General features: G+C 32.6%; 6 protein-coding genes across 8 annotated transcripts in view; 4 read left to right on the top strand and 2 right to left on the bottom strand.

The window, feature by feature from the left end:
• Nucleotides 1–17,287: 17,287 nt before the first annotated feature.
• LOC116121218 (LRR receptor-like serine/threonine-protein kinase EFR) lies at nt 17,288–22,979 on the bottom strand. The gene is made up of 4 exons (XM_031407197.1): nt 22,886–22,979; nt 18,491–18,930; nt 18,316–18,386; nt 17,288–18,164 (listed from the first exon to the last, which is right to left on the bottom strand). Exons 1-4 carry the CDS (start codon nt 22,977–22,979, stop codon nt 17,288–17,290), a joined length of 1,482 nt encoding a protein of 493 aa, XP_031263057.1.
• Nucleotides 22,980–27,658: 4,679 nt separating this feature from the next.
• On the top strand, nt 27,659–31,831 carry LOC116119970 (putative disease resistance protein RGA3). 2 transcript variants are annotated; one of them, XM_031406001.1, is made up of 4 exons: nt 27,659–28,078; nt 28,556–31,258; nt 31,344–31,422; nt 31,556–31,831. In XM_031406001.1, the coding sequence occupies exons 1-3, from the start codon at nt 27,773–27,775 to the stop codon at nt 31,383–31,385; spliced, it is 3,051 nt and encodes a 1,016-aa protein (XP_031261861.1). In that variant the 5' UTR covers nt 27,659–27,772; the 3' UTR covers nt 31,386–31,422; nt 31,556–31,831. The 2 variants fall into 2 exon arrangements, with proteins under 2 accessions (XP_031261861.1, XP_031261795.1); XM_031405935.1 differs by having other exon boundaries at nt 27,659–31,258.
• A 1,653-nt stretch (nt 31,832–33,484) lies between these two features.
• LOC116117891 (glutathione S-transferase-like protein tpcF) lies at nt 33,485–40,182 on the top strand. Of its 2 annotated transcripts, none has more exons than XM_031403913.1 (10): nt 33,485–33,787; nt 35,252–35,290; nt 35,730–35,856; nt 36,058–36,119; nt 36,953–37,020; nt 37,350–37,399; nt 38,038–38,107; nt 38,313–38,436; nt 39,620–39,736; nt 39,950–40,182. In XM_031403913.1, exons 1-10 carry the CDS (start codon nt 33,554–33,556, stop codon nt 40,046–40,048), a joined length of 990 nt encoding a protein of 329 aa, XP_031259773.1. In that variant the 5' UTR covers nt 33,485–33,553; the 3' UTR covers nt 40,049–40,182. The 2 variants fall into 2 exon arrangements, with proteins under 2 accessions (XP_031259773.1, XP_031259817.1); XM_031403957.1 differs by having other exon boundaries at nt 33,591–33,787; nt 35,233–35,290.
• Nucleotides 40,183–40,540: 358 nt separating this feature from the next.
• LOC116121144 (queuine tRNA-ribosyltransferase accessory subunit 2-like) lies at nt 40,541–46,791 on the bottom strand. Its single transcript, XM_031407114.1, has 10 exons — nt 46,613–46,791; nt 44,828–45,002; nt 44,583–44,741; nt 44,236–44,329; nt 44,093–44,163; nt 42,951–43,002; nt 42,213–42,261; nt 41,977–42,114; nt 41,026–41,145; nt 40,541–40,933 (listed from the first exon to the last, which is right to left on the bottom strand). Exons 1-10 carry the CDS (start codon nt 46,789–46,791, stop codon nt 40,798–40,800), a joined length of 1,173 nt encoding a protein of 390 aa, XP_031262974.1. The 3' UTR covers nt 40,541–40,797.
• A 2,252-nt stretch (nt 46,792–49,043) lies between these two features.
• Nucleotides 49,044–53,228, top strand: LOC116121043 (TMV resistance protein N-like). The gene is made up of 7 exons (XM_031407025.1): nt 49,044–49,540; nt 49,823–50,202; nt 50,302–50,372; nt 50,502–50,918; nt 51,017–51,289; nt 52,050–52,859; nt 52,965–53,228. Exons 1-7 carry the CDS (start codon nt 49,044–49,046, stop codon nt 53,226–53,228), a joined length of 2,712 nt encoding a protein of 903 aa, XP_031262885.1.
• Nucleotides 53,229–63,346: 10,118 nt separating this feature from the next.
• Nucleotides 63,347–64,939, top strand: part of LOC116120948 (TMV resistance protein N-like) — a 3,084-nt gene continuing 1,491 nt past the window's right edge. The window contains exons 1-4 of the mRNA XM_031406949.1: nt 63,347–63,578; nt 63,684–63,925; nt 64,049–64,321; nt 64,631–64,939. The exon at nt 64,631–64,939 is cut by the window's right edge and continues 756 nt beyond it. Of these exons, the coding sequence (XP_031262809.1) occupies nt 63,347–63,578; nt 63,684–63,925; nt 64,049–64,321; nt 64,631–64,939 (1,056 nt within the window). The remainder of the gene's footprint in view (nt 63,579–63,683; nt 63,926–64,048; nt 64,322–64,630) is intronic.

Raw genomic sequence — 64,939 nt, 5'->3', positions numbered from 1 at the left:
TGGTTAAGAATGAGATTGGATAATAGTATTTATATTAAAAATTCATAAAAAAAGGTTAAATATAATAGATATATTTATTAAACTGTAAAATTTTAAATTATTTATTAAATAATTAATTAAATTTGTATATAAAATAACTAGTTAAAATTATATATATAATATACATATTATTTTACAAGTATATACATATAAATAATTAGTTACAACTGAATGCGAAATATATAATTATTAAAAAATAGATTTAATAAATTATTTATTTATTTATGATAATATAAATAAAAAATATTATATAATATAATATATTTTAATTATAGACAATAAAAATATTAAGAACAATGAAGTGAAATAAAATTATAAGTCCAAAATATTAACAGAAATATTTGAATATTGTTATTGTTTTTAAATATATAAATTATTTAAATATATCATTTGATATCTTATTATTAATAATATTACAATATCAATTATAAATTATAAATTAATTAAATAAGTATAATTTATTGAGTTAAAATAAAAGATCTTATTCAATAATTTTATTATGCAGCTGAGTTGATGTCCGTAAAGCATGAAACCAAATAACTGAGTTGATATTTTTAGCGTGGAATAGATGGTTTTTATTTTTATTTTATTTTTTTATTTTTTTTTTCAAAAATCATCTCTAAATGTCATATAGGCAAATATATAAAGCTTATTTTGAGTCGATTTTCTTTTACAAGTCTAATATTAGGTTAATTTCTTTAGGGGAAAAATCACTAATATTGGGATTACTATTTATTAAAATTAGTTAATTAAATTTAACTAATAGCAAGAAGAGTTGGACTTGAAGCCAACAACAATTTCAATTGAAGCCAGACAAAAAACTTACCATCAAAATCTAGAGGTGAGCAGTTCTGGGTACCCTGCATTTTTTAGGGGAATCGGAACCGGAACCTACAGATTCCTAGGAAAAGGAACAGCAATCAGAACTAACAGGTTTCGGTTCTTTGATTCTTGGAACCGAAACCTAAAATGCAGGTTCTGGTTCCTTACCCGGGTATCCTATAAAAAATCCATTACCACCCTATAAGTTTAAAAAATGACAAACACACCTTAAAATTTTACAAATACACCCCTAATAAATTAAGAAAACCTTACAATTATAAATATATATGTATATTTTACAAAGTATAGTTACGAAATTAATTTTGGGAATTAAATTTTAGTAAACTTTATTATCCAAAAATACAAATATTATATAATATTATAATTACTAGAGTGAAAATAAAGTTAAATTAACATTAATTGTGAATTTGTGACAAAAGAATAAAGTTAAATATTAATATTAGTATGATTTATGAATCTTTAATTAAATAATTAGCATGACTCTAACTTTAAGTTTGTTTAATGATTTCTTAATATATCGTGACTCATGAGGCATGAATTGTCATACTATAATATACTAATAATTTAATTAAGTAATGTAATAATTTAATAAATTACTAATGTCTATAATATAATTTTATAATTAATTAAGTAATCATACTACAAATATATAATGTAATGCTATAATTAATTAAATTTATAATAATTTAATTAAGTAATGTACTAATGTAGTAAATTACTAATGTTTATAATGTAATGTTATAATTAATTAATAATTAGATAATCATTTAATTATTAATGTACTAATGTTTATCAATTTATTATATATAACTAATTAATTACTAATTTACTATAGATATACTTAGAACTTGACAATTGAAGTAAATAACTAAATATTATTCAATCAAATATATTATTTTATTCAAAAATAATTCTTTTAATAACATTAAAACACTTTTAATTGGATCATAATTCCAATTATAATTTATACACTTAATTAATCAAAATTTTAATATTATAATATATTAAGGTTTTTTATATGTAAAAATTTTAATATATTAATTTGATTAGGTTATTATAATATACTAAAGTTTTTTACATGGTGAAATATATATGTATAATTAATTATATATCTATTATTCTATTTGACTAGGTTATTGTTATTGTTACAGTATAATTTTTTATATAACATTTCATCCCATTTGGCCATTTTAAATTTTTTATATGTAAAATCATAAAGACCCCCAATTCTTTACTAATATTTTATTTAAATCCAGGTTCCAATGCAAGTTCCTACTTGGGTACTCGGACTCGGTTCCAAGACAGTGGTGGGTACCCGTTTCAGGTTCTCATCACAGGTTTCGGTTCCGGCTCCTGCACATATATAGGAACTGGAACCGGACTCGCACAGTAATGATTCCAAAAAATTGAAAACGGAATCTATTCGCACGATATCGGTTCTGGGTAGATTTTAGTTTCGGTTTCGATTCTACTCACTATCCATGCTCATCCCTATCAAAATCCGACAATTGAGTAAACATTAGAAGACTTTTTCAGCATGATGTTTACTTGTTAATAATTTAGAAATTGTGATGATTCTTGTTCAGCATGATTATATTAAAGAGCAAACATAAAAACTTGGTAATTTTCCGACGACATGAATCCTCACCCTGACATTGAAGGCTCACCCTCCAAATCTAAACCTGCAGACATGGTTATTTTCCCCCTCTCGTTTAAGGATCGGTCTCAAATTGCTGTCAAACTAATTAATCTGAATATATCATGTCAGTTATGAAAGTTCAAGTCATCTTTAAACATTTCATCTGTAGGTCTTTTACCTATAAACATTTCCAACAACAATATATCATAGTTGTATATGTCTCTAAGCCTGGAAACATGGCCATCCATGTACTCTACAATGTGCGAAATTGGTCAGTAAGATATCAATACAGAAGGTATAAAACACTTGAAAGTGTAGTCGGCACATATAATATACATAAAAGGTAATTATATCATATTACACGTGTATTTTGAAAGAATATAATAAAATAATGAAAAAAAAATGTGATAACTTAATGTATGATAATAATTAAAATGAGAAATGTTATATTTAATTAATCAAAGGATAAGACTGCTAAGAGTTTCTTAAAATTAATATGCTTGAAGTTCTTTGGTTTTAAGATACATGAGTAAGAGAAAATGAGAAATATTTTTGAAAGGTTCAAATTTTTATATTTTATTAATGTTGAAAGTTTTAAAACAAAATATTTGAAATTTTGAGTTCTACTCGTAAAAGGTATAGTCCCTCTTGAACCCTTGTCAGCTACAGGTATGCATGATGTATACTTACAATGCTTTAGAAACTATATAGTTTTAAGATAGAGTATATATTTAATTTAGTTACTGGTTAAAATAATATTGCTAGATATTATTTTTTAAACTTTTAGAAGAGTGACTTAGTTAGAGAAATAGTAATCAAAAACTAAAATTCAATTATAATTTAAAAAAAAAAAAATTTAACTAATACTTGGAGGGATGTAGCCAATAGAACCTCTTAGACCAACTGATGTTATTTGACTTTGCAAGGCATTATCTGATGATTCAAAAATGAACTTTGACAGTCCAAAGTCACCAACATGGGCTGTCATACTCATATCTTCATCAAGTAGCACATTGCTTGGCTTGAGGTCACAATGCACAATTGGAGTCTCACAATGGTCAAGTTCTTGATTCCAGCAAGCTGCTCGTTAGGAACCGAATGTAGCCACTTGTCAAAACTTCCATTAGACATGTACTCAAAAACAAGACTTTTGAAGTCATTACCTTCATAATCAACACTAGAGCAAACAGTTATGATCTTAAGGATGTTACGATGTCATATGCTTTTCAAAGCATTACATTCATCAATGAAACTCTTTAAGGCTCCTTGATGTTGAACTTTTAACACTTTAGTTGTCACAACTTTTCCATCACTAGAAAGAGCACCTTTGTAGACAGAACCGAAACTACCCACACCAAGCAAATTTTCATCAGAAAAGTTATCTCTATTTTCTAGGCATTAGCTCCTATTATTTTATATTTTGTTAATTGTAATGTCTTATATAAGAGAGATGAAGCAATAAAGAGGGGGTGCGTTCTTATAGTCAGAAAGGTGTTGCCTTGGGGTCTTGGTTTCGTCCATTAAACCAACAATTAATTTATTTTTCCAGCTAATTCTATTATACAATATATGTCCTTCTAAAAAGAAAAGCCATTTCATACCAAAGTGGTATCAGAGCTCAGGCATGGATCAGAGAGTGGAGCAATTGGAGAAGGAAGTGCAGTCCCTATCAGGGGATGGCAAACCATCATCAATCAATTAAAGGAATTATTCTCCCAACTCAATACCCAAATTGATCAAATTTCAAGGCAAGAAGGAGAGAGTTCTAGGGCCATGACCCCCCTCAGTGGGGCTCATGGTAGTAGCAGGGGGGATGGCTCTCACTCCACGTACACACCAAAGTTAGTCAAATTGACTTTTCCTTGTTTTAACGGCCAAGAAGACCCTACCACCTGGATATGCGGAGTTGAGCAATTTTTTTCAGTTTTATGACACTCAATCAACTGATAAAGTGTCGCTTGCATCCTTTCATTTAGAAGGAGACACCAATTATGGTATCAACTCGTGAAGTAGGACGCACCGATTATTACTTGGGAAGAATTCAAATATTGGCTTCACTCTCGTTACGGTCCAAACCAATATTTTGATTTCTTTGGCGAACTCACCAAATTGCAGTAGCAAGGATCCGTTGAGGAATATCAGACTAAGTTCAAAAAATTGCTTTCCGAAACTAGACATTTGGCACAAGAACGGCAGGTCAGTTGTTTTAATAGTGGATTAAAAGACAATATCAAAACTGAAGTTCAAGCGGGAAGGCATGCAACATTATCCTCAGCCATTGGGTTAGCCAAGCTTTACGAAGCTAGGAACAAAGCCCGTGATCTTGTCTCATCCAAAGTTTCATCCACAAATTATGAAGCTCAAGGTAGTCCAGCAACAATGCTAATCAGGAGACTAACAATGGAAGAAAGTGATCAAAGAAGGAAAAAGGGATTATGCTTCAAATGTAATGAAAAATTTGGTCCCGAACATCATTGCAAAAAATTGTTCATGATTCAAGCTTGTCTTAATGACAATGATGCAGATGAAGAGATAGAAATTATTGGTGGAAGTCCTGAAATACCATGGCCACCTTAGTTGAATTAAACCTTTGAGGACAAGGGTGTTTTCAAAGGGTAGGGAATCTTACGTTCTTAAAAGATAAATATATTTTTAATTAAATTATCTATTTTTTTAATGAGTTATAGTTGAATTAGTCAAATAAGGATAATATTTGATTATGAAAGCTGTGATTGCTAGAGTAATTATCTCCTATTTTCTAGGCATTAGCTCCTATTATTTTATATTTTGTTAATTGTAATCTCTTATATAAGAGAGATGAAGCAATGAAGAGGGGGTGCGTTTTTATAGCCAAAAAGGTGTTGCCTTGAGGTCTTGGTTTCCTTCATTAAACCAACAATTAATTTATTTTTCCAGCTAACTCTACTCTACAATATAGTTCAGTTGTTCTATCAGTGGATTAAAGGACAGTATCAGAACTGAAGTTCAAGCGGGAAGGCCTTCAAAATTATCCTTAGCCATTGGGCTAGCCAAGCTTTACAAACTAGGAACAAAGCCCGTGATCTCGTCTCATCCAAAGTTTCGTCCACAAATTATGAAGCTCAAAGTAGTCCATCAACAATGCCAATTAGGAGACTAAAGTTGGGTAAAAAAATTCAGGAGTTTGACCAGATAAGTTGTTCCGAGAAAGATCCAATTCTTCTAAACCTTTTAAGCTTTTCAAAGATTGAGGAATAGTCCCTTCAAACATGTTAACTTCCCAAGTACAAACGTTCCAAACTAGTACAAGTATGAAGGCTACTTGGAATTTCACCTGATAATTTGTTCTTGGATAAGTTACCCACTTCAAGTGGTAGTGAACCAGTCAAAAAATTATTAGACAATTCCAAAGAAATTGAAATGGAAGAAAGACCAACTACTTGTTTGGGTATGGAGTACCTGCAAATTTCGGCAGTTTCCGAGACTCAGAGGTATGCTTCCCTGAAATTTATTCTCTGACATATAAAGGGCAAAAAATTTAGTCAAGTTACCAAGGGACGTTGAGATTGATCCAGAAAAACTATTGAAATGAAGAGCTCTAGGTTTCGGAGCCTCCCAATAACATCGGGAACAATACCACTTAAATAGTTATTATTATTATTATTTGAACTATTAATTTTAAAATACTCTAAAATTAAGAAATTATGCATATTAATATTTTTTTTAAAAAAAGTGGGGCATGACCCACCCTCAACTAAATGCTTTTTTTTTTTTTTTAATATTATTATTATTTGAACTATTACTTTTAATTCGTTTAGGATTGGGAAATAACTATACCCACAAATTTATTCATATTAATCAAACATATCAATATATCATATCCATCAATTTATTCCAATCAAACCAAATATATTTTAATATAACATTCTAAAAAAATTTCAAGTTAATCTATTTTTTCGTTAATATAACATTCTAACTAATACAATATTCCCTAAACCAAACGCACCAAAAAAGTTTTGCACCATGACTAAATGATCATGCTAACCACCCATGATCAAACACCTCTCCATAAGAAGTTATTTTATTACTCTATATTTAAAATCTAAGCAAAAGGTCTTTGTTTATCTTTGTAAATTCCACCTACAGTCGATCCTTCGTGTCAATTGCAATTAAAGGGACAATAAAAGAATCAATTTATTTTGGGTGTTACAAATTTGATTCAAACAAAATACATATACTTCTCAATAATATATATGGTTCTCTTTAATTTATAAAGGATTTAGGGTAATACTAGAGATACAAAGAAATTTACAAATATTTATTATACAAAATGATGTGGAAGGAGATGAATGGAAGAGTGAATATAATGAGTTTGACTTTTTGTATTCACTTTTTCATTCATCTCTTGTCACATCACTTTGTATAAAAAATCTTAATAAATTTCTTTGTATCTCTAATATTATTGATTTATAAATGATAATATTTGCTTTGTTTTGATTTTCGTAATTTAATAATATAAATTTTTTAAAATATGTTACAAAACAGAATTATATGAAATATAATAAGGATATAAGTGTCAAAACACCAGTTTTAAAACATTTACTGTATATAAAAACAAACTCAACACTTATAATTAAACATATGAAAATTAAAAAATGAACATATCCTTCATTTTTGTATAATCAGACTCATACAATTAACAAACACATAGGGGCGAATCTAGCATTTAGTTGAGGGTGGGTCATGCCCCACTTTTTAAAAAAAAAAATATTAATATGCATAATTTCTAAATTTTAGAGTATTTTAATAAAAATATTAATATGTAATTAATTTTTATTTTATTCACGCTAACAAAACACATTGAGCATTCTGACAAAAAATCAAAGACCTCCTTAAAATAAAATAAAAATAACAAGGCCATGCCACCTTATTATCTTTTCATTAGCTATAAGTAGGGGTGAGCGGTTTCAGGTACCCTGTATTTTTCAGGGGAACCGAAACAGGAACCGTACAGTACGGGTTCTTCAATTCAAGGAACCGGAACCTAAAATGCAGGTTCCGGTTCCTTTCCAGGGTACCCTATAAAAAATCAATTACCCCCCTATTAGTTTAAAAAATAGCAAAAACACCTTATAAGTTTACAAATGCACCCCAACAAATTTTCATTATTCATTCATTTGTGTCCAATGTAACTCATAACCTGTAATCTCTAAGCAACACTTGAATTGTTAATCATTTAATTAAGTATTGTAATATTGTTTATAATAGAATGTTATAATTAATTAAATAATCATACCATAAATTTATAATATAATGTCATAATAATTTGATTAAGTATTGTGTAAATTAGTAAATTACTAATGTTTATAATATAATGTCATAATCAATTAAGTAATCATTTAATTATGTAATGTTATATTAATTATATGATCATACTATAAAATAATAGAAACTCCCCCATTATTTACATTTCACAAATATTTCATTATAGTCTAGGTTCCAAAATATGTTCTAAACAGGTTCTAAAAACAGATTCCAAAACAGGTTCCAAACTGGGTACCCCCTACAGATTCCAAACAGGGTACCCTTTTTACAGGTTCCGGTTTTGGTTCTGGTTCCTCCACATGTAAGAACCGGAACGGGAACCGCACAGTAGCGGTTCCAAAAAATTGGAACCGAAACCTACCCGCACAGTATAGGTTCTGGGTAGGTTTTGATTCTGGTTTTACCCGCTATCCGTACTCACCCCTAGCTATAAGATGTTTGATAGATGTCATAATTAACCAAATATATATTTTAATAAAGGAAATCTTTCATAGGATGAGTAGACGTGCGGGTTCATATGTATATATATCCGTGCTACGGAATAATTTTTTGACCCCTACATGTAATGCCTTAGCTAGCAAACCTAAATTTGGTACTTACATAGTACAAACAAATTTCCAGATTTAACGGTTACTAGTTATGATGCTGTTTTTTTTTTTCCTTCACCAACTTTTCCTGGTTTGTCACTTTTATATTTTCAAGTTTAATAGTAGATAGAGTTTGACTGAATAAATTAAAGGCTTTCTTTGCTTCTACTTTTATTCTAGTATTAAAAGAGCCCTCAATCCTAATTAAAAACCAAAACAATAGATAAAAAATGTACTGAAATAGAACATATACTTTATTCAAATCATAACATATTTATGAGTTAATTATCATTGGGTGATTGAGTAGTCGAATAAAAACTCTTGAATGTATTATTTAACAGATTCTGAGTTTGATTTTTCTTGATTATTAATCTAAATTATATGGCACTTACTAATTAAACAGACACGTGTAAGATAATTTTTGATAAATACAGTGATTATATCTTCTCTAACACTCCAAAAGGCGATGTTTAGAGATAATTTTCTTAACATATTGGTCATACTCAAACCAAGTCATTGAAAAAAGTTAGTTAAGTGAAATTTCGTGTATAATTTTGCATGTTCACATCAACAACAACATCAAAAGTGACAAAGATGAAGTCCATCATGAAGAAAAGGAATGCAAATTCAACGTTTATCAATTATCTATTCAAATATAAACCTTTCTTAGCGTATTGTAAGTGAAAAGGAAGATTAGTTTTTTTAAACTTTCCTATAATAATATCTTTTATGATCAGGACGACTATAAACGACAAAGAAAATGATAAAATGAAGAAACAACCATGTGGCTCTCCCTTATTGTTGGGCTACATGCCAGCAAGAATTTTTCCCATGAAAATGAAAGCGCAATTTTAAATCATCTTTGCTCTTTTCTTTCTTCATAATAGACCTTTACCAAATTAACACTGCAACAACTAAACATTCTATTTTTTAGAGGTCACAGTTATATAAAAGGTCTTGAGATTAAGTCCTTTTGTAGTTATAGTCATATGTGAGTTTTTGAGATAGAATCCTATGGAGTATAAGGTTGAAAAATAATATAGACATTTACTAAAATAGATTTATATATGCTCCAGTACATATGTAACTATTCTTTCTATTCAAGATAAATCTTCAGACGGGTAAATTAATACATATGATAAGTGAACGCGTGTACATATAATTTTTCATTTGATATTAACTCTTTATTGCATATATTAACTTAGCTGAAATCTTTGCGAGTACCACCATCTTACAAACAAAACCGGAACAGTTTTTAGTTATGATGCCCTTTCTTGTTTCCTTCACCAACGATTTTTGCTTTTGTCATTTTCTTTGGTACTTTACAGACAAATTAATAAAGGCTATCTTCTTTCCTCCTCCTCCGTCAGTAGAGTGTTTCATTCTAGTCCTAAAGTTTCCAATCCCAATTAAAAAACTAAAACAATCAATCAAAAGTAGTATTGACCATACCGATCAGTCATTCTCATATCCAATAATATATATAGTATATAGCACAAGAATTTTGACAAATACAATGACTCTGGCTTCTCTGGCACTCGAGAGGGCAATTTTTAGNAGTTAATGAGTTGTATTTTAAAAGAAAACATTTGAAATGCTTATGTAAATTATATTGTTCAACTATTAGTCATCCGATTCTTGTAACTGTTTTCAGAATTTAGTTTTGACGGGTATCATTGTTTCTAAATTTTGCAAGAAATAAAGGTCATAACAGAGATTATAGTGTCTTTGGAACTAGGAAGCACATTCATAACAAAAGTTCTTTATTAAGATGGGTGTAGATTGACTATTTAATCACTTGATATGTGTTGATCATATCTGTTAATGTATCAGTTAACATTTATGATCAATTCAGTATCAGTTATTAGTTTTATAGTATCAGATTAATTTTCCGTTTTACAATATTAGAACAATTATTAGTTCATGGTATCAGTCGGGGTGAGCATGGGTAGCAGGTAGAACCGGAACCTACCCGAAACCGGCACTGTGTGGCTAGGTTTCGGTTCCATTTTATTGGAACCGACACTGTGCGGTTCTGGTTCCGGTTCTGGTTCCGGTTCCGGTTCTTATGTGTGGAGGAAGAGGAACCGGAACCGGAACCTAGAAAAAGAACCTAAAATGGGTACCCGGTTTGGAACCTGCTTAGAACCTGTAGCGGGTACCTGATTTGGAACTTGTTTGGAACCGATTTTTGGAACCTGTTTTGGAACCTGGGCTCTAATGAAATGTTTGTTAATAATGAGGGATTTCATTATTTTACATATAAAAAATTTAAAATAGAAAAAGTTAAAATTTTACAGTAACCTAATTAAATAAATATACAATGATACTTAGTACATATAAACTACACCATATTAAAAACTTTAATATATTAATATTAAATTTTTGATTAATTAAGTGTATAATTGGAATTAGGATCCAAATAAAAGTGTTTTAATGTTATTAAAAGAATCTTTTTTGAATAAAATAGTATATTTCATTGAATAATAATATATTTAGTTATTTACTTCAATTATCAAGTTCTAAGTATATCTATAGTAAATTAGCAATTAATTAATTATATATGATAAATTGATAAACATTAATAAATTTAATTACTAGTTAAATATCATACTTAATCAATTATAACATTAAATTATAGTTAAATGATAACTTGATTAATTATAATTTTATAACATTACTTAATTGATTTATAGTATAATTAATTATAGCATTACATTAATTGATTGCTACTTAATTAATTGACTTATAACATTTAGTATATTACTTAATTAAATAATTAGAAATTTAATTAATTATAGCAATACATTATAGATTTATAGTATAATTAGTTAACTACTTAATTAATTATAACATTTCATTACAAACATTAGTACAATAGTTAGTTAAATGATTAAAAATTTAATTAATTATAACATTACATAATTAAATGATTACATAATTGATTATGACATTATATTATAAAAGCTATATTATGCCAAAACTGATGCTAAGTATCAACAGAGATCTTTTCCTTCCGAAAAAGCTGCCTGCCTGTGCTATCTGTTGAATGAAGGTGCAGATGACAACTGTCTGGAGCAGTTAGCGCTGATGATTGAGAAAGCCGTTATCCCACTCCACTGGAACTAAGAAAGATTATAGTTAGAATCTCATCAGTCGTGAGTGACTGTGACACGACGTCAGGCCAAGATGAGTGCGACGAAGAAGTAAATAAAAAACATGCTAGTAAAGGAGTAGGTCTGGATAAAAGTCTTGTTTCGTAGGACGAGATTCATCCCGAATGAGATGGAACAATCAAAGCCCCATAGCCTATACCTAGTCCCACAGCCAAAGAATATCATAGAAGGAAGATAGATTGGGGTTTAAACATTAGTAATTACTAATTTACTACATAAACATTAGCACAATATTTAATTAAATGATTAGATATTTAATTAATTTTAACATTACATTATAAATTTACAGTACGATTACTTAATTAATTGTAACATTAATTAAATGATTAATTAATGTTACAATTAATTATAACATTCTATTATAAACAAATTAATTATAATATTATATTAAAGATTTATAGTATGATTACTTAATTCATTATAACATTTCAATATTTCATTATAATATGATTAGTTGATTACATAATTAATTATAACATTATATAATTAGATGATTATTTAATTGATTATGACATTATATTATAAACATTAATTATAACATTACATTATAAATAAATGGTTACTTAATTAAATGATTAGAAATTTAATTAATTAAGCATTACATTATAGTTAAATAATTACTTAATTAAATTATAACATTATTATATTACATTATAGTATGATCACTTAATTAATTATAGCATTACATAGTTAAATGATTACTTAATTAGTTATAAATTTATAACATTACATTATAAATATTAGTAATTTACTACATTATTATATTACTTAATTAAATGATTAAAAATTTAATTAATTATAATATTACATTAAAGATTTATAGTATGATTACTTAATTCACTATAACATTACATTATAGTATGATCACATAATTAATTATAACATTATATAATTAAATGATTACTTAATTGATTATGACATTATATTATAAACATTAGTAATTTACTACATAAACATTAGCACAATACTTAATTAAATGATTAGAAATTTAATTAATTATAACATATTAACATTACATTATAAATTTATAGTACGATTACTTAATTAATTGTAACATTACATTATAAACAAATGATTACTTAATTAAATTATTACGTAATTAATTATAACATTATTACATTACATTATATTATGATCACTTAATTAATTATAGCATTACATAGTTAAATGATTACTTAATTAGTTATAAATTTATAACATTACATTATAAACATTATTAATTTACTACATTAGTCATTAGTACATTACTTAATTAAATGGTTAAAAAATCTAATTAATTGTAACATTACATTATAAATTTATAGTATGATTACTTAATTAATTATAACATTACATTATAAACATTAGTACAATATTTAATTAAATAATTAGAAATTTAATTAATTATAACATTATATTATACATGTATAGTATGATTACTTAATTAATTATAACATTACATTATAATTAAATAATTACTTAATTAATTACAATATTATTATATTACATTATAAACATTAACAATTTATAACATTAAATTAACAATTTACAGATGAATAATTGTTTGTGTCTTGGTTTTGATTGAGAAATTTTATGTGAATTGTGATGAATTGATTGAATTCAAGTGTTGCCTAGAGATTAGAGGATTTATGAGTTACATTGGACACAAATGAATGAGTAATCAAAATTTTTTGGCGGTGTATTTGTAAAATTTTAAGGTATTTTTGTCATTTTTTAAACTAATAGGGGGTAATTGATTTTTTATAGGGTACCCGGGAAAGGAGCCGGAACCTGAATTTTAGGTTTCGGTTCCTTGAATTTAAGAACCTGCACTATACGGTTCCGATTTCGATTCTGGTTCCTGTTTTTGGGAACCTGCACTGTGCGGTTCTAGTTCCGGTTCCCCTGAAAAATGCAGGGTATTCGGAACCGCTCAGCCCTAGGTATCAGTTCATTTATTAGTTATTAGTTTTAATGTATCAGAAATGAACTAATAAAGTAAAATGTTAATAATAATAATTTCAGTACTAGATACTAGACATTAAAAAATCTTCCCTATTAGAATTAGAATATATATGGGGGTGAAGTGTGATTTTAAAAGAATTAGGGAAATTTCACGCCAAATCTCTAGGTACTATTGCAATAAACCCAACCCTTTAGTACACTTGAGAGAAGCACAGAGTAAACGAAGCAGAAGAATGGAACCAGAAGATTAAACCCTAGCGCCAAAAACCCGAGAAGAAGAAGACACAGACACGGCTATGGCAGATACTAACAAAAACCCAAAAGCAATAGAACCCAAGCCTCTAGACTCGAGAGACTTAAGTGACTTGGAGTCAGACTCAGAATATGAAGCATAACAAAAATTTGAGCTTCAAGACATCAAGTCCCAGCTCGCCAATGAACCTTCCAACTATGAAGTCCATGTTCAAGTATGTTTTTCTATCAGTTTGAATATGAATTTCAATACCCAGTTCTTGGATTTTTGTTTTTGGTGATATTATTGTTTTGCTTTTTTATTGTTTTTGTTAGTTGTTTTAGTATATAATGTTAGAGTAGATGCCCTAGAGCCAATCAATTATTATAGAATTGACTCTTTGTAATAATGTTCATTAATCAATAAAAGGCATTTTATTCTATATCGCGTAAATCATTATTGTTGCAATATGTTTTGATATATGTCCTTAGAATGGTAGAACTGTGACGAGGGTATCAAGTGTTTCAAATCTTGATAGTGAGAACCCTATGAGCACAAATGGTAGCCATTCTAGAAACGTCGGTAGCCCTAGTATTATTCTGAAGTAAGGGCANAAACATGGCCATCCATGTACTCTACAATGTGCGAAATTGGTCAGTAAGATATCAACACAGAAAGTATAAAACACTTGAAAGTGTAGTCGGCGCATATAATATACATAAAAGGTAATTATATCATATTACACGTGTATTTTGAAAGAATATAATAAAATAATGAAAAAAAAATGTGATAACTTAATGTATGATAATAATTAAAATGAGAAATGTTATATTTAATTAATCAAAGGATAAGACTGCTAAGAGTTTCTTAAAATTAATATGCTTGAAGTTCATTGGTTTTAAGATACATGAGTAAGAGAAAATGAGAAATATTTTTGAAAGGTTCAAATTTTTATATTTTATTAATGTTGAAAGTTTTAAAACATAATATTTGAAATTTTGAGTTCTCCTCGTAAAAGGTATAGTCCCTCTTGAACCCTTGTCAGCTACAGGTATGCATGATGTATACTTACAATGCTTTAGAAACCATATAGTACATAGTTTTAAGAAAGAGTATATATTTAATTTAGTTACCGGTTAAAATAATATTGCTAGATATTATTTTTTAAACTTTTAGAAGAGTGACTTAGTTAGAGAAATAGTAATCAAAAACTAAAATTCAATTATAATTTAAAAAAAAAAAAAAAAAAAGATAACTAATACCTGGAGGGATGTAGCCAATAGAACATCTTAGACCAACTGATGTTATTTGATTTTGCAAGGCATTATCTGATGATTCAAAAATGACTTTGACAGTCCAAAGTCACCAACATGGGCTATCATATCTTCATCAAGTAGCGCATTGCTTGGCTTGAGGTCACAATGCACAATTGGAGTCTCACAATGGTCAAGTTCTTGATTCTAGCAAGTTGCTCGTTAGGAACCGAATGTAGCCACTTGTCCAAACTTCCATAAGACATGTACTCAAAAACAAGACTTCTAAAGTCATTACCTTCATAATCAACACTAGAGCAAACAGTTATGATCTTAAGAATGTTACGATGTCGTATGCTTTTCAAAGCATTACATTCATCAATGAAACTCTTTAAGGCCCCTTGATGTTGAACTTTTAACACTTTAATTGCTACAACTTTTCCATCACTAGAAAGAGCACCTTTGTAGACAAAACTGAAACTACCCACACCAAGCAAATTTTCATCAGAAAAGTTATCTCCTATTTTCTAGGCATTAGCTCCTATTATTTTATATTTTGTTAATTGTAATCTCTTATATAAGAGAGACGAAGCAATAAAGAGGAGGTGCGTTTTTATAGTAAAAAAGGTTTTGCCTTGAGGTCTTGGTTTCCTCCATTAAACCAACAATTAATTTATTTTTCCAGCTAACTCTACTCTACAATATAGGTCCTTCTAAAAAGAAAAGCTAGTTCATACCAAAGTAGTATCAGAGCTCAGGCATGGATCAGAGAGTGGAGCAATTGGAGAAGAAAGTGCGGTCCCTATCAAGGGGATGGCAAACCATCATCAATCAACTAAAGGAATTATTCTCCCAACTCAATACCCGAATTGATCAAATTCAAGGCAAGAAGGAGAGAGTTCTGGAGCAAAGACCCGCCTCAGTGGGGCTCATGGTAGTAGTAGTGGGGATGGCTCTCGCTCCACGTACACACCAAAGTTAGTCAAATTAACTTTTCCTTGTTTTAACAGCCAAGAAGACCTTACCAGTTGGATATGCCAAGTTGAGCAATTTGTTCAGTTTCATGACACTCCATCAACTGATAAAGTGTTGCTTGCATCCTTTCATTTAGAAGGAGACGCCCAATTATGGTATCAACTCTTGAAGCAGGAAGCACGGGTTATTACTTGGGAAGAATTCAAATATGGGCTTCACTCTCGTTACTGTCCAAACCAATATTTTGATTTCTTTGGCGAACTCACCAAATTGCAACAGCAAGGATCCGTTGAGCAATATCAGACTAAGTTCAAAAAATTGCTTTTCGAAACTGGACATTTGGCACAGGAAAGGCAGGTCAGTTGTTTTATTAGTGGATTAAAGGACAATATCATAACTAAAGTTCAAGCGGAAAGGCCTTCAACATTATCCTCAGCCATTGGGTTAGCCAAGCTTTATGAAGCTAGGAACAAAGCCCGTGATCTCATCTCATCCAAAGTTTCGTCCACAAATTATGAAGCTCAAAGTAGTCTAGCAACAATGCCAATCTGGAGACTAACAATGGAAGAAATAAATGAAAGAAGGAAAAAGGGATTATGCTTCAAATGTAATGAAAAATTTGGTCTCGGATATCGGTGCAAAAAGTTGTTCATTGTTCAAGCTTATCTTAATGACAATGATGCAGATGAAGAGATGGAAATTATTGGTGGAAGTCCTGAAATACCATGACCACCTTAGTTGAATTAAACCCTTGAGGACAAGGGTGTTTTCAAGGGGAAGGAATGTTACCTTCTTAAAAGATAAATATATTTTTAATTAAATTATCTGTTTTTTTAATGAGTCATAGTTGAATTAGTCAAATAAGGATAATATTTGATTGTGGAAGATGTGATTGTTAGAGTGATTATCTCCTATTTTCTAGGCATTAGCTCCTATTATTTTATATTTTGTTAATTATAATCTCTTATATAAGAGAGATGAAGCACTAAAGAGGGGGTGCGTTTTTATAGTCAAAAAGGTGTTGCCTTGAGGTCTTGGTTTCCAACATTAAACCAACAATTAATTTATTTTTCCAGCTAACTCTACTCTACAATATAGTTTAGTTTTTTTATCAGTGGATTAAAGGACAATATTAGAACTGAAGTTCAAGTGGGAAGGCCTTCAACATTATCCTTAGCCATTGGGTTAGCCAAGCTTTACAAACTAGGAACAAAGCCCGTGATCTCGTCTCATCCAAAGTTTCCTCCACCAATTTTGAAGCTCAAAGTAGGCCAGCAACAATGCCAATCAGGAGACTAAAGTTGGGTAAAAAATTCAGGAATTTGACCAAATAAGTTGTTATGAGAAAGATCCAATTCTTCTAAACCTTTTAAGCTTTTCAAAGATTGAGGAATAGTCCCTTCAAACATGTTACTTCCCAAGTACAAACGTTCCAAACTAGTACAAGTATGAAGGCTACTAGGAATTTCACCTAATAATTTGTTCTTGGATAAGTTACCCACTTCAAGTGGTAGTGAACCAGTCAAAAAATTATTAGACAAGTCCAAAGAAATTGAAATGGAAGAAAGACCAACTACTTGTTTGGGTATGGTGCCGTTCAGACTGTTGCTAGACAAAGCCAGTACTTGCAAATTTCGGCAGTTTCCGAGACTCAGAGGTATGCTTCCCTGAAATTTATTCTCTGACATATAAAGGGCAAATAGTTTAGTCAAGTTACCAAAGGACGTTGAGATTGATCCAGAAAAACTATTGAAATGAAGAGCCAATACTTCTAGATTTCGGAGCCTCCCAATAACATCGGGAACAATACCACTTAAATAGTTATTTCCCAATCCTAGACGGTTGGAAACCCCAATTGGGATCTCTCCATGAATCAGATTAGATCCCATTGTAAGACCTTGCAACTGAGTTGAAAGGTTGCCTATGGAGTTAGGCAATTCTCCCCCAAAACGATTTCCATGAAGACCCAACCCTCTAAGCCTACTACAATTAGCCAAGGAGGATAAAAAATTAAAATCTCCAATTTCTCCGTTTCCAAGACTATTAGGTTCAAAAATTAATGTAACTAGACCTCGCAAGCTTCCAAGGTTTTCAGGAATTTTCACGGTGAGACCATTTTCACCAAAAGACACTGCCTGAAGTTTAGAAGCATTTGGCAATGACACAGGAACGCTTCCAGTAAAATAGTTAATACCACAATGAAATTGTTCAAGATTGGGGAGATTGAGTCCAACATCTGACGGCAACTACCCGTGCAGCTGGTTTTGAACCACAGAGAAAAAGTACATAGAAGAGAGATTAAAGATTGAAGTAGGGGTGGTACCAGACATAATTCCCACCAAGTTGAAAAAATTCCAAGCTTGATAGTAGGCCTAATTCCTTGGGTATGCTTCCCTGTAAATTTTTGGATAAAAGTGACAGTGTGACAAGGGAAGAAAAATCACCTATCCAAGATGGAATTTTTCCTGTAAGATTGTTAACCGCAAGATTAGTTGTACCAGTTTCGACAATGAACTAAGCTGGTCCAATATCTGCCTGATAAACTCGTTGCAGCCAAGTTGAAATACTCGAAGTTTTGTAAAACGAGATAACTTCGTTGGAATACTCCCGCCAAAGTAATTGCAAGACAGGTTGAGATGCTGCAGGTGCTGTAAGCGGCCTATTTCTGGAGGAACTTCACCATGGAAGCTATTGTTTCCCAGATTGATGACTGTAAGAGATGTAAAGTTTCCTATGGAAGGTGGGATAGAGCCAACCAAGCTTTGCGAGTCCAAGTTCAAGATTGAGACTCTTCCATTAGTTGGATTGCATGTAACACCAGTCCAATTGCAGAAATGCATAGAAGAATTCCAGGATCTTGTAATTTGAAGGGGATCTTGAGTGATTCCTTTCTTGAAATCAAGTAAAGCGAGTTCATCAGCTTCAAAATCTGATGAGGCTGAGATGATTATCCAAAAAAGATGAAACAAATGAAGGAAATGAAATAAAAACCATCCGGAATCGAAACAGTATTGCTTCATGGTTTTTTTGAGAGTAATGCAGAGAGAGGAATTGCTGGTTTGAATTGAAAGAAATAACCAGTTAAGAATAGAAATAAGATTAGACTTCAGGTAATCCATAAAGCCGACCACTCGAGAATTATTACTTGAATAGGGATGCAAATACCCGGACCCGGGCTCGGCCCGGGGTTGATTTTGAAAGGGCAAACCCGGGGTTTTTATTGCCCGAGCCGAACTCACCCGGGCTTAAAGTCCGGGTTTTGTTAAAATGAGTGGGGCTGCCTGAATTTTACTAGATACTTAAGGTGTTAATAATTTTACAGGGTTTTGTTTGTAACTTTACAAATTACTAATTTACAATTTATTTTAAAAAAAAAATTAAATTTCTAATTAGATATCTAAATATTTTAAAAATATAAAAACTACATATGAAAGAATTGAGATTTGCAATTACAAACATTCGGAATGTTTATGTTGATATATTTTTTATAATATAAAATTAAATAATTTAATTTAATGAATTTATTTGCATAATTGCATTATGAATAGGTTAAACTCAAAAAAAAAAATAATAATAAATAAATAATTAATGTTGGTTGGCTCAAAATTCAAATTAAAATATTCGCAAAGTCATAATATATGCGGATTCAAAAACAATAGTAGATATCTTTAGCTATCATAGACAAAATTGGATATTTGCCTCCACCAAATCAAAATGTCAAAGTCTGGAGACGACTCTTCAATAATTTCCTCCATGCACAAGTCTAACTCTGACTTTAATTGTCTAGCACAATTTGCTTAATTTTTCCTCTCAGCTGCATCATCATCCAAATTGGCTTATTGGTCCGTTTGTTTCATTATTTGGGATCCTATTTCCAATTCTATCATCAAAATATTATTATATTTTCTTCAATTACTTTAAATCCCTTGAGTTTATTAATTTAACTAAACACTTTCAAAAAAAAGTTTAAAAATTAACAAAAACACCCCCATCTACCCATATTTGTCAGATTCCGGCCACTACTGCCGGAAGGTGGCTGGAATATGGTATAATGGCACACTATTCGTTAGATCTGGCCCGTAGTATGCCGATCTATTATTTTCCAGTTAGATTCACCGTGGATCTTGTCAGAAAAGGCTAGATCCATGACCAAAGATCTGGCCGTTGACAGCCAGATCTTTGGTCATAGCTGGTCGTCATGACAGCCAAGATATCGGCCAGATCTGTGGTAGACCTGGCCAGAAAAGGCCATATCGACACACGGATGACCAAATTCGATCGGCGGTGCACACCGTAACGCCAGATTCCAGCGATGGTGGCCGGAATTTAGCAACTGTGAGTGGGTGTGTTTTGTCATTTTACAAAAATTTTATATATTGCGGTGTTTCGTAAATTAGCAAACCTAGAAGGGTGTTTTTGTTAATTTTTAAATCCTACCTCGTTATTCCCACCCAACTCTAAAAATATCAAAAATCTTATCCAAAATACTAAAATAAACGGACATTTTTGTCAAATGTGGAATTTGGAGACATGGCTTTGCAGGACACTGACTAAATGATAATACTCAACCATTACTAGGTGTGGCGGGAAGGAAATTGGGGGTTTTTGTTTGTTGATTTTGGGATTTTGTGAGACGGTTTTCTGGAAATTTTGTTGTTAGATTAGGTTTTGGTAAAGTTAACCCTACACTACATTTGAAGAGATTAAGGCTGTTAAATATGGATTAGAGATGTAAAGCTCATAATTAAGGAGCTTATGTAACAAATATTATTAATATCTTAGTAGATATTGAAGTGCAAATGTTGATAATGTGGATAAATGGATGAGTGTAAGCCGTAATGTTTGGTGATGGAGTGCATATTTTGAGTTTATTTGGTATCTTAGTAGATATTGAAGTGCAAATGTTGATAATGTGGATAAATGGATGAGTGTAAGCCGTAAGGGGGCTATGAGTGTTATGATTTTGGACTTTCGGTGGAAGCATTTTGGATGGTTAAATGGAATTAGCGGGAAGAGGGTTTTATTAAGTTGAAAAGAGAGAAACTGGATAGTGAAAATAATATTTCATATGTTTTATTATTTTTATTTATTAATATTTATAGTTGTTAATTACAGATGGTGATCTTCTTCGTGTGCCATTAACAAATCCGGAGAGTGCGGAATCAAGAAACTCCACCAACACCAACATTGTGGGGTGAAGATGATTTATGTTATATTAAGTTTTTTTACTTTATAATTTTATGTTATGTATTCGAGTTTATTAATGAATATTGACTATTTAGTAATGTGTAATTGAATTCTTTATGTTTTTATTTCATATTTTGGATTCAGTATTTGTAAATAAGTAATTTAATGTATTTTTCATACAAAGAATACAATAATAATATAAAATAAAAGAGAAATATAGTATGAAATTATATATAAAATAATAAATATTTGAATTTAAGAACTTAAATAAACATTGAAGAATTTTAAGGATTAAAGGATAATTTGAAAACTGATTAATCGGTAACCGAACCGAAAATTCAGTTCGGTTTACATTCGATTTTTAACCAAAATTGATCCGGTTTTTGGTTTTGATAATCCGGTTCGGTTAATCGGATTATCCCACCCCTAACCATTACGGTCAAACAAATTGAAAGAGAGAAAGAAAACAAAGGGTTCAAACAATTAGTTCAAATTCAAAGACTAATCATTATATTAAAAAATAATAATGATAATAACTTTACAAAACCATATTCACTGAATCACTAATGAAGACAAAGCAATATAGAAACATGACCCGAAGTGAAAACACAAATCTCTATTCATTATATAATACTATTCAAATTCTAAGATTCGTATTATCCCCTTCATATCTGGTGTGTATTTAAATGTTTGTGTAAATTGTATAAACAAAGATTTTGCTCAACATTTGTAACGAGTATTCCAATAATATGTATCTCTTCATGGGTCAAATAAACAATTTTTCATGCTTGTAATCGACCAAATATGGTTTCTTGTCCCATAAAAGAGGTCAATTTACGGGTAAATTACCTAGAAAAAAAATAAAAAAATTTGCACTATATTTTGAAAAGAAACTGTTGGGGATAAGATGAGTCTAGGTCATACCAAGGAAGCCCAACAGCGAAACCCATGATAAATGGGCCTGGGAAAACCCTATAGTCCATGATTGATGACATGACGAAAATGCCAGGGTTTACTAAGACAAAGGTAGTAAGTTTTGCATGTTATTTTTTATTTATTAAATTATAAATAATTGTTTATACTTTAGAATATCTTTGTGTGTGGGCCCAACACAAAACCATAACGTGCCTTGTGGTATTCTGGGCTTTTGTTATGATGTGCATATAAAATTCACAGACTCAAGTTATGAAGTCTCAGGATCAGTTCACATATGTTGGGTTCAAAAAGGAAAGGTCCAGACCCAAGATTTAGTGGTAAAGGAGCCCAGAGGAAAAGGCTCAAGAGAAGCCGAAGAATTAAGGCCTGGGGCGCCATGGTGTTAGATATAAGAACATGCCCCATGACTGGATTGGTTTGGTTGGAGGGTATTTGTCTATTTGACATTACTCAACTAATGTTGTTTTATATTATTTACATTATCATGTTTGGTCGTCTAATAAAATGAGATTTTAGTAATCCTCTAATACTAATAATAATCATTATTAGTTAAATAGGTGGTAACTTATTATCATCATTTTCTTTGGTATTTTGACATTACTCGGTAATCTTATTTTTGTTACAATTGCATTCCTTATTAATAAATTTTTAAGACAATAATGCCTTTGTTGTCTAAAAAAATTTCACGAATTTTCATAGACAATTTTAACCTTATATACAAGATTTTTAAGACATTATTGCCCTTGTATTTCAACTAAATTACCCAAGACCACAACTAGATTTGGCCCCCATGGTTAGCCGCCAACCACCACCACTGGCTGTCGTCACCACCGCTGGCTGCCAGTCACCACCCCTGGCTACCATTATTAGTTGTCAAAACAGCCACAACAGGTAAAATATGGCCGACTGTGCACCAATCTAGCTGTTTCCAACCAAATCAAAGGTAAAAACCTGCCACATTCATGGCCGTTAATGCTAAAATAGATCTGGCCATTTTTAGCCAGATCCAAGATCATCTGGTCGTTTCTGGCCATTGATCTTACGGAAAGTAGCCAAATCGGCCCATGGTCAACCAAATCTAGCTGGTTATGCACCGCTTTAGCAATTGGTGATGATGGCTTGGGTGGGTGGGGGTGATTATGTTAGAATTTAAACTTTTATTGTGGCTTGGGTATTTTAGTAAAATCTCAAATGTAAGGGATTAAAAGAAATAGTTCAAATAATAATAATAATAATAATGATATTAAAAAGGAAGGTAATTCAGTAAACTATATAACATAACCACGAATTTATTTATAATTTTATATCAACCAAACATATCAATATACCATACCCATCAATTTATTCCAATCCAACCAAAAACATTTTGAATATAACATTCTCCAAAATCTTCGAGGTAATCTTTTTTTCGTTAATATAACATTCCAACTAATACAATATACCTTAAACCAAATGCATCAAAAAAGTTTTGCACTATGACTAAATGATCATGGTAACCGCCCATGATCAAACACCTCTACATAACAAGTTATTTTATTACTCTGTATTTAAAATCAATGCAAAAGGTCTTTGTTTATCTTTGTAAATTCCACTGACAGTCCATCCTTCGTGTCAATTGCATTTGAAGAGGCAATAAAAGAATCAATTTATTTTGGGTGTTACAAATTTGACTCAAACAAAATACATATACTTCTCAACAATATACAGTATATGGTTCTCTTTAATTTATAAAGAATTTAGGATAATGCTAGAGATACAAAGAAATTTATAAAGATTTATTGTACAGAGTGATGTGAGAGGAGATGAATAGAAGAGTAAATATGATGAGTTTGACTTTTTATATTCACTCTACCATTCATCTCTTATTACATCACTTTGTACAAGAAATTTTCGTAAACCTCTTTGTACCTCTAGTATTATTGATTTATAAATGATAACATTTGCTTTGCTTTGATTTGATTTTCGTAATTTAATAATTTAAATTTTTTAAAATATGTTAGAAAACAGAATTATATAAAATATAATAAGGATATAAGTGTCAAAACACCAGTTTTAAAACATTTACTGTATATAAAAACAAACTCGACACTTATAATTAAACATATGATAATTAAAAAATGAACAAATCCTTCATTTTTGTATATTCAGATTGATACAATTAACAAACACATAGGGGCGAATCTAGCTGATCATGCGTGCCCCATATTTTTCTTTTTTAAATATTAATATGTATAATTTTTAAATTTTAACGCACCTTAATAAAAATATTAATATATAATTAATTTTTATTTGACTTATCCTAATAAAAATTTCTGAATCTATTGTAAACACATTAAGCATTCTGGCAAAAAGTCAAACACCTCCTTAAAAAAAAAAAAAAAAAAAACAAAAAAAAAAACAAAAAAAAAAAAAAAAGGGCTATATCACCGTACTATCTTTTCATTAGCTATAAGATGTTTGGTACATATCCTATTTAAACAAATATATATTTTAATTGAGGAAATCTTTCATAGGATGAGTAGACGTACGGATGCATATATATATATATATCCGTGCTACGGAATAATTTTTTGACCCCTACATGTAATGCCTTAGCTAACAAACCTAAATTAGGTACCTACATAGTACAAACAAATTTCCATATTTAACGTATGATGCTGTTTTTTGTTTCCTTCACCAACCTTTCTTGGCTTGTCACTTTTATATTTTCAAGTTTAATAGCAGATACAGTTTGACTGAACAAATTAAAGGCATTCTTCTTTGCTTCTACTTTTATTCTAGTATTAAAAGAGCCCTCAATCCTAATTAAAAACAAAAACAATCAATCAAAAATGTACTGAGATAGAACATATACTTTATTCCAATCATAACATACTTATAAGTTAATTATCCTTGGGTGATTGAGTGGTAGAATAAAAACTCTTGAATGCATTATTTAAGAGATTCTGAGTTCGATTTCTCTTAATTGTTAATCTAAATAATGTGGCATAGGAGTGTTCAAAAGAACCGATTAGAACCAGAACCGACGGATACCTAGGATTTGGTTTCAATACCTACCCAGAACCGATCGTCAATGGGTAAGTTTCGGTTCCTATAGGAACCGAAACTGGGAACCAAAACTAATATAAAATAAAATTAAAGACGTAGGGGGTTAATAAAAACTTAGAATAATACTACACATACATCATTCCCATACAACATTTCTCATATAACATTATGTGGCAATATGTGATTGAGTAAAAGTTTAATTTTAACTTTAAATTAACCAATCATATTTTGTTACATAATGTTGTATGGAAAATATTGTATGAAAATGATGTATGTGTAGTATTACTCAAAAACTTATATAGAGAAAGTAATGTGCGTACATTTATATTTATATTTATATTTTATAACATTTAAAGTAAGTTGTTTTGACTTTTAAGAATCTACCTTTACAAAAGTAATTGAGTTTGTAATTTTGAATTTTGAATTTTGAATTTATAATTTATAATTTTATTTTTGTTAACCAGTGCCAGGTGGCGTGGGGGGTTATTTATAAGTTTCCAAGGGTTTTTTTACAATTTTAAAAACTTTTAGGAGGCTATGTAATTTTATAGGGTACCCAAAACTGGAACCATTGTTACAGGTTCTGGTTCTAGAAACCTAAGAATCGAAACTGTCGGTTCCGGTTTTGATTTCAAATTTCAAGGAACCGTCAGCTCTAGTTCTAGTTTTGATTCCTTTAAAAAATACAGGGTATCCAGAACTGAACACCCCTAATGTGGCAAGTACTAATTAAACAGACACGTATAGGATAATTTTTTATAAATACAGTGATTATATCTTCTCTAACACTCCAAAAGGCGATTTTCAGAGATACTTTTCTTAACATATTGGCCATACCCAAACCAAGTCACTGAAAAAAAGTTAGTTCAGTGAAATTTCCTGTATAATTTTGCGTGTTCACATCAACAACAACATCAAAAGTGACAAAGATGAAGTCAATCATGAAGAAAAGGAACGCAAATTCAACGTTTATCAATTATTTATTCAAATATAAACCTTTCTCAGCGTATTGTAAGTGAAAAGGAAGATTAGTTTATGATCACGACGACTATAAACGACAAAGAAAACAGCCATGTGGCTCTCCCTTATTGTTGGGCTACATGCCAGCAAGAATTTTTCCCATGAAAATGAAAGCGCAATTTTAAATCATCTTTGCTCTTTTCTTTCTTCATAATAGACCTTTACCAAATTAACACTGCAACAACTAAACATTCTATTTTTTAGAGGTCACAGTTATATAAAAGGTCTTGAGATTAAGTCCTTTTGTAGTTATAGTCATATGTGAGTTTTTGAGATAGAATCCTATGGAGTATAAGGTTGAAAAATAATATAGACATTTACTAAAATAGATTTATATATGCTCCAGTACATATGTAACTATTCTTTCTATTCAAGATAAATCTTCAGACGGGTAAATTAATACATATGATAAGTGAACGCGTGTACATATAATTTTTCATTTGATATTAACTCTTTATTGCATATATTAACTTAGCTGAAATCTTTGCGAGTACCACCATCTTACAAACAAAACCGGAACAGTTTTTAGTTATGATGCCCTTTCTTGTTTCCTTCACCAACGATTTTTGCTTTTGTCATTTTCTTTGGTACTTTACAGACAAGTTAATAAAGGCTATCTTCTTTCCTCCTCCTCCGTCAGTAGAGTGTTTCATTCTAGTCCTAAAGTTTCCAATCCCAATTAAAAAACTAAAACAATCAATCAAAAGTAGTATTGACCATACCGATCAGTCATTCTCATATCCAATAATATATATAGTATATAGCACAAGAATTTTGACAAATACAATGACTCTGGCTTCTCTGGCACTCGAGAGGGCAATTTTTAGAGATACTACCATATTGGCCATACCCAAACCAAGTCATTAAAAAAGTTAAGTTCACAGAAATTTCCTGTAATATTTTGCATGTTCACATCATGAAAATGATGAATTCAAGCATGAAAATGAAAGCAAGTTGTCAATTATTTATTCAAATTTAATCCTTTTGTTAGCGTATTGTAAGTGATAAAGAAGATTAGTTTATTTGAATTTTCTATGGTAATATATTGTATGATCACGACTCTAGAAACAAAAACAAAAAAAATGATAAAATCTTTGGTGTCATATGCATCCTACGAATCAAGAAACATCCATGTGGCCCTCCCTTATTCTTTGGATACTTGCCATCAAAAATATTTTCCACGAAAATGAAGTCCACCATGAAAATGAAAGCAAAGTTTTAAATCCTGTTTTGCTCTTTCCTTTTTTCTCAAACCTTTAACAAGTTAGCTCTCTAAGAACTACATATTCTGTTAGTTCCAGTTGTATAAGAGGTTTTGAGATCGAATTCTATATTGTTACAGGTGTACAAGAGATCTTGATATCATATCTTGTGTAGTTACAGTTGGACAATAGGTCTTTGAGATGGAGTTATAAAAGATCTTAAGATTGAGTCTTATAATATAAGAGGTCTTGAGATCGAATCCTAATTAGTTACAGTTGTATAAGAGGTCTTGAGATCAAATCCTGTATGGTTACCGTTGAATAAAAGGTCTTGAGACTCTTGTCGCAGGAGGTTGGGATTAATTTGTGAGTTTAGAAAAAGAAGAAATGGCAGAAGCTGTTTTGTTTAATGTTACTGATGAAATCCTGGGAAAACTTGGGAAACTGGCTCTCCAAGAAATCGACATGATACGGAGTGCAAAGGAAGAGATTGAAAGGCTGAAGAACACTGTTTCTACAATAAAAGCTGTAGTTTTAGATGCTGAGGAGCAGCAGGCAAAGAGCCATGAAGTTAGAGACTGGCTTGGAAAGCTTAAAGCTGCGATTTACGACGCCGATGATTTGTTGGATGATTTCTCAACTGAAGTCCTGAGAAGGAGAATGATTCTGCAGCAAGAAAGGAAGATGAAAGAGGTAAGGGTTTTGTTTTCAAAGCTTAAACGTGTTGCTTATGGTCTTAAAATGGGTCATAAAATAAGGGAGATTAGGGAGAGATTAGATGATATAGCTGCTGACAAGATCAAGTATCATTTCATAGATCGTCCAATTGAGAATATGCAGGTTGAGAAAATGGAAAGAGAGCAAACTCACTCTTTTGTGCGTGTAGAAGAAGTTATTGGTAGAGATGAGGATAGAAATTTGATTGTGGGATTGTTATTGGATTCCAATGTTAGGGAGAATGTTTCAGTCGTTCCGATAGTCGGAATTGGGGGACTAGGGAAGACAACGCTCGCTCAAGTTGTGTACAACGATGAGAGGATTAAAAAGCATTTCGAGATAAGAATGTGGGTGTGTGTTTCTAATGTTTTTGATGTGAAAATCATTGTGCAGAAGATTTTGGAGTCTGCAACTCATGCTAAGTATGATAATCTTGAGATGGAATGCTTGCAGGCTGACCTTAGGAAGGAAATTGATAGGAGAAAATATTTACTTGTTTTAGATGACGTATGGAATGAAGATCGCGACAAATGGCTGAAATTACGGGAACTATTAATGAGTGGTTCGCCGGGAAGTAAGATAATTCTGACCACGCGCACTCAATTGGTTGCAGACGTTACAGGAACAATTGCAAAAAGTTATGATCTTAAAGGTCTGCCCAGTGATGAATCTTGGTGTTTGTTTAAGAAAATGGCATTTAAACAAGGGCAAGAGCGAGAGAATTCGAAGCTAGTCACGATTGGGAAGGAGATTGTAACAAAATGTGCAGGGGTTCCCCTTGCCATAAGGTCTATAGGAAGCCTTTTGTATTCCAAAGATACAGAATCTGAGTGGCTCTACTTCAAGAACAATGTACTTTCAGAGACAAGTCAAGATAAAAATGATATGCTATCAATACTGAAGCTCAGTTTTGATCAACTTCCTTCGTATTTGAAGCAGTGTTTTGCTTATTGTTCATTGTTTCCAAAAGATCATGAAATCGATAAGCAGACACTGGTGAATCTCTGGATGGCACAAGGGTTTATTCAGTCATCAAACAGAACGCAAAATCTCGAGGAAATCGGCGATCAGTATTTAATGGAGTTACTAAGGCGGTCGTTCTTTCAGGATGTGGAGTATGATCAATGGGGCAATGTCATAAGCTTTAAAATGCACGACCTTATGCATGACCTTGCGCAATCAGTTGCCGGGAGTGAGAGTTCCTTGGTGGATTTGGATGCAAGAAATGTATCCGAAAGGATTCGGCATGTATCATTCGATGCTGTAGTAGATTCATCTTGGAAAATTCCGAATTCGTTGCTCGAAGCACACAGATTACGAACATTTCTTCTGCCTGTGCAGCCGGTTTCTTACACAATACTGAAGAAAGCCACTCATGATGAAATCATCTCGAGTTTTAAGTACTTGCGGGCGCTAGATATGCATAACACTGGAGTTGACCAAGTGCCAATTGGCATTGGTAAGTTAAAGCATTTGAGGTATCTTGATCTCTCGAAGAATATAGGTATTATGAGACTCCCCAGTTCCATCACCAGGCTGCAGAATTTGCAAACTTTGAAACTCATGTCCTGCAAAATGCTGGAGAAACTGCCAAGAGATATGAGAAAAATGACCAGTCTTCGGCATCTTGAGCTCGATCAATGTATTGGTTTGACACAAATGCCATCTGGACTGGGGCAACTGACTGCCCTGAATACATTATCAAGATTTGTGGTCGGCAAGGCTAGTTCCTCCTCTTCGAGTAGCGGGAGCCTGAGGGAATTAAAGTACCTAAACAATCTTAGAGGAGAGCTGGCAATAACCAAACTGGAAAACTTGAAAAATGCTGCATCAGAATCCAGAGAAGCAAACTTGAAGAGCAAGCAACACTTACAGGTCTTGAGATTGGAATGGACACGAGAAGTTAACGATCATAAGATCATCGAAGAAGACGAAAAGTTGTTGGAAATCCTCCAACCACATCCACAACTTAAAGAGTTTCACATTTATGGTTATAGGGCTGGAAGGTTTCCGAATTGGATCATTTCTGACTTGTCATTGTTGCTTCCAAATCTTCTTGAGATCAACATATGGAGATGTTACAGGTGCCTAGAGCTCCCGTTGTTTAGTCAACTTTCAAAGCTCAAGGTTCTCAAACTTGAAGAGGTAACTGCTGTGGAGTACATAGAAACCGGAGATCCTCACATGCGGGAAAAAAAAGAACCAGCAACATTCTTCCCATCCCTAAAAGAACTTAGGCTCTTTGACTTGCGAAATTTGAAGGGATGGTGGAAAGAAGCAGTAGATGAGGCTAGTCTGCCGTCATTTCCTTGTCTTTCAAAATTAGTGGTCGGTCACTGCCCTGAGTTCGCATACCTGCCATTGCATCCAATTCTGGAAGAACTTGAGCTCAAGGACACAAGTGAAAAATTAATACAGAAGCTGATGATGATTGCAGCGGAAACAGAAGAAAGCTCAACAACTGCAACAAACATTTCGTTCTCTTCTTCTCGCTCACCTCTTGCTAAACTGAAACATTTATCCATTGATAGTGTCATGGATTTAGTTTCATTGCCACTGAAGGGACTGCAAAGCCTTACTTTTCTTGAGTATCTGTCTGTATCAAATTGTCCTAAACTATTATGTTTACCTGGAGAAGCATTGAGGGGATTAACTTCTCTCCGCTTTCTTTCGATCAGTGGTTGTGCAAAACTAATGTCACTGTCTAAAGGGTTGAAACATCTTGCCGCCCTTGAAGAACTTGAAATCAAAGAATGCAGAGAGCTTGACTTGTCAAATGGAGATGAAGATGGCATGCAATTGCAAGGCCTAAAGTGTCTTTGCACGTTGAAAATCGGTGATATGCCAAAACTAGTATCTCTCCCAGATGGTCTTCAACAAGCTACATCTCTGAAAAACTTATGGATTAGAAGTTGTCCTGGTTTAAAGAGTTTACCAGATTGGATTGGCAACCTCACGCTTCTTCGGAGGCTTGAAATTTCAGACTGTCTAGGATTGACATCTTTGCCTCAATCAATGTGCTACCTCAAAGCATTACAAAGCCTGGAAATATCTAAATGTCCACTGTCATTCGCAGCCAATCAAAAGGAAACAAGCGCGAATTGGCCTCAACTTGCTCACATCCCTGATATTCAGATTGATACAGAAAAATCTGAGGTAATGGGCATTACATTTCATACCTTTCTCTCAGCTTTTTTTTCTCACAAGCATCAACAATCTGACTAATTATTTACTTATGCAGAAGAGAAACGGGAAATACTGCTTCGAAGAAGCAGACAATTGAGCAATAGGTCCTGATTTAAACAATGTGGTCATAAAAGGTATCAACATCTTCATTATCTTTTCAGTAAAGTCGAATTCTGAGATATCAACTATCAAGAGTCCTTTTGATGATTGAATAATACTGGATTTTTTCTGCCTGAACTTCCTATTTGATTGCTTTTGTCTTGACAGTTTCACAAAGATCACTAACAACCAAGGAAATGAAGCTAGAAATCTGGATACCTCTCTCCGGTAACTAGCAATCTGTGTTTAGAAGCCAGCTAATGTTAATTAATGCAGAGTATGTATATATATATCTCCCTGAATAATTTGTAACTTGCTTTGACTAAGTACCGGTCTGGTCTCTAAACAGAATTACAACATTCATTTAGCAACCGGCTGGCTAGCAATTCGCGATTCGTGTATATATTTTTCTTGTAATAAAATCAAAGTATTAATTTATAAATTTTTATAACCTTCATGAAAATGGTTTTCTGGTAGCAATGGCAACAACCTTCATGAAAATTGTTTTTTTTTTTTTTACTTTGAATTCTCTTCTTCTCAATGTTTCCAATTTCCAAAAGCACATAACTTTCATGTGTTTTGGACAGCTTGTTAGTGACTCAAGTTTAATGAGGTTTCGAATTCTAGTAAAACCCGAGACAAGTTAAAAAGGCCAATCTCTTGCTTAAAATTATAAATTAAAAAATGGCTTAATAGTATTATTTTTCAAGTGTGTGTGCATGCTTCAGTATATAAAAATTTTGTTTTTAGCATCAATACACAAGAGTTCTGTTTTTAAATACAGTGAACTCTATATATAATCAGGCATTGGACCATGACTAGGAGTTTATGAGAGGATAATGCTTAAATAATGTAACCTAAAAGGCTTATATAAACATTTTAAATAAGTTTAAAGGTTTTTCTTTTTATAGTAAACGTGTTTGGTATTTTTTAAAAGGCAATCAAATAAAACTAAAAAATAAAAAATAGAGCAACTATAAATAGCACTATTTTGAGTTATGAGTTGAAAACTAGCACTTTTTGGAAAGTCTCTCACGATACAGCAAAATTTCATTTTACGAACAAAAATACCCCTCTGGACTCTTTCTTCAGCCTTAAACCAAAACTCATTCTTTAGACCTTAAAAACCCATCTAACACATTTTTCATAACTACAATCCCTAATAAATCGAAGGATATTCATGTAGATGGGTGGTTAATATTGGTCGTTTGGGTTAATTTTTAGATAGGGATGTTCAAAATTGAAGGATTTTTATGTTTTCGATGAAACCTAGGATTGCCTATTCGCCGAATTTAACCATTTGGGCATCCTAAGGTTGAAGACAATGAAAAATGGTCGATATTGGTCGAAACCGACCAATAGGGGGGTATCAGACACTTTTTTGGACAATAGGTGGTATTTGTAATTTTATTTGGCCGACACCCGGCCAGTTCAGATAGTATAATATTATCCTATGTGAAAATTATAGATACCTTGCCATAGGTATGAAAAGTGTCTAATACCCCCCTATTGGCTGGTTTTGACCCTTTTTTGCTATCTTCAACCTTGGGTTATCCAATCGACCGAATTCGATCGATACCTCCTGTTAGCCAAAACATGTAGGTCCCTTATATCATTTTGCACCGTCGACAGCCATTAAAACCACCTAAATTCGCACCATCAAAAAAGAATCAACCCAATCTCACATCCTAAACCAACAACTCCATCAAAACCCTACATCTAATACAATACAACAAAATTTTGAATACAAGTCAAATTGACTGAAATTTGGGACCAAATCAAATAGCAAAATTGGTTTATAGGCTGAGTTTTCAAAGTCTTTAATGGAGGGAATGATTAGGATCGGTTTGAAGAAGATGAGTGAATGTTTAGGGTTTATTTATATATGAGGGCATTTTTGTCCTTAAAATTTGTGTAATATTGGATTGTGCTATTTGTTGAAAAGGTTTTATAAAAGTGTTAGTTTACGATTCCCTATCCAAAACAGTATCATTTTATATAATTTCGCAAAAAATTAAAAGAATATAATTTTACAGGAACATTTTCAGTTAATACATGTGGGGTCGAAAATTATAAGCCACTAGTCTTTGATTTGTTAGTGACATTCCAAGTTAAAGAATCCATAAAAGCGCAAAATATCACTCGGCAGTCATACTACCGGAAACCATGTCGTTGATATCTGTGTCATGTTCTCAATCTGTTCTCTTCTCTTCCTCAAACCCACCGGGGCCACCTCGCACTTTCTCTTCATTTTTTCACACGTTCCCCAGAAACGCCAACTGGGTTGCTCGCAGAATCAGATTCCATGCAAAATCTGATACAGAAACCTCCCCCCAATTAAATGCTTCAAGTTCATCTTCTTTCTTGTCTTTTCTTTGCCCCTTGCTCAAGCTCTTCTCGGTAAGTTTTCTACTTTTTTTTCTCGGTAGACCTTTTTGATGAACAAAGAAACTTCTGTGATTGAACTTTCAACAGAAGTTTCAAGCTTTAATTTATTGATTCTGGGTAACAATTAAGAAAATATGTGAAGTAAAAATCTAAAGTTTAGAATTCTAATAGTTGGTGTAATTAGAAACTCGGTGCTGATTGTATTTTTTTTTGGATATTATTTACTAATTAAGTGCTTTATGAAAAGTGTTATTATTATTATTTATGTGTTGATTATAATTACTTGAAAAAATTCTTAGCCCAAGGGTACTCTTAGTTTTCGTAGTTGTTGAAACTTTTTTTTCCTGAAGCTTGTTCTTTGTATATTTATTGTTTCAATCTATATACTCATTTATTGTTAACTTGTAATTGTATCATTTGCATTTTATCAGTTAAAATGTTAGCAACAGTTAGAAATGTGTCAATCTGTATAGTGTATACTCATTTATTGTTTCAATCAATTACTTGTCAAGGAAATTTTTTATTTTAAGCTCTTTGTTACAGAGCCAACTGCAGAAGATATTGATGTGGCATGTCTTTTTGATGAAATTTAATAAATAACTTTACCCTGGAAATTTAAAGTTGTGGTTCTTCATTCTTTGGAATATGCAACTGAAGAGAGCTAGGTGGGTGTTGAGTCTCGAGAATCCCTGATTGGATGATTAAGGGGGTGTCTCTTGTTCCATAAGGAGGCTGGGACACTCCATGTTGTAAACTGCTCTATCCAATTAGCTAGGCCTCATATAGTAGGCCACGGTTAAACTGGCGATGTTGAGAGGTAAACCTTATTGCGACTGTCTTTGTTTCTTTGACATGGCAGTTAGAGATGAATGTGTAAAATGTGCAATGCGGGCCATGAAATTAGTAATATGGAACTTCTTGTGTTTGTGCCTAAAATTGGAGTTAGATGGGATGAGTAAAGTATGCTTATTAAATTTTTTATCTGATCCAAATACTTAGAAAAAATTATGAAACAACACAACCAAGCATGGATCACTGCAAGAAGCTTTCTCCGCGATGTTCTGGGTTCTTTATTTGGGTCAAACATTGTACTGGGTACTACGTTATTTGATTCAAGGAACTAGAGTGTCAACTGGCATAGATTTATTTAGCTTTCATTGTTCTGTTTAGAATTTTATTGTTGTGACCACTTGGAATGGCTCCTGATAGTATCTTGCCTATGGTAGATCTGTTAGGTTGTCGATGCTATCCTACCCTGTCTGATGTTAGTTTGTACTGTAGAGATCATGTGTGTTATTTATTGATTATGACAAAGCAATTCCAACTGTTTAAAGGAAGCCCTTGTGCTTTATCATGTTCCTAGCAATTGTATTAAATTTATTTTATTCAAACACTCACATGTACATGAGAACCCTTTATAATTACCTTCTGGTACTTATTTTCCCTTGCTCCACTAGTTTTTCTTTTTTATTTCAGGGAGGGGATCCTTCTCGTGAGCGAAATTACACATTGGAGGTAATTTCTTTCAGGAGCTTCCTTGTGTTTGCTCCAATAGTTTGTATATGGTAGAAGGTAATACCAACAGAAGTTTGAGGATCTTTAATGTCTCTTAACATTAAATAAAATTAGTTTGTGTCTGCACAGGAGAGCTGGGCGGTAAGGTTGCTTTACATGTGTTCATATGTATCTGTTAGGATCCCATATTGAAAGGGAATAGGGTGGGCATGTGGGTTATAAAGGCTTGAGCACCCTCCCTTGGCAAGCCGGTTTTCCAAGGAGAGTTCTACCCAAGCCCATGAAAAACCTATGGCCCAACCCAAATTATTGAGTTATTAGAGTGGGTTCCTATCAGTATCTTTATTCAATTGTTCTAGGAGGCTTCAATTTCTGAACAATTTTACCATTTAGCAGATCCTGTCATCCTGATGCCTCTATTTCTGTTGCTAATTTGTAGGCGGCAACATCTTCTTTATCTACCTTGGCCAGATTACCATGGGGGTCAAGATCACTATCAAAGGGATCACATAGCGAAGAGATCGACAATTTAAATCCTCCTTTGCATTTACAACTTTATGAATTTGGTAAGCTTCTATTTGATTAGATAAGCCGTACTCATTACCTCTTTCCTTCTTCTTGTACACAAGAGATGGAAAAAATACATCTGTTTTTTACTAGCTATGAATATGGAGAATATTTTACAATATGATTTAAATCATTTGAAGCGTATTGAACCATTATAGATTTTGGGCTTAAATGTTGTTACTAATGTATTTCATGAACAGAGGCTTGCCCCTTTTGTAGGAGGGTTAGAGAGGCCTTGACCGAGCTAGATCTTGCTGTAGAGGTAAGAAATGAGACTGAAAATGTAACAGCAATCCTATATTTCTTTTAATTTACTAATGTTCTAGCAATGAATTTTGGTTTAATAATTTCCTTTCTGTATGCTTGTCAAAAAGATTTCCAGCAGTACTTGTGGTAGGAAACAAAGAGGCCTAATAGATCAAGCTTGAATGATACTAAGAGGATAATTGATGCAGACCTGTTAAGACACTCTTGTGAGTACCAACTGATTAACTTAGCAGAGTAAAATAGTGATTCATTTAAGAAGAGAAGTTGTGACCTAGTACGTCTAACTAGTATTCATCGAGACTTCTAAAATAGTAGATCAACATAATGGAGAGTATTTGTCCCAAGATCTTAAAAGAAGATTAAGGCCAATAACATAGAGCAAGAACTGAGATTTCCTACTTTCCTAGCACGATTTCCTCACAAGCAAGGCACTCACCTATATAGTAAATATGTTTCAGCTAAAGTACTACAAACACCACCATAAACAACTAAGCCTCTCATTCCTACTTAAACCATTAAAAGGTTAAGTTGAGTGCCGAGTGATTTAGCCAGCACACAATTGATGCCCTTTGATAGTAAATACCTTTCTTCTAGTTGACTAAAAATCATTCAGTACTGCTACGCTATAGAACTGTGTCTACTGAACTGTAAAATGGTGTCAGAACTGTATGTTTACATCGTTAAATAAATAAACAAACATTTATCTTTATGTAGGTACATAACTATGCTTTATTTGTTTTATATGTTCTTGTTGATAACTTAATTCATCTCTCTTCTGCTTATTAGTCATTTACTTTTCTGATGTCAGCTAATTTGGTGTATGGGCAGGTCTATCCTTGTCCGAAAGGTTCTGTTAGACATAGAGAAATGGTAAAAAAATCTGGCGGGAAAGAGCTGTACGTAATTCTGTTCTTTAGACTATATCTTTAAAGCTATCCCTCACTTAAGTTGGGTAAAGTTATTTTGGCATTGCCCCAAGGAAAATTTTAAACCATGGGGTAAATGATCAACTGATATAATGTATATGAGGTTATCTTATATGCCAAATTTTGGTTTTCAATAATAACATAAATTGATTATCTTGTCTGCTTTAGTAATTTTTATTTCCTTGATCTACTTCAAATACGCATTCATGAAAAGATCACTAGCACTTTTAACACTGTCTTCTTGCATATCACTTCTCTTCCTCTGTATAGTATGCACAATTTTAAAAATCTTCTTGCAGGTTTCCTTTCCTGTTCGATCCAAATACTGGTATTTCAATGTATGAAAGTGGTACGTAATGAAGTTCATTTTCAAATTCATGTATGTGTTCTTACTGTCAATAATATCTTGAGTTTTTGTATTGTAGGAAAGGATATTTTAAGTCATACTTTGAATATGTAGTGGTAATTACATTTCAGAAACAAAATGTAATTGGATGACATTTTAGAGAGAAAGACTTGGAGCATGGGCTTGAAAGAAAACGTAGTAAAGCAGTTGTTAATTCTAAGTGTTCCTAGCCTAGCAAATCTTTGATACATAGTGATTTAAGTTTACTATTGGGTTATTGGACTTTCGAGTATGACCATAATTTGTTGTAGTAAGAATGTAGGTGAAATCCTAGGTGCAAGGGCAGATAACGATGTGGACAAAGTAGAGCTTGAATTTGCACAATTATCTTACGTGAAAGAACTTATATTGACTAAATTGTTATCAACATTGGTGGTTTAAACTGAATTCATTGATTATGAAACTGAAAATTTCAATTTCTTTTTTGTATTTATTTTCCTTAACTTTCATGCATATTCTTGAGTGTTGATGAAAACAGAAATGTCATATTCTAGGGCTCTATCCTCTTTTGATGCTCTCTTAACCTTGTTTTATCACCTTTCAATCTTGTATAAAATTCCCTTTTACCCTTTTCTTAATAGGTGATATTGTGAACTACCTATTTCAGCAATATGGTAAAGGAAGAAGCCCCTCAGTGGGACTGTTGGAAAGGTAATTTAGCTCAAGAATTGTCTCTAAAAATATCTTCTATGGTGGAGATCATGTATTATCAGTAAAGTGAGCCATGGATGAGAATTTTCTTGCATAATTTTGCCATTTAGGATGGCCATATTTGTTGTGTGGTTGATTATTGGTTTTATAGTTTGTTTGGCTCTTCTTCAACTCAACTATCTCTCTCTTTCAATATATCCTGCAGCACATTGATCACTGGATGGATGCCAACGCTTCTACGAGCAGGTAGAGGGATGACACTATGGGAAAAGGCGAGGGCAGACCCGCCGCCCAAAAAGTTGGAACTTTTCTCTTATGAGAACAATCCGGTAATTTCTGTTTCCTGTTATGTTTTAATTTTTATAATGGGTAAGCATCATTCCTCCCCTGACTAGTATACTCTTCAATTTTATTTTTAATAAATTCGTTCTACTGAGACTTACCAAAAATGGGACCATCCAGTAACAAATGGTTTTACTTTCCCTATATGGTGTAATCACTTTCTTACACACTTTATTTGGGTTCAAGTCTCTCTGTGTTTTAGTTGCAATGTAACATCAATTAATGGGGGTCCCTATAGATATTTGATGGTTGATCAAAGTCTCTGCATAGCTTGATTAGGAGTAAAAGAGGTGTTATTCTGATGTCTGCAAGTTTGTTGAAAGACAAAGAGATGGTTACTAGAAACTCAAGATGGCAGCTTGTAGTTAGGATCTTATGTTACTAATTATTGTTATTTAGGGCAAAGGGGCTAAGAAGATATTTATGCAAATAGAATATAATTAGTGAATAAAGGTTCTGAAACTAATAGAAAAGTGGAGACAGTAGAAAGTTAGAAATTAGGCGTAATTCATTAACTTCAGACCTAGGTCCTTTCGGCTATGTACTTGAGTTTGGATGGCATCATAAAGTGTTCAGAAAGAAGTGTCATTACTCCTTGCAAGAACTTGATCTTTGATATAAGAAATTCTGAACATTAAGACCTAACTAGGAAATATCGCTTAAAGATAGCTGTAAATAGGTATTGTAAACAAAGAGAAGTATTCATTTGTTCTCTAAGCCCTTCACAGCATTCCTAGAAATTAACAAATTTCCTCTGATTCCTGAAAAGTAAAGAAAACTGAAAAAGCAAAGCTGTACATTAAAAGAAGCTTAAGGTCCCAAATAAGGGCCCTTGTTTTGGTTACGGACTATATTTTCAAACGTCTTATATCTTTAAATTGATCTGTTCTTTAGTTTCTTGTTATCTGCATCTTAAATACATCAGGGAATTGAAACTTTAGTGTTCACAAAATAATTAAAGCCCTACTGAAATTCCGATGAAAAATCTGAGGGAAGAGGCAAGACGAAAACCCTTTGTATTGCAGTAATTCATTTGCGCATGATTAATATAACTATGCATGAAGTGGTAGTGCAGGAGTGTCCATTCAACCATATGATTCCCCCATGGTTCTTATTCTTTATGTTGTGCATGTTGTGTTTCCCATTTTCCTCCTTTTACCTTCTGTGCAGTATGCACGACTTGTGCGTGAAGCACTATGCGAACTAGAGCTTCCTTATATTCTTCAAAACATCGGAGAAGGTTCTTCCAGAGCAAAGTTACTACTTGATGTGTCTGGATCCAAAGAGGTTAGATTTTAGCATCATTTAAATTATCTTTCTGCCACATATTAGTGAAATAAGTTTCTTTTGTTGCCATAAAATGTGGTGTTGCATGCTTTCTCAAAGCATTTTATATTTCATTTCCCGTGGCAATAGACAATATTTGGAATCTGAAATGCATGCTTGCACAATCTATCTTCAGCCTTAATCATTAAATGGAGATCTTGTTGTATTTTCCAGGTACCTTACCTGATTGATCCAAACACCGGTACTCAAATCGGCGACTACAAGAATATCTTATCATATTTGTTCCAGACATACTCGATGTCGGCTGTATAATACTTCTGACTTCAAATTTGTTACTGCCTTTAACCTGTAAAGCAAAATCTTCAGGATGATGGCAATAGAAATTATTGTGATATATTGAGCCCTTTATTTTTCTGAATGGCAATGTATGTCCAGTTTGTTTTGCATTTGTACATTTTGGTGGATGGCTCAGTTCAAGAAATTAAGATAGAAGCATCAAACCCTGAACAAAATGTAATTAAATAAATAAGAAAAAACCAATAATTTTATAAAAGCATTGGATTATTTGCACTTAAAATTTCATAAGAATCCATTATGAAAATTTAAAATTTCTATTAAAAAAAAAAAAAAAAACTAATTTAATCTCAAATATTTGGGTGAATCAAACCCTATAACTATATGTACATCCATTAATATAATTTGTGCACCCACGAGTAAAATGTGTTATATATCAATTATAATCGCTTACAAAATCTCGAAAAAAATTAAATTAACAAACTGTGAAGAAAATATATTTCAACCTAGATGACCCTAGTAAAACCTAAATGACCAAAAATATATTTTAACCTAAATTTGTTAAATTTCGAAGTCCAACAATCATATTTTCTCAAAATTGTGTTAGAATAAATGGCAATGCGCGACGGTACGAGTAATCTATAGGTTAAAAGTACATAAATTGTCAAAATTAAAAAACAAATTGACTGGGGGACTAATCTCTGCGCTTTGGCTCTCAGATAACAAAAATGCTATATTTGAAACCATTGCCGTATTTGAAGGAATAATCATACACTTGCAACACTCGCAGCAAGATGATCACGCCTACTTCGAACAAACGTCTTTTGGAATTGTTCGAATTTGCCTTCCTTTATCGCTTCCCTTATTGAACGGAAAAAGCCCAGATAGTGATGAGTATTATGTCTGCAAATCAAAGAAAAACTCTCAATTCTTCATATTTATCGCCATTTGTAATACTGAACTTTAAAACTACTAGGGAGTGAAGAAATTCGTACATTTCTAGTAGAATCTGCGCCAACATTTCATGCACATTGAGAAGATGATTGATGTAGGCTTTTGTATGATTCTTACACGTATAGCAGCTGCAACCTTCTACAATCGGAGTTGTATCTTTCCTGGAATGAAAAATATCATAAACAGAAGCCATGAGGTTCTTGTTAACGAGATACGATTGCTAAATTCAGATATTGGACGTAGTTACAATAGATATATCAACTAAAAACATTCAAGGTTCTTTAAACTAACTTGATTAAAAAGAAGAAACATATTTATGCAAAATGTATTTGTTAACATTCAACTTCCACTTTACAGTGAACTTCAATAGGTATTGAAGGAAAAGAAAAGATCATAAAACACGAATAACAATGCTATAACTAAATTCACGGCTAGATTCCACAAAATCATAATAATTAACAGTACATCAATTTAATATGTTGTAAGCAGGTGTTTCATTGGCTTCATTAAAAAGGTGAATTATACAATGGACGAATAGAGTAAATATGAATTCAGTTTATAAAAACTTAATAGAGTCACATGCCTCAGTACTGTTCCATCCCATAGAATCACTGACATGATGACATCTCAAAACCACAGAATTTCAAACCTCAATAATAAAAAATTAACTTTCTGCAGAACAAATATTCCATATTAAGGGCTGGTAACTAATTTAATTGGATAATCAAACATTGTTACAGAAGTAATATTTCTGTTGTGCTCATATCTAATCAGAACTTTCAAAGTAGTTAAAGATGAAAATAAAAATTTTAAATTTGAATGAAAGTAAACGGAAGAAGTAAATACTTTCTAAAAGAACAACAAATTCAAGAAAAGACATGTTAACAAGGAAAAGGAGTCTACTAAATCCAGAAACATAAAATATAGAACACAGATCAAGACATTAATCAAAATCAAGATCATTGACACCAAGAAGAGATCAAATCATTCACCTGTACAATGTTGCCTTTAGATTAATCTTTGTCCCGTCACTTCCTTGATCAGTTGACTGAAAATCATACAGATTTTTCTCCATTATATTCAGTGGGAAGATAAGTGCAAAGCCTCCTAATGTAAGATGGTATATATAACTGCGAAACAATAATTAGATGCATAGACTTTTAGTAAGATATTCCCCACAAGGGCAGAAAAGCTCAGAAAAGGATATATGGTGTGACAAACTACATACACAGAGTCAAAAAGGTCCACTCCGGCGGCAACACCCTGCAATATCTCCTCTGTAAGAAGACAACTTTTAAATCATGAGTAAATGAACTCTTTGTTGCCTTATTGTTGAAGATTAAAAATCTTTGTCTTCATTGTCAATCTATTTTTAGGTCTCGTTTATTTGGTCATTTGTAAGAGCACTGGACGAAATTCACATAATTTTTCCTTGAAAAAAATGATTTATTTGATTTGAATTCAAAAGACATCAAAGATAAAAAAATACATGTGATCAAAATTCAAATGAATCAATATTTACATTTTTCCCACAGATATCCAGTCGGTGAAATTTGATCATACTTTATGAAGCTTTTTATTTTACATCAAACAGCAAGAGTATTTTCTTCCGTTTGTTCTCTCTGCAGAAGAAATTCTTGATCTTATCCAAATATTAGCAAACAGATCGTTTTCATTGGGAATCTAAAGTTCTGTGAAAAAAAGGAGCGTCCAAATACTACAACTATGAACCTGCCCTTCAGTAAAATTCTGCATTCATGTGTGCCAGTTGTGGCAAAGTTTTACAATTAAACTAAGTGAGATTAACTTTTTATTTTTTATGATACATATAAATATCTGGCTTTTCTAACAAATTCATCAAGTTCTAAAGAGGGACCAAGGTCAAACCATGAAACCTTGATAGTCAAGAATTCTGTGCTAATTAAAGGGAAATTACCAAGAACAAAATAAACGGTAAACTATATACCTGGTAGTCCAAGGCCAGAAATAAGGCGTGGCCTTCCCTCTGGTAATTTATCCTGAGATTAGGAGCAGAAAAATTATCAAGGAACTCTATTGATACAGCAAAAGAAAAAAAAGGTGACTCTGTACAAGTAAACAAGATATTATAACAACCTAAGGAAACATAGCTTAGTTAGGCTGTTATCAATGATCGGAAAAAGGGGAGATAACTTTTTCACAGTTAATGGTGATATGTTCTAATTTTTGCACCATAACTAGAGCATTGACATGAGAAACTCTTATCATCCCAAGACTGATTTCTTCTACACTTCTGCTCTGTCTCTACTGCTTTGTTCTGCTACCATAGTTTTTGCCCTTGGTTTCTATCACTTGCACAACCTTTTTTATACTCTAAATTACTAGTACAACAACCCTGTTCTTAAAGGCTTCCATACTTAAGAGTGCACAATTCCATAAGTGTAATCAACAAGTTTAAAGGTCGGTCACAATCAAACTATATTAAAAAACCTGTATTTTTACTGTGAGTTCCAAGAAACCGTTTTGTGCTTGCTATACATACTGCAGGAAAAAAAAAATTAACCTTTCTATGGTTCCTTCTAACCTTGTATTATGAAAACATTTTTTAATGTTGACTAATTAGAATGAAAAAAAAAATTCCATATTATATGTCCAGCAGCTAATAACAAATAAATAAAATATTTTGACAAACACAGATGTTGTTTAAATTAAAGATGATTGATTTGTTTCGTCTCTTAACATGCAGCATGTACTGCTATGAAACTTTATGGAAAATTCAACAGCTGTTTATTAATAAACATGAAGCTTTTTGTTCTCCCTTTGAGAGAGGTATTAAAAATGATTGCATTCCTATATTAGATGAGCTTACAATATTTGAAAAAAAACGTTTTTGTTGTGACATCATAGCAGGCTAAACAGCAATCACCACATACATGCTTAGTCCAAAGAGTTGGCTGATGATTTGTTGACTGACTTGTAACCAAGTTATGTTATCACTTATTCAAACAAAGCACAATAATTTTCATTCAACAACATATTAACCATGCAACATATAAACAATGAAACTAATGGCCCTTTTCAAGGGTAAGGAAGACTTAAAGCTTCCATATTATGGGAAGTGAGACTTACAGTGACAGTATTTAGGAGAGGAGGACGCTCATCCATGCTCTCTCCAAGCCCAAAGCCTCCAATCCAATAACCTGCAATAAAATATCCGTCCCTCAAATTTGCTGGTTTGTGAACAATATAAAGGATCTCATTCATGCAAATACCTGAGACATTTCTCACGGCCACCTCTTGGGCACATCGCTGCCGTTCTTCAATATTGGACCCACCAACAATGGACCCAAAAACAGCTCCACCTGCCTAAACTTTTTTAAGTTACTATACACCCCCATCAATGAATCATTGACACACCAAAATCTACGATGAAGTTAAAAGTTAAAACAATGCATCAAGAATAGTGAATTAAGTTGTTCAAGCAAAATAAAATAAAATAAAAGAAAGAAAGAAAAGCAAAGAAAAACCAACATAAAATGCCCATCATTGAATCATAAACATAGGTGTCAAATATGAATATTTATTAATGCCAGAAGGTAAAAATATGTACAACGTTTACCGGACTCTTTGCAATGCATTCATCAAGCCATTTCACAGTTCTGTCCACTGATGTTTTATTCCTCTTATCAGATACCCATGCAGGTACTTCATCAGCCAAAGTGGTCCATAAGTTTGGCCTCATGGAAGAAATCATTTCTATGTACTCTACAGGTTTAATCTGAAATCATATATGCATTAGAAATATTTAGAAATGTAATCTTAAGGTTAGAAAGGAATAGAGACCAAGAGAAAGAGATAATCTACCAAACTACGACCGCAAGGTGTCTCAAAAGATGCTCCCATTTTATTAGTGCTACTACATTCTGGAAGGCATTGAATAGAATCCCTTGGCACAGCTGCATATCCATATTCATGCAAACCAAGCATCTGGTGGAGTCCTCCAATAGTTGATATTGTTTTTGGGGAAGGACCTTCCAAGCTACAGATTACAGGGTATCACACAGGTCAGTGAAATGGTAACTAAAACCCCCCCGCACCCCTTCTCTCTCTCTGTGGAAAACATTGACCCCCTCAGTTAAAAAAAAATATATATATATTACAGTAAGAGTAAGTTGATGGTGATGGAAATTAACTTCACATGAATGAAGTGCTGATAATGAGAACAAAGAAACAATAAGAAATAAGCTTCTTATTGAAGAAACAAGGGAGATAAAAAGAAACTTCGGGCCGAAAACTCTAATGCATGCTTAATCACCCTAAGCATTAGAAGAATCCTATTGAGGAGACGAGCACCAAAAACATTGCCCTGAGCTCACCCAATGCAGGAGGTTGACATATATGTTGATACCACAATCTAATTTAAGTAAATGCATTACAAGTCAATTAAGTACATTATGGTTCATTATTGTTCTATATGCACGACTCAAACCTCACACGTAAACGTCAACAGTCAACCCCTTTCACACCAAAGTCTATAAATGCAAAAACTTAAAATCTCTCACACTAGAAGAATATGCATTCCTCTAGAAACCATTACCAAACCATTGAAACAAGGAGACATATTTCACCTACTAGCTACTTAGCTTTCATGTTACACCTTGGCGAGAATTTTTCCCAAGTACCCACTATCTAGCAAGCAGTCCATCCTCACAAAATCATTTAGCCACTACATAGCACCTAAATTCATAGTTTTTAAAATATACCAAACACCATCTTAAACCAAAAGCTTAGCTAATAAGTTACTAACACGCCAAAATAGTGAATACAAACAATCCACTTGTTCACTCTTCTCCTGAAGTGGGACTCAACCCTCACCCAAGAACCTCCAAAGCTTCCCACATACCTATCTTTGATTGTCAATCCACAACTTAATACGTATCCAACAAGTTAATCAGATTATTTGTAGTTGCACAGCTACGTGCCTCTCCATTTTTTTCAACTCAAATGCAAAGAATCAATTAAATTCTAGCAAGCAAAAAATCACCTAACCTACCTAATTTCACATTTCTTTTTAATAAGCTGTCCAACAAACATTCCTGATATATATAACACAGAACACAAACTTAACAACCCAAATGCTTTAACTAATAACTAATGAACCCGGCAAAACACTGCTTCGCTCGTTCAATCTTGTCTTGTGGGACTCATTCTTCACAGATGAACCTCAAAAGCTTCCCACTGTGTCATCTTTAACAGCCAGTCCACATCATAATTCTTGTCCAACAAGCTAACCACATCGTTTGTAAGCAGCAAAATTCTCACAAGCCGAAACAAAAGACGTTATACGCATATAAATTCAAACACCTACGAGACTCATTCTTCACACATTAACTTCAAAAGCTTACCAATGTCTTATCTTTGACTACCAATCCACAACACAATTCTTGTCAAAAAAAGTTAACCACATCATTTCTCAGAAACAAACTTCTCACAAGCCAAAACACAAACACGTTATACGCATATAAATTCAAGCACAAATGCACATTTCCTCAAAAAATCCGAAAAAATATATGCCAGAAGACACCCACAAACAACAAATGCGCACTCTTCTCGCAAAAAGAACAAGAGGGTATCGAAGTAAATACTCACAAATGAAGGGGGCTAAACTGCAAAAGATGAGAATCAGGAGAAGGAAGAGAGGGAAGGAGGTCAGGCGAGATAAAGAGCGGGAGGCCTTTGCGTGTGGAGAGGAGAAGCGATGGCGTTTCGATGGAGTTGGGACAGTTGCTCACGTGGAGTAGCCCGTACGGGCTTTGCCGTTGCTCCATGCTTGACGACGAACTTCATGATGTTCAGGTTTAGCTGAAGAAGCTAATGGGAAACCTTTGGTTGGAGTGTGGAGGGAGATGTAAACTAAGAAAAAGCAGCGGTGTTTTGGGAAATATGAGGAGAACAAACCTAATGCACAAGAGAGGTTTTGCGTTGGACGGTTGACCTCACTTCTTTGGTTTTTTGCCGGCAAAATTTGAACTTTCACTAATTATAAAAAAAAAAAAGTCCTCACTTCAGTGTGTTTAGGTTAATGAATTAACGCTTAGGTTGTTATTGTAATTTTTATGAAATTGTTTGGTTATAAATTTTTTGATAAGGTTTGGTTTATAAATGATAATTACAAGTTTTGAAATGATATTAAGTTGAGGAGAGATACAATTTACTATTTAGGTGTAAAGATTTATTGAATTGTTAAAAAGAAATAGTGAATTGGTGTTAACTTTAACGACAAATGTAAAGTTTTCAAAACCCCTGTAATTCTAAATAAAAATAAAACAATGAAATAAAATAGAAAGGGTTTGAATTCTAGTTTTAAAAAAAAAAAAATAATAAAATCCAAAAACTTTATATTAAATTTTTATTTTTTATTTTATGATATTTAAAATTTTAAGTTGAAATGTTATGTGTTAGCATTTCACAGAATAGATATTTTTTAGTTATTATATTTTTGTTTTTTAACTTATATTGCAAAATTACTTATTACCCCTATTGATTAAATGTAACACTACACACTATTGAAATTGAAGGATTTTAAACTTGCGTCCCTTTTCTTACATTTATATAGAACATTGTACAGGGATGTATACGAGCCGAGCCGAGTCAAGTATCTTGATACTCGAGCTCAGCTTGTGATGAACAGTACCAACCTTGAGCGATCGAGCTATCGAGCTTTAGTATTCGTGTTCGAGTTCGAGCTCGGTACTGTGAAAGTGTACTCGAGCTCGAGCTGCTTAATCGAGCTTAAACGAGCTCGAGCCTGATCGAGCTCCATCGAGAGTCAACACTAAAATATATATTTCTTCTCCCTTATTTTCTCTTTCGTTTTCACAGGCTATCACCTCTTTTTTTTTTTTTTCTCTTCTTCTTTTCTCTTTCTTCTTTATTCACTCATTTTGTCAACTCATCGTTTTTTTTTCTTCTTCTTCTTGTCTCTTCTTTTCTGCTTATTCCCTTCTCTTTCTTACTTCTTCAAATCTTCTCTTGTCTTTTTTTCTTTTCTTTCTCCCCATTCTCTTCTCTTTCTTTACTTCTTCTATTCTCTTCCCTATTCTCACTCCTCTTTTCTTTCTTCTTCTGCTCCTTCAGATTTTCTCCTTCATATTTTTCTTTCACATTTCAAGCTTAAATGGAACCAAGGTGAATGAAGGTGAAAGAAAAGATGAATGAAGTTGGATTTTTGAAGCCGAAAGAAAAAAATCCAATTGGGTTTTGAGTGTTTGAGCTTTGAAATGGGTTTATTGTTTGTCTGGGAATGGGTCATGGGTGTGTTTGTAATGTTGACAACTTAAAAAAAAACTTTTAAAATCTTACAAAATGGCCCCCAAAGCTCGTTTAAGCTCGCGAGCTCGACTAGCGAGCTCAACTCGGATCGAACTCGGCTGTACTGTTCATGAGCTGCTCGAGCCGAGCTCAACTTGACTAGTTTCGAGTCAAACTCGAGCTTATGAGAGTCGAGTCGAGTAGCTCGCGAGTTACCGGCCGTGTCTCATCCTAATTGTACCTAAATTAAAATCCTCCTTTGAGCGGTGTGAAACTTATGTTGAAGGGTGAAAATGTCATTTCCTCTCTGCGTTATTAACAAGGCACAAGCAGTCGAGACAACCCTTTCCATATTCAGATTAGGCAAGGAATTCGGACTCCAAAACGTCAACCAAGCCTCTTCTAGTCTTTATTATTTATTCATACAACTAACTGTATTTTTTATTTTTAGCGATCAATTTTTAAAACCCATCAATACTAAGATTAATTTTTTATTTTAGTAAACCTATAAAAATTGTTTACTTTACTTGGCATCACATCGACAGATTATAGAGGAGAAATACTGAGAGCTCTTGACTCTCTAACCCAAAAACCATCTTCAGAATCCTCATGAAATTGTACTTCAGAATCCTCATGGATACAAAACCTAAGTGTACTTAGCTCAAACTTTACAATTAAGGTCCATTAATTTTTCCCAAACGAAAAGTGATTGATTGCTTAAGTTTTCCACTTTTTCAGGAAAAGGTATACATTTGCGGAAATAGATTCCATGAGCATCCAAAGAGCCTCTTCGCATATTTTTACTTCTTTCTCTAAGTGGAAATATGATGTCTTCCTAAGCTTTAGAGGTAATGATACTCAAAGGAACTTCACAGATCATCTATATGCTGCTTTAATAAAAAGTGGAATTAATGTATTTAAAGATGATAAAGAACTTGAAAAGGGAAATTCCATTTCCCCAGAACTCTCTAAGGCAATTGAAGAATCAAGAATATCGATTATTATATTATCAAGAAACTATGCTTCTTCCACTTGGTGCTTGAATGAACTTTTAAAGATTGTTCACTGCACAAAGACAATGAAACATAAGATTATTCCAATTTTCTATAATGTGGATCCATCTGTTGTGAGAAAACAAACAGAAAATTTTGAGGAAGCTTTTGCTAAACATGAAGGAACGTTTAAGGGTAAAGCAGACAAGATACAAAAATGGAGGATTGTTTTGACAGAGGTGGCCAATCTCGCAGGATGGGCTTTAAAGGATCGGTAACTTTTACTTCTTTGTAATACGTTCTTTGTTCTCAAGATTGACCATGTGTATAATAAGTTTGAGAGAACAAAGTCCTCTTTCATGTCAAGATTAGTAAATTTCATATTAAAAAAACTGTTAAGGTTTATTTAATAAAGGTCATCCTCACTATATAGGAAAAATATTTTAGCTCGCTAATTTAAAAGAAATATTAAATCTATATGTCATTATTTATTTATTTGCATCTTTGTGAACTTGTAATAGATGACCATATTTTTATATTCTTTTTTAACTTGTAGGCATGAGTCAGAATTCATTCAAGATATTGTTAAAGACATATCAAGAAAATTAGGTCCTACTGCGTCTAGGACTCTGGAAGGTCTAGTAGGAATATGTTCACGTTTGGAGAAGCTGCGAAGGGCCCTAATGGGTACAAAGTCTGATGATGTTTGTATGATAGGAATTTATGGAATGGAAGGAATAGGAAAAACTACAATTGCAAGAGATATTTATGACTTGATTTCTTCTGAATTCGATGGTAGTAGTTTTCTTGCCAATGTTAGAGAAACTTCAAGAAAAAGGGGTGTGGCACATTTACAAAACCAGCTTCTGTCTCAAATCCTGGGGCAAATGAATATTAATATATGGAAAGTGTATGACGGAATTGAAATGATAAGAAGTAGGTTTTGGCAAAAAAAGGTTCTCATTGTTATAGATGATGTAGATGATATAAAGTAATTAACTGAATTAACCGGAAAGCATAATTGGTTTGGTTCAGGTAGTAGGATCATAATAACGTTGAGAGATAAGCAATTGCTGATCACACATGGAGTGGATATTATGTACAAGGTAGAGGAACTAGGTGATGATGAAGCTCTTTAACTTTTTAGTTTGAAAGCCTTCAAAAACAATCACCCTTTGAAACAATATGTGGAGTTGTCCAAAACTTTTGTAAAGTATACTTGTGTCTTCCATTAGCTCTTGAAGTTCCAGGCTCATTTTTATTTGGTAACTATTGATGAATGGGAAAGTGCATTGCAAAGGCTAGGAAGAGAATATGAAAATGGGATTTTTAATAATCTCCAAATAAGTTTTGATGGACTAAAGGAAACACAGAAGAAAATATTTCTAGATATTGTACGCTTCTTTAAAGGGGGAGATAAATATCATGTAACAAGAATATTAGACCGCTGTAGTTTCAATCCAACCATTGGAATAGCTGTTCTTGTTAATAAATCTCTTATAACTATTTCCGATAAGAACATATTGTGGATGCATGACTTATTACAAGAAATGAGTCAAAGAATTGTTAAGAGAGATTCCCCAGAAAATCCTGAAAAATGTAGCAAATTATGGAAAGAAGCAGATGTTCATGATGTGTTGACAAGAAACACAGTACGTGATTCAACAGGAAACAAGTTTCTCATCATCATTCCAATCCGTTAACCAATTAAAGCTTTGTCTTGACAAATAAATTTGCTTTCATCTTTCAGGATACTGAAGTAATTGAAGGCATAATACTAGAAAAAGAGGTGGAGTATTTTACTGTAGGTGCCAAAGCCTTTTCAAATATGAGTAACCTAAGATTGTTGAGGATCTGTAAAGTGCAACTTCCTGAAGGCCTTGAATACCTTTCCAACAACTTAAGGTTACTTGAATGGTTTGGATACCCTTTGCAAACTTTGCCGTCGATTTTGCAGTTGGATAAAATTGTCGAGCTTAAATTGCCATATAGCCACATCTCACAGCTGTGGAAAGAAACAAAGGTAAGATTAGTTTAGTCACATACATAGTTGTATTTAGTTTTTAATGTATAATAATAGAAAATGTGCTTTTACATTCAGCCTTTAGCTAAATTTGGAAAAGTAACAATTTCTTTTTTTTGTTTTTTTGGCTCTTCTTTTCCTTTCAACAACCCTTTAGTTGTTAAGAAATATGGGTTATTTTGTTTTATTGTTTATTAAGGGTAGATCTATCTTTTCATTATTTCCTTTGTTTAGCCTATATATATTTTTGTATTTAGGTTAAATCATACTTTTTGTATTCAATTGAATTGTGCAGTATCAATGAAACCCTAGCCTCCTCTTTTTTATTATTATTTCTTTGGATTGTTTAACATGGTATCAGAGCAAAATTTCATGGGACGAGGCTTAATCTTAAACATAGCTTGAGCAAAATTTTTGGAGAGGGTATTCGTTTAGTTGCTGCAATCTGATATTTCGTTGGTATTCGTTCAATTTCGGCAATTTAGTATTTTGTTGGTATTCGTTCAATTTCGGCAATCTGGTATTTCGTTTTCCTTTCTCTTGCATTCTGGTTTTCTTTGTTGTTTGAATATGGCTATTGAAACAGACGATTCGTTTCAGTCTATAAGTGTGAGGTTAGATGACAAGAATTATTCGTATTGGAGTTATGTGATGAGNGCTTATTTCGTTGAATCTCAAAGATTGTACAAGTCTTACAACTCTTCCAAGAAATATTAATATGGAAGCTCTGAAAATACTTGTACTTTCTGGTTGCTTGAAGTTGAAGACGTTTCCACAGATTATACGAAGTATGGAATCTCTAGTGGAGCTTTGTTTAGACAGAACTCCGATTAAAGAATTACCATTCCCAGTTGAACATCTAAAGGGAATTGTTTTGTTGAGTATGGAAGACTGCAAGAATCTTGTGACTCTTCCAACTAATATAAATGGTTTGAAATCTCTCAAAACTCTATCAATCTCTGGTTGCTCCAAACTTGAAAATGTGCCAGAGAGTCTGGGACAAGTAGAAAATTTGGAGAGGCTTGACCTAAGTGGAACTGCTGTAAGGCGACCAACGTCCTCCATTTTTTTCATGAACAATCTTAAGAAATTATCTTTTCGTGGATGCAAAGGACAGCCATCAAGCCCATGGTATTGGCCTTTCCCATTCAATTTGATGTCAGGTAGAAGATCAGATCCCATCATCACTTTGAAGTTGCCTTCACTGTTAGGTTTGCCTTCATTGACAGCTTTAGATCTCAGTGACTGCAATCTAGGAGCAATCCCCAGTGAAGTTGGCAACTTAGTTTCATTGCAATATCTACATCTAGGAAAGAACAATTTTGTGTCACTTCCTAGCAGTATCAATCGTCTTCGTAAGCTTACGGAACTTTATTTGGATAATTGTCATAGGCTTCAATCATTACCAGAACTTCCACCCAATTTAAATCGGCTTGTTGTAGATCATTGTACTTCACTAGAAAGATTACCAAATGCATTATGCATAACACCATATCGTTTACAACGCATTTCTTGTGTGAATTGCTTGAAATTGAGTGACTGCAAAGCCAGTGTGGCATCAACACCAAAGGTCTCCCTCTTTTCCTTTTCCCCCTTTTTTTTCTCTCTCTCTTTCTCTTGCGTTAAAGATATTCAATGTACGATTTTATCTATCTTCTATTTTTATTTGTTACAGGAAATGCCCCATCCAAGTGCTTTTTTTACCATGATTTTTATTCCTGGAAGTGAAGTTCCGAAGTGGTTCAGCCATCAGAGTGAGGGTTCTTCAATAAGAAAAAAATGTCTTCCAGACATGAAGTTGAAGGGATTCTTTGTCACCGCTGTTCTTTTTACCCGGAAGCATTTTCCTGCCCTCAATAATAATGGTTTCATTCGTTTTCAAGGCAATAAAGGAAGGAAAAATCATTTCTCTATGGATTTATACCTGAAGATAGTTTGATCCAGGGTACTGTTACAGACCATCTTTGGCTAATCTGTATTCCATTCTGCTCCTTACCTATTGAGCCGCATATATATTTTTATAAGTTTCAATTTGACACATCAAAGTGCCTAGCAATGACTGTGAGCAGGTGTGCGGCCTATCCGATATATGAAGAAGAATTGGTCGAGTTTGACTGTCCAACAGAACAATGCAGTAGCTCTATTTCTGGGAATAATTTGATTGAATTTCACCAAGATTTTGTTACATCAGAAATGGATGCTGCTGCAACTAAGCGAAGCCTTGTTGAATATGATGGAGCAGAAACTAGTGGAATCGATGAGGAACCACAACCCAAAAGGCAGAAAAACTCAGAATTCTCTTGATCACCTTGAAGGGTAATGAACAAGTAAGCATATAAATTCCTTGCTTTCAGAAGTCTTTTTATATTTTTAATAATTAACATAATCAAATATTTCAAGATAGTTTAAAATTTTTTATTTATTTATTTATGTATATGTAATGAATCACAGCCGCCTTCATGCTGAGCTCTTAGCCGGTCGTTCCTGAAACTGACATGGATGGTGGAATCTTTGGTTGAAGTGGATGTGACTGAAAGGTTCTTCTAATTAAGTTTTTTAAATAATTCTGAATTTCAGAGGACATCTCTATTCTGAAGGAAATTATGTGAGTGTTACCTTATGGCTCACTCTTGTAGGCTATATGTTTTTGTGTAGGTTGAAATTACGTGCCTAATAATTTCATTTATTTTGATATGTGGCTCATAAAATGATTACTTACGACTTGATAAAATTAAATTTACATTCATCCTTCTGCTAACCACTATTTTCAAAAGAAAAATAATGGAAAACGTTAACAGTTTACATGTACATTCATCTTTCTGCTGCTCATATATAATTAATTATCTTTATATATTTTCTCATGCAAAAGATGGATGGAGAATTGTTGTTCGACTGTTGTTATACATATCTGAAAATGTTTGCATAGGTAAATGGATTGTAAACAAAATAATTATCCTCACTCAGTATGATTTATAATTTTGTGGGCTTGGGCTGAGAGTCCCTTGGGCCAGGCCCATTACCAATCCTGACCTGTTTGTTAAAATTTCAAATTATGATTTACATTGGGAAATCACCCTCTACTATTTTCATCTTTAACCCCATCTTCAATTTTAAGCAAAGATATAATTGTTATAGAAAATCTTCTTCTTTTTCTTACGCTTTTACTTCAAAACTTTATATTGGTAGATTTAAAAAATTAAAAGTAAATTTAAATTTAAATTAATTTGTGTATTTGTTTATGGGTTAATTTATGTTATCCTATAATAGGATCATTTCATTTAAAGTATCCATTCTTTTTTAAGACCATCCAAAATCTCTTATTATAAGGTTTATTGATATTTTTACATCGAGGTTTCTAATACTCTTAAAAGAGTTATTCTAGAAAATCTTAGAAACCCTCAAAATAAATGGTCTCGAGAGGAATATGAAAATAATCCTTAGTTGCACATAAAAATTATCTGAATAAATGTTCTTATATAAAAATCAATATATCATTATTATGTGATTATAATATCATTATTCATTTATATCTCCTTTTATATTATTGCATTTATATGAAAAAAAAAATTTGTATAAATCAGTCGAATGTATATATGGGCTTGGGCCCAAGCCTTTTACCAATGAGCAAGTATATAAGCCCGAACTTCTATTTAAAGGGCTGTCATATTTATAAACATTATATTAAATTGTTACTCAAAATTTAGATAATCCCTAAATTAATTTCAACATTATACCTTACTCTTCAATATATAACACATAACCTTCCAAAGTTAAATTAATTGAAATCTCACTTTCTTTTATATTTCTGTTGCTATTTTTACATAATCTCTTTCTTATATGGTTTAATTTCGCTATCATTTTAAACACCCCCATAATTTGGGAATTATGGTGACCCTTACATCAATCTTACTACTCTTCCTTAAGATTTTACTTAATTAAGCCATATGTTGACATCTGTTTCTTTTAGGATTTGAGAAGTTTTTTTTGCACATGAAGCAAAACCATTTTTTCCTAAAACTTTTATAATATTAGCAAGAAAACTCTCACTTTCAAATTATCAAAAAAACCCCTGTTAGGAACGGATCTAGGAATTAATTTTAGAGAGGGAAAATTTAAAATAATATAATACTATTGATGCTGTGATTTGCACAAACGATAAATACGTAGATTCCTTGGTGAAATTTACGCAAGAGTTGTATGAAATCCGTGATATGATGCATGATCAATGAACGCAATAAAAGAAAAAGCAATAAAAGATTTTTAAAGTGGTTCATATGCTAAGTTTAAATTCTACGTCTACTATTTTTGTTTTTTTTTTTTTTTTTTTTTTTTTTTTTTTTTTTTTTTTTTTTTTTTTTTTTTTTTTTTTTGTGTTTCTATACACATAAATATAGATGAAAAATTAGCTTATATATTGTAACAATAACAAACTTATAGATAAAATTAACCTAAAAAGAATGATTCATGTTGTGAATCAACGCTTTAGGGATTGACCGCATAAATATATGAAAAAAGTAAATGAGTGACGTTAAATCTATAAATATTGATAGAAAGACAACATGATCAAAGTAAAAAAACTACAGCAAATTAGTAAAAAAAATAAATAAATTAATTAATTAAGTGGGGTAACCACCCCACCCATGACAATGTAGGTCCATCATCGCTCTCAGTCTTGAGGTTATTTAATACTTTTTAAACATGCAGATGAGTTTAATACAAAACAATCTCACAAGATAAATATGAAAAAACTAGATTAAATATATAATAGATTTATTTTAGATAAATCTTTTGACAGAAGTTTTATTTTTATACATGACATCTTGGTCATCTTCATTTAAACTTTTTTAGCCTAAGGTACAATAATTTGGTCAGCAGACAATGAAATTGACAAAAATGTCTGTCCTTACATTGACATTTTAATTAAGGGAGAACGAATTTACACGTACCTAAGGTTTACTGAAACGACAAGTTGATACCTAAAAGGTTTTAAAACGATAAATAGGTACCTTCCGTCATGTTCTGTTAGTGGTTTTCATTTGATAATAGTGAAAAGACTAGATTGCCCTTGACAGTTTGATATTTTAGATTTTTATAAATTTAAAAATATCTAAAAAACCCCCTAGGTTTGCTAATTTAACTAAATACCCCAATATATAAAAATTTTATAAAATAACAAAAACACCCCCACCACCCGCAGTGCCAGATTTTGGTCACCACCGCCGAAATCTGGCCGAAAAATTGCGTTACGACATAGACCCATTGGATCTGTGTCATAACGCACCGATCTGGCCTTTTTCGGCCAGATCCGTGGCTGATCTGACCGGAAAATGTCAGATCTACGGCCAGATCTGGCCGTCGATTCCGCAGATGGAGTTTTGCGGCCTCGACGGCCAAATCTAGTAGTAGATCTGGCCTTTTCCGGCCAGATCAGCCACGGATTTGGCCAGAAAAGGCCAGATCAACACGTTACGACACAGATCCGACGGGTCTGTGTCATAACGCAATTTTTCGACTAGATTCCGACGACGGTGGCCGGAATCTGGCACTGCGAGTGGTGGGGGTGTTTTTATCATTTAACAAACTTTTTATATATGGGGGTGTTTAATTAAATTAGCAAACCTAGGGAGTTTTTTAGAAATTTTTAAATTTATAAAAAACAAAAATTGAAACTTTGAAGTGCATTTTAGTCTTTTCACTATTAATAAACAAAAATCACTAATCGAACATGACGGAAGGTACCTATTTGTCGTTTTAAAACCTTTTGGGTATCAACTTATCGTTACGATAAACCTTGGGTATGTGCAAGTCGTTCGGCCTTTAATTAATAATTTAACCATTTTCTTCTCCCAATAATTGGGAACACAAGAAAGAGGCAATGAACAAGGAAATCACTGTATATTACTGGGCTTTGTAATGATGCTGGGCCTAAGATTAATAGTTTAATTTCTTTCCCATTATAATTTTGATACTATATGCTTTTTCTTATGGTAATAATTAATTATACTTTATAATATCAACTGTAATATTTCTAATGAAAACCGTCCATTTCCATTCACGTCTTTTGAGGGTTGATCCAACTCTAAGTGGGCCTTCTTACTTTGAAAATAAATAAAAGCATCCTTCAACTTTTTAAACTAGTGAGTAAAGCACATGCTGCAATCCGAGATTTATAGAAAAGCCAAACGACTTTCATCTACCAAAAGTTTGACATAAAGACAGATTGATACCCAAAAAATTTAAAAATGATAAACAAATATTTTTTGTCATATTCTATTAGAGATTTTGGTTTGTTAAAAGATAGTATAGTAATTTCATTCTCACCCCAAGCCCGTTTGCACAGCCTTCTTGCATCATCAATCGATTTTTTGATCGGATTTAACATTTTTCTCCGAAGTTTGGTGACAAACAGTGGCACTGGCCCTCGCTGGCACGCGTTAGGAATGAAGATCGGTGGGTATTCCAGTCTTTTCACCATTTTTGTCTTTTAATAGATGGAAATTCCTAACAGAATATGACGGAAAGTGGGTGTTTGTCATTTCCAAACCTTTTGGGTACCACTTTATCTTTACAACAAACTTTGGGTATGTGTAAGTCGTTCCCCCTTTATCGAAATGACAAGTTAGATATCTCTTGTTTAATTTATTTTCGATTCCTCCTCTTAAAGTGATATCGTTAATTTGGTGGTAATGAGGTTAGCCTCTGGCTGGATGAGGACTTTAAGTAAGCAAGTTATAGGCACTAATTTGGGCTTCGATTTCCAACGATTGAGGAGTCAGCAACAGCCAAAAAATACATCACAATAATCAACTGATGGCAAAGAAGCTGGTGGTGAAGTCTGGAGAGATCGGTTGTACCCAAATTGATTGGAAAAAGCTTGAGAAGTAACCCGATCTCACAAAGTGGCAAAAATGGAGGTGGTCGGAAATAATGAGTGAGGTTGGCAAATGAAGGTATGAATTTTGTAGAGAACGTTGTGGGGAATCCAACGGTGGTCTCGAAAGTGATAGACTTTGGAATATGACTAGAAGAAGCCAAAAATCGTCAGCTTGAATGCTGCTAATGTGAGCCACTTCTTACTAATGTGAGCTTGTCTCCTGTCAAAGAAAGTGCAGACACACTTTAGCATGCTAACATACTCCGTGATACAGTGTATATGACTATTTTAATTAACAGCGTTACTTTAAGAGTTGGAATTTGGAATAAATAAAACTAGGCATCAACTTATAATTTTGCTAAGCCTCAGCTGGGAACATGTCCTTTACTTTGAAATCATTTCTAAAATTTTTTATGAAACTTTTCGTAAAATATTATGATATTAAAGATCTCATTTGTGAGACAAAGGTTCCTATTTATGTTTTAAATTAGAATTGTTTACCTAAAAGTAGAATCTAAATCCTACAAAATGTCACACAAAACTCAGATTGGTTCAACCTTTAGATAATTAAAAAAAAAAAAAAAAGAAATAATAGACCAAATATCTATGCCTTAAAAATGATTTTCCTTTTGGGTTTCAAAAACTAACAATATCAGTATCATTTTTTTACATTTAAATGTAAAATTAACTGTAAAAGAGTATTCATGTCATATTATCTAACATGTATAACATTAAACACACGAATCTAAATTAATCAAACCGGTCCGAATATCTCTCACTAAAATTCCTTTTAAATTTTCTAAAATTCAACCCCTAATACTGAAAATGCAACAAAATTGTAGAAAAATTAGAAGAACTACAAAAAGTAAGCTCTGTCACATGGTTGGCCGCCAACTGTGGCCTGGATAGATTGCAAATTGGCCACGGTTGGGCGTGATCTCCCCGGCTAGATTGCGGCCTGGTACCGTGGTTGGCCACGATTGGCCCACCCTCTCCTCAACGTATGAGTTGACAATGTATTTATTTTTAATTATTTTGGATTTGTCAATTGATATTTGTAATTCTTTTATATTGTTCTTTGTCTTTGTTACCGGGTTTATGATTTTAATAAGTTAGAAACATTATGAGGAATGAGATGGTGGAAGAATAAGTTTATGATTTTGTGTTTCATGTTATTGGAGAAGGTTTTAGATAGGTCGATTGTTTGGAAATCATATAGCATCGGAATTCTTTTGATAAGTGGTATTCTTCGGAGCATTTTGCTTGTGCAGGAGGAACCAGAATACACCGATGTGGTAGGCATCAATCTCCATTTTCCAACACACAAGACCTTTATGTATAACTAATCCCAGTAATTAAAGGGTTTGTTATGCTGCCAGAAAGAGAGAGGTTAGGTAAAAGAGTATATGTTGAAGAGCACTTTTTCAATCAAACTGGTTTGTTTGATATTGTTTACAATTATAATTATGAACTTAGATAATATTTTTTTTTTTTTAAATTTCTCTAGTCTTTGAAAATATATAAATGTGGGATTTTGTTTTATTATTATTTTTTAATCTCTTTTAACATAAAGTACGGATACCTATATTTTTTACTTTTAACATTTAACATTTGTTAGACATTTATTTTTTTTATATGTATTTATGATTAATTTGAAATGCATGCCCTAAGAGCTTTAATTTGCGGATCAAAGAGTAGTAAATTTGTGGATCAGATTATTTGTAGTTGCACAGCTACGTGCCTCTCCATTTTTCAACTCAAATGCAAAGAATCAATAAAATTCTAAGAAGCAAAAAATCACCTAACACTGTAGTACTACCTAATTTCACATTTCTTTCCAACAAACATTCCTGATATATATGACACAGAACACAATCTTAATTACCCAAATGCCTTAACTAATAAATAATGAACCCGGCAAAACACTGCTTCACTTGTTCACTCTTGTCTTGTGGGACTCATTCTTCACAGATGGACCTCAAAAGCTTTCCACTGTGTCATCTTTAACAGCCAATCCAACAAGTTCACTTTTTTAGTTTTTGAATTCTAAAATAAATAAATAAAAGGAACACAATAAAATAGAAAAGGGTTTGAATTCTAAAATTTTAAAATCTAATAAAAAAAAAAATCCAAAAACTTGAATATTAATTTTTTTATTTTTTTATTTTTATTATATTTAAATTTTGTTGAGTTGAAATGATTTTATGTGTCAGCATTTCATAGAATAGATGTTTTCTAGTTCAATTATATTTTTGTTTTCTGTAACTTATATTACAAAATTACTGATTCACCCCTATTTGTTATTTGATGTTAAATGTAACACCAAATCACAACTGAATATCCTTAAAATAATTGAGAGGTATCCAATCCAAATTCCAAAACTCGTGGTAATTATTTTATCATTAATATTTTATATTATCACACGGACTAGACTTGGCTTTTGGTGTCATTCTTTTTTATTTGTTTATGATGCATTAACTAAACATTATAAAACTGTGTGTGTGTCTACATATGAGTTGTAACGCATGCTTTAGACTATATGATGAAATAGTGCAATTAAACTAATTGGTTATAATACAGTGCCCTTTGATCATACTATTGCAGCTTGTACCTACAACCATTTTTTAAAAATATGTAACATATTATCGAATTCAGTCTTGTTTGTTTGTTTATAGATGTTAGTTCGATAAAATACATTTTTTACTTGGCTAAACATTACAAAAGTCTGTTGACTATTACTTGCCAGAAAAGAGGAGATATAGTGCGATTGATCTTCACTTCGAAACACAAAAAGAATCCTCATAATCCCCTTGAAATTGAGGCAGAACTATAACTTCTGTAGGAAGAACTCAGTACAGGTAGCCCCATCTTCTTTCTTTCTGTTTCTCTCTCTTTTTTATGTAAGTATCTGCAATTGTTGATTAATCTTGATTAATAGCTAATTCTAATAATTTGTCTTTGAAGATTAATATCTAACTATATATAATCTTGATTCTTAATTGTTTTCCTCAAGATATGTGCAGTAATTTCTTTTTGATAAATGAAACTATTTTCAATTATCAAATTATTGGCAGGCAAGTGTTTTAGGATGGATCCAAAACATGGTTGACTTAATTTTAGCCTCTCTTTGATCGTTGATTGGATCTGGATGGGCCAAATTTATACCTCTCTTTGGGGGGTGGGGTTCGGGGGTGTTCGAAGAGGATTCGTGAAACTCTTAACAAAATGACTAACGAGAAAGTGTTTAGGACGATTGGGTATACCCTAGGGGATTTATGGTGCATTAGAGATGCCTTGAGTGGTTTACATCATTAAAACGTGTCTAGGATTGTATTTGAGACATTTGTATGTTTTTCCAATAATATCTTGTTATATATGTCATTTTAAATCAACGAATCATGGTTGTGCTTAGTTGGATGAGAGAAAACTAAATATATTGCTCCACAAATCTTTACTCGTTTTTTTTTTTTTTTTTTTTTTTTTTTTTTTTTTTTTTTTTTAGGTGTTTTTTAAAAGTACCTAATCAAGCATGTCAACCAAATATTAGGTTCCCTCGATTAATTTTCTCAAGCAAGAAGTTATTTTTCTACATTTTCCACTTTTAAATCTAAACATTGGCAGGCTTCATGAGCATCGAAGAGCCTTTCCCATACTTTTTCCTCTATGTGGAAATATGATGTCTTCCTAAGCTTAGAGGTGAAGACACCCGTACACTTCACGATCATCTACACGTTATTTAAGAAGAAAGTGGAATTACTTTTTTCAAGGATGACATAGAACTTGAGAAGGGAAAGTCCACTTCACCTGAACTCTCTAAAGCAATTGAAGAATCAAGAATATCGATTATTGTTTTCTCAAGAAATTATGCTTCTTCCACTTGGTGTTTGAATGAACTCGTTAAGATTTGTCAATGCATATGACAATGAAACAACGGTTTTTTCCAATTTTCTATGATGTGGATCCATCTGTAGTAAGGAAGCAAACAGGACTTTTCAGGAGGCTTTTCTAAACACAAGAAACATTTAGGAGAATATGGAAAAGGTGCAAAAGTGGAGAGCTGCTTTGATAGAGGTGGCCAATCTCTCTGGATGGTGTCTAAAGGATAGGTAATAATTTGTCTTCTTTATTGTAATATGTTCCTTAGATGTGTTTGGTTCAGAAATGTTGTATTAATAGAAAGATAAATTACCTTGAAGATTACGAAGAATGTCAGGGAAATTTGTTTGGTTGGTTGAAACAAATTAGTAGGTATTTATATTGATATGTTTGGTTGGGAGGAATAAATTGGTAGGTATATTATATAATTACTAAATTGCCCTCTTTTTAAATATTTGTACAATATTATTTTTTGAATCATTCTTTTAACCTCCTACATTTGAGATTTTTCTAAAACACCCCAGCTACATAAAAGTTTAATTTCTAACCAAACACACCCCCACCCACCCTAGCCACTACCAGCCGCCCACCACCACCACCACTAGCGTCAATGGTAGTAGCCAGAACGATGCACAACTGACCAGATCTAGTTGGTCGTGTACCGATCTGGCCAGTCCAATTGTCAAAGGAAGTGTTGATTAATTAGTTACTGCTATTTTTCCTTTAATTCGTGCTTGTGTTTTTTTATTATTTATTACTTGTTTGTGTTGGTATTAAAAGACATATCTTTTGTTCTTTTCCATTTTTGCAGACCTGAGTCAAATTTATTAAAGAAATTGTCGACGAGATATTAAGAAGACTAAGTCCTACAACATTGAGGACTCGTGAGGACTTTGTGGGATTAAAGTCACTGTACAGACTCTTAAGGCTTATGAGTACAAGTTCTAATGACGTTCGAATGATAGGGATTGGTTGAATGGGAGGAATAGGCAAACAACAATTGCAAAGCTATTTATGACTTGATCTCATGTGAATTTGAAGGTAGTAGTTTTCTTGCTAACGTTAGAGAAATTTCAGAGAAAAGTGGTCTGGTTTGTTTACAAGAGCAACTTATTTCCAACATCCTAAGGGAAAGGAAAATTAAGTGTGGAATGTCCAGAAGGAATCAAAATGATAAAATGTTGCGGAATTTTAAAATTCTCATGTATAGATGAGTGGATAATTAAACCAACTAATGAATTAACTGGAAAACAGATTGGTTTGGTCGTGGTAGTAGGATTATATAACACAGAGATAAGCATCTTCTGATGACACATGGAGTGGATTTCATATACGAGGCTGAGAATTTAGATGATGAAGAAGCTCTTCGACTATTCAGTTTGAAAGCCTTCAAAAATTACAAGCCTCCAGAAGAATATGAGCAATTGTCCAAACATGTTTTAAAGTATGCTAGTGGTCTTCCATTAGCTCTTGAAGTTTTAGGCTCCTTTTTGTTTGGTAGAACGACTGATGAATGGGAAAGTGCATTACAACGATTAGGTAGAGATTCTGAAAAAAGAATTCTTGATATTCTTCAAATTAGTTTTGATGGGTTAAATGAATCAGAGAAGAAAATATTTCTTGATGTTGCATGTTTCTTTAAAGGAAAAAATAAAGATCATGTGACAAGAATACTAGACTCTTGTGGTTTTGATCCAACTATTGGAATAAGTGTTCTTGTTGATAAATCTCTTTTAACTATTTCGGATTACACCGAACTGTCAATGCATGATTTGTTACAAGAAATGGGTCAACAAATTGTGAAGAGAGAATCCTTAGAAGAGCCTGGAAAACGTAGTAGATTGTGGGAGAAAGTAGATATCAGTCACGTATTGACAAAAAATATGGTAAGCAATTCTACGAGAAGTTTGATAATCATAAAGTTATTTTAATTTATCAATTCCTTTAACTAATTAACCTTTATACGTTTATCAATTTCATAATTTAACCTTAAATTTTCTATTTACTAGGGAACTGAAGTAGTGGAGAGCATAATACTTGAAAAAGAGGCGCAGCTGAGTGTCGATGCTAAGGTCTTTTCGAAGATGATCAAGCTAAGACTTCTCAAAATCCATAACGTACAACTCCCCCAAGGCCTTGAATACCTTTCGAACGAGTTATCATTCCTTGAATGGAATGGATATTCTTTAAAATCATTGCCATCAAGTTTGCTATTGGATAAAACTGTTGAGCTTATAATGCATTATAGTCGCATCGAACAGTTGTGGAAGGAAATCATACAAGTAAGACTCAGTCATGAATATGTGCTTTAGCTATTGTATATTGTTGTTAAGTTAATAGGTAAAGGCTCACATTATTTTAGTCTAATAGGTCCTTTCATATAAAACTTGGATTTTTTTTTTATTGTCTTTTATCTAGTTGAATGAAAGGATTTGAATTTTAGACTTTTGACTTTGATACCATATTAAATTATCAGCCCACTTAAAAGCTTAAGTAATGGGTGAGCTCTTAAGATTAAATTATCGTGCAACGTCTTTGGATCATCATTGATAAATTTTTACATTAATTCATTGTCTTTTCTGTTCCAACAGCCTCTAGACAGGTTGAAAGTCATCAGTCTCAGTCACTCCAAGAACTTGAACAAGACGCCAGACTTCACAAAAGTCCCGTATCTCGAGGAGTTAATTCTTAAAGGATGTACAGGACTGAGAGAGATTCACCCATCTTTACTACTTCACAAAAAGCTTATATTGCTGAATCTCAGAGATTGTACAAGTCTTACCACTCTTCCAAGAAAGATTAATATGGAATCTCTGAAAAAACTTGTACTTTCCGGTTGCTTGAAGTTGAAGACGTTTCCACAGATTGTACGAAGTATGGAATCTCTAGTGGAGCTTTGT

Source organism: Pistacia vera, unplaced genomic scaffold (genome assembly GCF_008641045.1).
Source record: "Pistacia vera cultivar Batoury unplaced genomic scaffold, PisVer_v2 Contig102, whole genome shotgun sequence".
NCBI lineage: Eukaryota > Viridiplantae > Streptophyta > Magnoliopsida > Sapindales > Anacardiaceae > Pistacia > Pistacia vera.
Note: the sequence above shows the minus strand (reverse complement) of the source record. Positions and strands in the feature narration are given on the sequence as shown.

Coding starts and splice junctions, on each gene's coding strand:
- LOC116119970 (XM_031405935.1), top strand. CDS start 27,773: ATGGCAGAAGCTGTTTTGTTTAATGTTACTGATGAAATCCTGGGAAAA. Junction 31,259..31,343: donor TTGATACAGAAAAATCTGAG/GTAATGGGCATT, acceptor TTACTTATGCAG/AAGAGAAACGGGAAATACTG.
- LOC116117891 (XM_031403913.1), top strand. CDS start 33,554: ATGTCGTTGATATCTGTGTCATGTTCTCAATCTGTTCTCTTCTCTTCC. Junction 35,291..35,729: donor AGCGAAATTACACATTGGAG/GTAATTTCTTTC, acceptor GCTAATTTGTAG/GCGGCAACATCTTCTTTATC. Junction 38,437..39,619: donor TCTCTTATGAGAACAATCCG/GTAATTTCTGTT, acceptor CCTTCTGTGCAG/TATGCACGACTTGTGCGTGA.
- LOC116121043 (XM_031407025.1), top strand. CDS start 49,044: ATGAGCATCCAAAGAGCCTCTTCGCATATTTTTACTTCTTTCTCTAAG. Junction 50,203..50,301: donor CGGAATTGAAATGATAAGAA/GTAGGTTTTGGC, acceptor GGTTTGGTTCAG/GTAGTAGGATCATAATAACG. Junction 51,290..52,049: donor AGCTGTGGAAAGAAACAAAG/GTAAGATTAGTT, acceptor GGTTGCTTGAAG/TTGAAGACGTTTCCACAGAT.
- LOC116121218 (XM_031407197.1), bottom strand. CDS start 22,979: ATGGTAGCCAGGGGTGGTGACTGGCAGCCAGCGGTGGTGACGACAGCC. Junction 18,387..18,490: donor TTAGTTCATTGTCGAAACTG/GTACAACTAATC, acceptor AAAAATTTACAG/GGAAGCATACCCAAGGAATT. Junction 18,165..18,315: donor CTTGGTGGGAATTATGTCTG/GTACCACCCCTA, acceptor TTTTACTGGAAG/CGTTCCTGTGTCATTGCCAA.
- LOC116121144 (XM_031407114.1), bottom strand. CDS start 46,791: ATGGAGCAACGGCAAAGCCCGTACGGGCTACTCCACGTGAGCAACTGT. Junction 44,330..44,582: donor AATGCATTGCAAAGAGTCCG/GTAAACGTTGTA, acceptor AAAAAAGTTTAG/GCAGGTGGAGCTGTTTTTGG. Junction 41,146..41,976: donor CTAAAGGCAACATTGTACAG/GTGAATGATTTG, acceptor TTTTCATTCCAG/GAAAGATACAACTCCGATTG.